Raw genomic sequence first — 72,089 nt, 5'->3', positions numbered from 1 at the left:
CCATGCCCCTTTGCCACGTCATCGATCCGTGGCCGTCGGCATATGTTTATCTAGTTTTATTTTTAATTTTGCTTTATACTATCTATGGCGAAGGTGTGCCTACGGCATAGCCGTCGGCATAGGCCCCTCTGCCACGTCATCGATCCATGTGCCATGCCACGTCATCGATCCGTGTGCCATGCCACGTCATCGATCCGTGGGACTGCACCTCCGTGTGTGCAGAGATATGCCGACGGCCTTGCCGTCGGCATATATTTATTTTACTTTATTTTTTTATTTTTACTTTATTTTAGTTTTTGTTTTTGTTTTTGCATAAGATAAATTTGCCTTATCTAAAAAAACATACCCCGATGGTATATCGATTGCCCCCCGTTACGAACGTCGCTATCGCTGTGTCACGAAGGGGGGAAACGGTCGACACGGAGGGAATTCTGGTTGGTGGGGGGATTCGGGGTGTAGCTATGTCACCGAAACATCACACGGGTCCCCATGCATATGTGAAAGTGTTCAGGCATGAGTAGACGCCCGTCTTGGGGCTCCGCGGTGTGCCCCCCTGCACGCAAGGCAGTGCCGCCGTCACTTGGAGGGGGCCAAACCCCGGAGACGCGTGCCGCCTCTTCGGACATGCCACCACACCGTACGGCATGTATGAGGTCCCGGTGCGACGCTCGGGTGGCATTGCTACCCCCGTAGGCCCCCCGTCCCGCCTAACCCTGTAGCGTTTGACCACGGGATCTAGCCCTTTGACTTTGCACGGACGGGCTTTGAGCAGTGGACCTATCCACCCGGTTGTGTTAGGTCAGCCCATAGGCACACTTTGGAGCAACATCCAGGCCAGACCCACGGCAAGATCCCCTCCATGTAGACCCGACGCGTCCGTTTCCCCCCTCCAGGTGCCGGCGGCGGCGCCGTCCGTGAGGGGGGGGCACACCCCGGAGACGCGTGCCGCCTCTTCGGACATGCCACCACACCACCCCGCATGTAAGAGGGTCCGGTGCGACGCTCGGGTGGCATTGCTACCCCCCCCCCCCAGGGCCCCCGTCCCGCCTAACCCTGTAGCGTTTGACCACAGGATCTTGCCCTTTGACTTTGCACAGACGGGCTTTGAGCAGTGGACCTATCCACCCATTTGTGTTAGGTCAGCCCATAGGAACACTTTGGAGCAACATCCGGGCCAGACCCACAGCAAGATCCCCTCCATATAGACCCGACGCGTCCGTTTCCCCCTTCCAGGTGCCGGCGGCGGCGCCGTCCGTGAGGGGGGCACACCCCGGAGACGCGTACCTGACGTTTGCACCCGCCACAACATTTCCAGACTTGTGAGAGGCCGCCTACGCAAGATTTGGCGGCATGCTAGCCCCCGGAGGCCGCCGGCCACAGTCGTAGACACGCGAAGAGCAATCCGCGTAGAGGGAATTGTTCAGATACTACTCCATCACCAACAATTATGAAAAATTACCATCAGTCCTACAACACATGTGCCCACGTCGTGTAAAAAACTCATGATTTTATCGCGCTCCGAGCATTTATTAATATTCACGCCGCATTCTTACCGCAGAACGTCTACTACCGTGTCATCGCCGTTCGCGATGGGGGCACACCCCGGAGACGAGTGCCGCCTCTTCGGACATGCCACCACACCACCCCGCATGTATGAGGGCCCGGTGCGATGCTCGGGTGGCATTGCTACCCCCCAGGGCCCCCGTCCCGCCTAGCCCTGTAGCGTTTGACCACGGGATCCAGCCCTTTGACTTTGCACGGACGGGCTTTGAGCAGTGGACCTATCCACCCGGTTGTGTTAGGTCAGCCCATAGGAACACTTTGGAGCAACATCCGGGCCAGACCCATAGCAAGATCCCCTCCGTGTAGACCCGACGCGTCCGTTTCGCCCCTCCAGGTGCCGGCGGCGGCGCCGTCCGTGAGGGGGGGCACACCCCGGAGACGCGTGCCGCCTCTTCGGACATGCCACCACACCATCCCGCATGTATGAGGGTCTGGTGCGACGCTCGGGTGGCATTGCTACCCCCCCGGCCCCCGTTCCGCCTAACCCTGTAGCGTTTGACCACGGGATCTTGCCCTTTGACTTTGCACGGACGGGCTTTGAGCAGTGGACCTATCCACCCGTTTGTGTTAGGTCAGCCCATAGGAACACTTTGGAGCAACATCCGGGCCAGACCCACAGCAAGATCCCCTCCATGTAGACCCGACGCGTCCGTTTCCCCCATCCAGGTGCCGGCGGCGGCGCCGTACGTGAGGGGGGCACACCCCAGAGACGCGTACCTGACGTTTGCACCCGCCACAACATTTCCAGACTTGTGAGAGGCCGCCTACGCAAGATTTGGCGGCATGCTAGCCCCCGGAGGCCGCCGGCCACAGTCGTAGACACGCGAAGAGCAATCCGCGTAGAGGGAATTGTTCAGATACTACTCCATCACCAACAATTATGAAAAATTACCATCAGTCCTACCACACATGTGCCCACGTCGTGTAAAAAACTCATGATTTTATCGCGCTCCGAGTATTTATTAATATTCACGCCACATTGTTACCGCAGAACGTCTACTACCGTGTCATCGCCGTTCGTGATGGGGGCACACCCCGGAGACGCGTGCCGCCTCATCGGACATGCCACCACACCACCCCGCATGTATGAGGGCCCTGTGCGATGCTCGGGTGGCATTGCTACCCCCCAGGGCCCCCGTCCCGCCTAGCCCTGTAGCATTTGACCACGGGATCCAGCCCTTTGACTTTGCACGGACGGGCTTTGAGCAGTGGACCTATCCACCCGATTGTGTTAGGTCAGCCCATAGGAACACTTTGGAGCAACATCTGGGCCAGAACCACAGCAAGATCCTCTCCGTGTAGACCCGACGCGTCCGTATCCCCCCTCTAGGTGCCGCCGGCGGCGCCGTCCGTGAGGGGGGGGGGCACACCCCGGAGACGCGTGCCGGGCGTTTGCACCCGCCACAACACTTCCAGACTTGTGAGAGGCCGCCTACGCAAGATTTGGCGACATGCTAGCCCCCGGAGGCCGCCGGCCACAGTCGTAGACACGCGAAGAGCAATCCGCGTAGAGGGAATTGTTCAGATACTACTCCATCACCAACAATTATGAAAAATTACCATCAGCCCTACAACACATGTGCCCACGTCGTGTAAAAAACTCATGATTTTATCGCGCTCCGAGTATTTAATAATATTCACGCCGCATCGTTACCGCAGAATGTCTACTACCGTGTCATCGCCGTCCGTGAGGGGGGCACACCCCGGAGACGCGTGCCGCCTCTTCGGACATGCCACCACACCTCGCCGCATGTATGAGGGCCCGGTGCGACGCTCGGGTGGCATTGCTACCCCCAGGGCCCCCATCCCGCCTAACCCTGTAGCGCTTGACCACGGGATCTAGCCCTTTGACTTTGCACGGACGGGCTTTGAGAAGTGGACCTATCCACCCGGTTGTGTTAGGTCAGCCCATAGGAACACTTTGGAGCAACATCCGGGCCAGACCCACAGCAAGATCCCCTCCGCGTAGACCCGGCGCGTCTGTTTCCCCCCTCCAGGCGGAAAACGGACGCGTCGGGTCTACACGGAGGGGATCTTGCTGTGGGTCTGGCCCGTATGTTGCTCCAAAGTGTTCCTATGGGATGACCTAACACAACCGGGGGCAGAGTTCCACTGGTCAAAGCCCGTCCGTGTAAAGTCGAAGGGCTAGATCTCGTGGTCTAACACTACAGGGTTAGGCGGGACGGGGGCCCTGGGGGGTAGCAATGCTACCGGAGCGTCGCACCGGGACCTCATACATGCGGGGTGGTGTGGTGGCATATCCGAAGAGGCGGCACGCGTCTCCGGGTTGTGGCCCCCTCACGGACGGCGCCGCCGCCGGCACCTGAAGGGGTGAAACAGACGCATCGGGTCTACACGGAGGGGATCTTGCTGTGGGTTTGGCCCGGATGTTGCTCCAAAGTGTTCCTATGGGCTGACCTAACACACCCGGGGGGAGAGTTCCACTAGTCAAAGCCTGTCTATGTAAAGTCAAAGGGCTAGATCTCGTGGTCTAACGCTACAGGGTTAGGCGGGATGGGTGCCCTGGGGGTAGCAATGCCACCGGAGCGTCGCACCGGGCCCTCATACATGCGGGGTGGTGTGGTGGCATGTACGAAGAGGCGGCACGCGTCTCCGGGGTGTGGACCCCCTCACGGAAGACATTGCTACCCCCCCCCCCCCGCCCACAGGTACCCCGTCCTGTCTATCCCTGACACAGACGACCGCCGGGTCTAGCCCTTTGACTTTCGCCGGACGTGGCATGTCCATCTATGCCGACGGCTAAGCTCCAGTGGCATTGCTACCCCCACGGTCCCCGTACCGCCTAACCCGCAGGGTCACGGTGTCACAGGCGTCGCACCGGGTACCGGGTCCCATACAGACGGTAAACTAAGAATCTAAAAATATAATAATTGAATTGATTAAAAACTCCGGTATTCATCATTGAAAATGTACTATCACTGTGAACCTTTTAGTGCTCGGGCACCGGGCCGGCTGCCCGGGCACTGAAAAGTTCACAGTAATTGTCCATTTTCTTCATATAAGTCTAATGAATACCGGAGCTTACAACGTATGGATTAGTGAACTATTTAAACAGGTCAAATTGCTTTTCCCCCGGCGAGGTGGGACTATTTTTTCAAAAAATTGTGGTTTGCATATATGCCGACGGCTAGCCTAGCCGTCGGCATAGCCCTCCCATCTATGTCCAGCGTTTTCCACGGACAGCCCGAGGATGTGTAGATTGGGTATGTTCTCCATGTTCTACCCCGTTCCGAGATAGGATTTCGGCGGCGCCTCCCCATTGTTCTCCGGAGCACATTCTCTCGGCTATTTGCCGAGACGTGTATCTGGAGAACAGCGGGGAGGTGCTACCGAAATTTTGTCTCGGAACGGGGTAGAATGGAGAACGTACTCAATCTACACATCCTCAGGTGGGATTAGGACCCATCTTTACCTATTAGAGATGTAGGTGGATTAAACGCGGTAGAAACTGAAAATTTGATGTGATTAATTTAAATGAATCCTTAATTATGTTGTGTGGCTTGCAAAAAAGCAGAGGATGGCAGATAATCAATGGATGTACAGTGGTTTTATCCGTCGGAATCGAGTAACATCAGAGTGGATCACGAAAACCGATGTGTATTTGAAGGAGATATTCCGTCGTCCAATGAGAATTATCCCACCATGCCCCTATGCGAGATGTGCCAGACGTCACCGTAGAAATCAGACGGACATGAGTGAGCACCTTCGCACGCACGGATATATGCCAAACTTTGACATGTCGCCGATAAACATAGCCGAGCAGGACCGTGGTAGAGAGGAGGTGATGCGACAACGCATCGATGGATATGAGGACGACGGGATCAGGGACATGCTAGATGATGTCAATGTTGCAGAAACGGGAAATGCGCCACCTTCAGAGAATGAACCGGAGGAGCCGGAGGCAACCGCAAAGGCCTTCTTGGAGGTCTTGGCCTCGTCTAAGAAACCTCTTTATGCGGGTGCGAAAATATCTCAGCTGGATGCCATCTCGCAACTGATTGCAGTCAAGGCTGAGTACGGCTGTAGCCAGAAATGCTTCGAAGCATTCTTGGGAGTATGGGCTAACAGCCTCCCTGAGGGTCATGATCTGCCGAAAAGCATGTACGATACAAAGAAAATCATGAAGGCACTCTCTATGGATTATGAGAAAATAGATGTTTGCCCGAAGAATTGCCTTTTGTTTAGGCACGAGTATGCGGATGACAAGTACTGTAGGCAGTGCGGTTCGTCTCGGTACATTGAGTTGGTCGGTGAGGATGGTGAGAAAAGTAGCTAACCATCCCCGTTAAGGTTCTTCGGTATCTTGATTTTATAAGAAGACTGCAGCGCCTTTTCATCACGAAGGAGTCTGCCAAAATGATGAAGTGGCACAAGGAAGGTATAAGGTACAATCCAAAAAATCGTACAACCATCGGAAGGGGAAGCATGGAAGTCGTTCGATGAAGAATACCCCGAGGAAGCAGCCGAGGCTGGGAATGTCAGAATAGCCATATCAGGTGATGGGTTGAATCCATATGGTATGTCGTCCAATCCATACAGCTGCTGGCCCGTGTTTGTAATTCCGCTCAATCTTCCTCCCGGTGCCCTAATGCAACGCAAGACCATGTTCTTGTCGCTCATCATTCCGGGGCCTGATTATCCGGGGAAGCAATTGGGTGTGTTTATGCAGCCGCTGGTGGATGCTTTGCACCATTCTTGGTACTTTCCGACGTTGACGTACGACCGGGATCTGCAGAGAAATTTCTTGATGAAAGTTTGGTTGCACTATTGCATGCATGACTTTCCCGGCTATGCTCTATTCTGCGGATGGTGTACAAGTGGGAAGATGCCATGCCCAGTGTGCATGCAGGCTCTGCGAATGATTTGGCTGAGTAAGGGTGGCAAGTATGTAGCCTTTGACCTGCATCGACAGTTCCTCCCTCCAGACCATCCAGACAGGAAAGACAAGAAGAACTTCACGAAAGGCCGGGTTGTTCATGAAGTAACCGAGATTCCAACATTTTCGGGGGCAGATGTTCTTGCTCAGCTAAAATCTCTCCAGCCTAAAGTCAAAGGCAAAGCCAAAGCCAAAGCCAAAGGCTTCGAGGGATATGGTGAGACGCACAACTGGACTCACATTACCCCCTTCTTGCAGCTTCCCTATTTCAAGGACCTCAAACTTCCTTACAATATCGATGTGATGCACACCGAAAAGAATGTGGCAGACCCTTTTCCACACGATCCTCAATATTCCTGATAAGACGAAGGATAACGTTAAAGCTAGAGCCGATCAACAGAGAATTTGTGATAGACCACGTCTGAACATGAAGCCTCCCACAGGCGGTCGAAAAAAATGGTTCAAGCCAGATGCTGACTTTGTCCTTAAACCGCCAGAAAAAAAGGAAGTACTTATCTGGCTGAAACACATTTTGAAGTTCACCGATGGTTATGCATCGAATATAAGTAAGGGAGTCAATCTTTCAACGGGCAAAGTGACCGGCCTGAAGAGTCATGACTACCAACGGCCTGAAGAGTCATGACTACCTTCGGTTGTTATTTATTTTGCTTGTCACATGCTAATAGTTCATTCTTTTGCAGCAACTGGATATATTCTAAAGGGGTCCGTATTCCCAACGGCCTCATCACCGTCTTGCTGAAGTTACACTGGCCGGGGTTGTACTGTCCGGATCCAGTCAGGCACCCGAACCATCGGGTCTTGGCCACGAGCTGGGAGCACTGGGAAGCGGCCCTCCACGCGGACCATGGGACCCATGCCAAGGCCGTGATCACCACTTTCTGGGTGAGTTCTCTTCAGAAGCACAAGTCCATTCTTGAATGATTTAACTCATGGCTTCTTCCATTCTTGTTTCATGCATGATTGTAGAAATTCTATCGAGTTCTCCCGGAGCACAGGGCCAGAGCGGACCAGATCGTGTTGCGCCAATGCAAGAAGAAGGCCCGCCAGATGCAGTATGAGGTGCGCTATGTGGCCATCTCGACATACCATCACGACTATCTTGGTGTGAAGATGATCAAGGAAGACGCGCGGAGGATGGGCATTACCTTGGAGAGGGACGAGTTCTTGAAGGTAAGTATAAAAGATTTTTCATTATGCTTTCATTACCTTGTGGTACATTTCACCGTTTCGTGTTGACATGCCATTATGCTTTCATTATGTAGGTGTTACCAAATTGGTGTTATGGAAAAGACGAGTCCTGGGCGGCATTGGTGGATCTTTGGTGTGATGAGGCTGGAGCCTGGGCGGCTATGAGAGTCAAAAACAAGGCTAACCGAGGGAAGGAGGGAGTACATGCTCAGGGAAACCGAAACCACTATCTCCACAAGGCAGTTAATGTATGACTAACCCCATTAAACATTCTTCTTCTTCTATTTACCATTACTTTCTTATGTATGACTAACCTCTGTTTGGTGGTGCAGGAGGAGAAACTGAAGCGGTCGCTCTCACACATGCAGGCGTGGGAGATCGCCCATACGCCGAAGGACCCCAAGCCTGGCGAGCCCAAGTACTACGGCAAGAAGACCGCGCATAGGAAGAAGGCCTACTCCGATGGGTATCTGGCGTTACATCCTGACACACCTGACCCCATTGCGGCGGATCTGGACGAAAGGGGGGTGGTGGGCATGGGGCCGAAGGAGCACGGTCGGGAGGCGGTTCTCGATGCTGTGATCACTCCTACTATCTCCTACACACAGCTCCGTCGGATCGACCCGACCCTGAGCCAGCGCACGAGCACGCCCATGAGCAGTGCACCGTCACTGTCCCTCTTCCAGGAGCAGCAAACTGTAAGTATTTTCCCTTTTATCTTCATTGCTCCCTTTATTTTCCGCATTTAGTAGTTTTATGAGTTTCATCATGTCATACTGTAGGCCTACATGGATTACACACGCTAGGAGACCATGGCGTGGCACGACCGCCTTCATGCATACCATCAGCAGAGGGATCGCCAGATGCAGCACGCTTTTCAGGAAATGGCGGCCGGCAGGTGTCCTCAATGGCCATCAGCAGAGGGTCCTCCAGCACAACCAACGTTGCTGACCTTTGAGGAGTTTGTGGCACAGAACGCTGGCCCCTCGCCGGTTAGTTCATCCCCAATCTATTCACTCAAAGCATATCATGCCTTTCAACACTGTCATATATCCCGTTAATATGTCTTTTCAACATCCAGGGAACCGGTGGATCAATCATTGGCGGTGGTCTTCGCAGCACTCCCGAGTCACGAAGCCCGACCACTCTGATCCATGGAGGCGGAGGCGGAGGTGGAGGCGGTCTTGGCGGTAGCGCTGCCGCTAGCACTGACGACCTGGGCTTCAGCGGTCTTGGCGGTGCTCGACGTCCTGCCGCTTAAGCCTTTTGGTTACTTGTGTGCTTATGCTTATGTAACTTTAGATGACTTGTGTGTGGTGATGATGATAAACTTGTGGTCTTTGATGGTCCTTTAGATGACTTGCGTGCTTCTTTATATGCTTATGCTTATCTTTATGTTGATTATGATGATGCTTATGCATATATTGTTGTGATGGTGACGGATGATACTTAGATGTGTTCTATATGTCTATTTCCATCATATATATCTGCTGATATGTGCTGTATATCTGAATTGAATTGATTTGAAAACAAACAGAAAAAAGAAAAAAAAATCAAATACAAACTATGCCGACGGCTATGCCGTCGGCATAGGGCTGGCCGGAGCTCCCAATTGCTGACGCGTGGCATCTATGTCGTCGGCCTAGCCGTCGGCATAGATTTAAACTAAGGCCGTCGGCATAGACGCCACGTGTCAGCAACTGGGCTCTCCTGGGGCAAGGCTATGTCGCGGCCTCGCCGTCGGCATACATATAAACTAAGCCGATGGCCAGGCCGTCGGCATAGCCTTGCCCCAGGAGAGCCCAGTTGCTGCCACGTGGCAGGCCTATGCCAACGGCCTGGCCGTCGGCTTAGTTTAAATCTATGCCGACAGCTAGGCCGTCGGCATAGGCTTGCCACGTGGCGAGCAGGCGTTGGTCAGCACTTGACGGCGGCCGCCGTTATGAGGTAACGTTGCCGACGGCCAGGGATAGGGCCTATGTCGACGGCCTTTCTATGCCGACGGCCTCCCGGACTACGCCGACGGATATGTTGCCGACGGTCCTATGCCGACGGGGGCCGTCGGCATAGGCCTGTCCCGACGGCCAATCAGGGCTATGCCGACGGCCAGGGCCGTCGGCATAGGGTGCGATTCCGGTAGTGATAGGGTGTGCGCGTTAAGTTAACAGCACGAGGTCTATCCAGACCAGCCGGATACGGAGATGTAGATAGGAAGGCGAATTGTATGGTTTCTAAGTTTGATGAACCTGCCCACCTGAATTGAAGTCTTAGACTTTGCAGAACTAAACAACTTCATCCTTCCAGTGGTAAACCACGTGCGTGTTTGTGAATGGCTGCGCCCGTATTATGTTTTGTAAAAACAACTTTGATAGAAACAAAAGAGTAGCTATTTAACTTGCAGTGCTAAAAACCGATCGATCCTAAATTAGCTATGGCCCAAACCCTTAACCATGCTTAGAACGAAGAAAAGAGACCTCTATAATACACCTTGCTAATTGCTAATTGGTACTCCTCCTGGTGGTTTGGAAACAAATTCACCAAACGCATGTCACACATGGCATGCACAGCTAGCTAGCTGCGCAGGTTCATGGTCGGGGAACTTCACCGGCGGTGGACGCCAACTGCGCCGAAGCTTTCTCCCTGCTCATCCTGTACCTGATGCCGCACGCGTTGCACAGCGTGCCCGGCCCGTCCCGGCCCGGTCCGCCACTGCGGCGTGTCCGTCGTGTGGCACTGGCGGCACGTCATCGTCCTCGGCTCCCACCGGATTTGCTGCCGCGCCGCCGAATCGCCGTATCTGGACTGACCCTGACCAACGCCGTATCCGGACTGACCCTGACCAACGACGACATGGGCATCGTGACTGCTGTCACCACCGTGGCCGTCGTGGGCGGCTGGCGCCATGAAAGCGGACGGAAGAGCTACGGGCCAGGGTCCCGTGCGAGCGGCGACGGGTTGGTGCCGCGGTCTTCCCTGCACCGGGAACGGGGGCACCGTAGGCTCGTCGAGCGCCGGCGCCGACGCATCACGCGGCGGCGGCGGGGAGTCGATCCGGAGCGATTCCAAGGAGTCTTCGATGGGTACGTGATCCATGACTTGTCCAACGAATTATCCAGCACAACGCGGAACCGACGATCGAAGGTAACGTACGTGTGAAGAGATAGGCATATATACACGCGGTCTGTTTTCTCACCCGACGTAACCCTAACAAACAAATAATAGGGCTAACACATCTTATCTATCTCTGCTAAAATTGGTTTGTTTATTATAATCGTGGTGAAAAGAAAATTAGAAAACATGGTGGCCGAACCAACCATGGAAGGACACGTGTTCAAACCAATCGTGGAGCTTTTGCATACAAAAAATATCTTCACGACAATATGTTCTCGCGAACTAATCTGTGATTGGATGATTAGAGGGATTGTGGTTATCCCAACCCACCAGGGTTCAAATCCTGGTGCTCGAATTTATTTCAGGATTTTCGGTGATGCGCATTCAGTGGAAGGAGACGTTCCCGTCGACGACGATGCGCATTCTTGTGCAGCTTGATCTCGCCAGAGATGGTACAACTGATATGTCCTATCACCACCTTGATGATGGCTGAGGCGAGCATGCCCCCGAGTGCCGCCCCGACTGTCGCCATGGCTCTCGTCTGGTCTGAGTTGGGCTGTATGTTGAACATGGGATTTGTTATTGCTACTCCCTCCGTCCCATAATATAAGAATGCCTTTTACGGAGGGAGTATTAATCTACCAAAGCACTAGAAGGCCGGTAGTTTGAATCAGCAACTGCGGAATCAAGAAATGTTGTACAGACATCACAAACTTGCAAATGATGTACCAGTTGAGTTGATGATCAGTTCAGTTGAGGTCAATTAATCATCTTTAAAAATTTGCAGGCAAAAGTGGACAGCCAGAATGGCAGAGGAACGTAGAGTAAGACGTATGGACCTGCAGACGGTGTTGCGCTGGGCTCTTGGTTGATGCCTTCAGCGGCCGTCTCCGGCGAGGTGAGGTCGGAGGCGGCGGGGTCCAGGAGAAACGACAAAGGGGTCGTCACCCAGGCCGAGAGAGGGGAGGCGGCCGGCGCGTGAGGAGAGCCAGGGCGAGGGCTTCGTGGTGGCAGCCGACGGGGGAGAGGGCGACAGCGTGGCGGCCGGGAGCAGGCGTCAAGTGAGCGGGGCGAGGAGACCTCAAGTCAACGGATCATCACCGGCGGCGTTCTGGATCACTCAGGTATACGGTCCACAAAAAAGAGCCCCACAAAATTCCTTTTTATAAGGACGTCGATAACTGCCACACATGTGGCATCTAAAGGGGTTGTGCCGCACGGCCTGTGTGGCACGGATACAAACCCGCCCGCACGACAGCGTCCGAGCGCACATAGCCACAGCCCACACGTCCGGTGTGTGACACAATCGCCCACACGTCCGGGCGATCGACCGCACGGCCCGCACGACCTAACGCGCCCGTCGTCCCGGCCTACTTTCGAACCCCAGTGCGACCTGCCGCCGTCGTCTCCTACCTCTCGATCCCCTACCTCCATGGTCTTCCTTCTCTAGTTGCCATGGCAACCAGACCACATCTCTAGCGCCTCCCCAACCCCACCGCCACCCCCACCCCCACCCCGCGATGACGAGCTAACAGGTCGATTTCCGATCTCCTCCTATTTCTCGTCCTTCTTCTGTCCTGAAAATTGTAATTTCAGATTGCCCATGAAGATGGCGACTAGATCCACACTGTCATGGCAAACACACCACGGATTTGTGTGTATTCCCCTTTGCCAACCAACATACGCCAGATCTGCCATATTCTATCCTAGATTTGTACTAAGCTTCTGGGTTGGGTTGTTGCGAGTAGTTGCTCCAAAAGGATGTGTAGGATTCACTAAAATCAGGGGAAGAAAGCAGGAATTTGGGTGGTGCATAGGGAGGGAGAAAATTAATTGCCACCGATATCTGAAGTTAGTTGCCACCTATCTTTGACGTTAGCTGCCACCATGTTATGTTGTTACTTGCCATCATATTATCGTGGCTATTGCCATCGATTCAAAATGATAGTGGGCATCCAGATTTTAGAAAAAAGAAACTGAATGTGCATGTCCTACTTGCCATGATGTATTGGTTGTCTATGCAAGAAATGTGATAAAGATTGCCGTGTTTTCTTGTATGTGCAAACAGCAGGAATGCATTTTCGAATGTTCATGCGTTCTTGTTCATGCAGTGACTCAAAACACAGTCGGAGAAAAGGCAGAAAAATGAATCATGAAGATGGCACTGATCCTTGGTTTTCTCAAAGGCCGGAAGCGCCCCCTTGGGATGTAGCAGAGTACAATCAACTCATTTCCGCAGGGCCGTTGCTGCCACTACGAGAGCAGTACGCGAGCATTGGTACGATGCATGATCAAAAAAGGGACAGTTGCCATGTTTGTGATGAGGAAAATGGCATTCTACTTATGTCCTACAATGTGCATTTTTCGCAGGTTCTTATGACACAACCACACACGCAGGGATACCATGGTAAGTTCAAACACAGGGCGCTAACGCTGACAGATATACGGGAGACCAACTTCAAGTAGCCAATGTGGCAAATCAAGGTAACGCATAAGAAGGAAGCATACTGATGAGGCCATGAAATTAAACTTGCAAGTATGGCAAAGACTTACGAGTTTTATGGAAAAACGCAGCACCATCATGCAGCACGTGGCGACATGCGACAACCATGTACCTGCCATCAACGTCGTACACATGTGAGTCGTATGAAGTGATTTGGTGGATAGTGAATCAGGACAAGGAACATAGGTGACATTGGTGTTTACGTGGTGACTTGACAAAACGCAGTTGCCGTGTCTGGACAACTGCAGTTGCCATGTCTGGATAACTGCAGTTGCCATGTCTGGACAACTGCAGTTGCCATGTTTAATCAAATTGTGATTGCAATGTCTAAAACAACTGTGGATGCAAAGTGTAAACAAATCTGTTTGCCATGGTTGAACCACTACATGTGCCATGTTGTACAAACTACAGGTGACATGCATTGACCAACTGCTAATGATCGCAGGTTGTTATGGTGGAACCACATTGGCAAACGTATCATGGCAAGCTTCACCGTTGCAGGCCAACACTATTGCTGATAGAGCACATCAAATTGGAATGACAGACTAGCTTCGATTAGCACATGCAGCACAACAAGGTAAAGATATGTGAACCAGCAAAACAAATATTGCATTTGCTTTTGTGGAAAAAGCATGGGGGGAAAGTGGATTGGTCACGGTGGTGGCGGAAAACAACAAAAATGCTACCAAGTGGACACGTGCAAAATAGTCATCTATTGTCTTCAGGATTTGCCGATTACTGTCTACGTGTGTACAACATTCATGATTAACTCCATTTGCTTAACGGGCTCGTACCTAGAATGCAAGTTTTGATTCTAAAAGATGTTGGTTGCCATGTCTTGGCAGCAGTAGTTGCCATGTTTGTTGAACTGTAGATGCCATGGCTGAAAAACTGCAGTTGCCATGCATGGCCAGATGCAGATGTCACGGCTTGATGTATGAATGATATCATGACAAATCAGATGCAGTTGCTATATTCCGTTACGGTAAACCTTCCATCCAAGCAATTCTTACACACGTACCTGTTTTTTCAGGACCTTCAACTACAATCAACAGCGGCGCGGGGACATCTACCGCGGGAACCTCTGAGCGCATGGAAGCAGCGTTCCACCAGCAAGTCAACAATACTGCCACAAACAATGCAGAATCAGTGTCGGAACTGGCAATCATTCCAGCAATGACGACAATCACACCTTTGCACAACAGCACGAGCAACACTCAAGCAGATGAAACAGCCGCCGATACTGAAGTGAATGATGAAACTGATGATGAAGCACGAGGGGATGAAGAAGATGGGCAATCAGAAATCATGATACCTCAACCACCATATGTTGGGCAGAGATTTGATTCGTTTGAAGATGCCAAGAAATTCTACCAGAGATATGCCATGTTCCATGGGTTTGCGGTGAACACTGAATACCATAGGAAAATTAAAAAAACTAACGAGTACAACAGAGGTGAGATAAGGTGCTACAAGGCACGAAGGAACAAGAAGGGGAAAGGTGTTGCGCCTGTCGTGCCGGAACGAAAGAGAGGTATCATTGTCAAGACGGAATGCCCTATCCGGTGTAAGCTAAACGCAGATGGAGCACAGTGGGTGGTCACCGACTATTTCGAGGAACACAACCACAAACTCATAAAGAAGTTTGACCTGGTAAAATTTCCGAGCGCCCACAGAGGATTCAACACCCTCGAGAAGAAATTCGTAAAATTGCTACATGATTGTGACGTCGGTCCGTCAAGAATGGTCCAAATACTGCCCCTGATCCAAAGTGGAGATGGCAGACTGAGTAGCATGCCCTACATACCAGCAGACATCACAAACCTAAAGGCAAAGTACCGTAGAGAGAGCAGGTTGGCTGACATAGAAGCCACGATAGCCTACTTTGAAGAGAAAGCAAAAGTAGATGTTGATTTCTTCTACAGGATAAGATTGGATGATGAGGACCGTGTCAGAAACATGTATTGGGTGGATGGTGCTGCAAGAAGAGCCTACAAACATTTCCGTGATTGCATATCGTTCGACGCGACATATCTCACTAATATGTACAAGATGCCCTGCGCTCCATTCATAGGAATAAATAACCACAATCAGTCATTGCAGTTCGGTTGCGGACTCGTTCGAAACGAAGATACGGATGGTTACACTTGGCTGTTCAAAACCTTCTTGGAGTGCATGGGTGGAGTTGATCCGATGAACATAATAACAGACCGGGATTTTAGCATGCGTGCAGGCATAGAGGGGGTCTTTCCATTGGCAGTGCACAGGCACTGCAGGTGGCATATTATTAAAAAAGCTGAGGAGACACTAGGACCATTTTTTGCTGACTGTCCAGAGTTGCACAAGGCATTCGAGTTGTGCGTTGACCACAGCCTGACGGTGGAGGAGTTTGAACGGAGCTGGAGGGCTATGATTGAAACATACCAAGTCCAAGACAATGAGACACTTACTAGCCTGTGGGAGAAGCGAATGTACTGGGTGCCGGCCTACTTCATGCAGTGCTTCTTCCCATTTTTGCATACTACACAACGCAGCGAGGGGTTCAATGCTGTTTTGAAGCGGTATGTGAGCCCTGGCAACTCATTGCTGCAGTTTGCCAAGCAATACACAACTTTGCAACAGAAAATACTAGGATCTGAGCTACAGCAAGAAGCAAACACCGCTGTTAAGCAGCCTAAATTGCTAACATATTTACCGATGGAGAGGCATATGAGCAAGATATATACCAACAAGATTTTTAACAGGTAAGTGGATTATTTTACCGTCTTATTTCCACAAGCATGAAGATAGTAGGTGCCATATAGAATGCAATGCAGTTGCCACCTTTTTGACATGCTGATATATTGAAAATAGCCACTAAGTACATTGTAAGCATGATCTCTAGTTGCCATGTGAAATCAACTTTAGTTGCCATGTGAAATCAACTCTAGTTGTCATGTGTGTTAAAATGTAGTAGCCATGTGTAATGAACTGTAGTTGCCATGTGAAAATGGTATGTAGTTGCCGTGGGAGACAAATCTACATTTGCCATGTTTTATGAACTACATTTGCCATGTTTTATGAACTGCATTTGCCGTGTTTTATGAACTGCATTTGCCATGTTAAATAAACTGCATTTGCCATGTTAAATGTTATGCAGTTGCCATGTCAAAATATTATGCAGTTGCCGTGTGGAAACAAACAACCCAACAAAAATATGGGAAAAAATAAGGATTTCCATGCCATCATTGATTTTAGATATGTTTCCTATATGTTATGACCTACCTCAATATAAGGTGCTAGAAAACATCGTATAAGAGTTTAACAAAAGCACAAAAACATGCAGATTCCAGGAAGAAATAAAGTGTTCAAGCATGTACACGGCTTACCAGGTGGACGAACGTACGTTCAAAGTGTGTTCTCTCTTAGGCATGTCGGCTTCAGAACCTGAAGACCCGGACAAGGGAAGGAACTACTTTGTGAGTTGCCAATCGATAAACGAAGGTGAATACTACTGCCAATGCTGCAAACTCGAACGGGGCGGGATTGTGTGCTGTCACATACTGAAAGTAATGGACATGCACGCGGTAACGCGAATGCCCCACCATTTCATACGACAGCGATGGACTTGGGACACTGACGATGCGTTGGGGCCACGAACATCAAATGCAATTTTGGCTGTGCATGATGAGAGATCAGAGGCAACCATGGACGTCGTGAGGCACGTTGTGTTGACCAAGAACTATGCTGAACTAATAGATGAAGCATGCAAGAGTGATGAGACAGCGAGGGTGGCAGGAAAACATAGGAAGGCCTTGAAAAGAGAGCTTGATGAGATCAAAAAGAGGAAGGCTGAAGAAGCCTTACACAGGTTCCCTCGCACCTCAAGTGTGCCTTCGTCCACGGGTCCATCATCTGAAAACTCGGAGGTAGGGTCTGGAACAGCAAGCACGCAAACCCAGGTCAGGAACCCGCCCCGTTCCATCACAAAAGGGCATCCAAAAGAGGTGAGATACAAATCAGGGTTGGAAATTCAAGCAAAACACAAGAAGACAAAGAAAGGGACGGGCAATCCGTAAGCAACTGTGGAGGACTGTAACTTGGGTGTTGGTGACATTTTTTGTAAGGTAGATGGTCTAGATCTTAAAAAATGGGAGAATGACTGTTGGTGGGCATCAGAATTTGAAGAAAATGCCATGAATGAATGACTAAAAATGCCACGTGTTTGCAACTAAATCTGCCATGCAGATTCCATCGAATCTGCCATGTTATTTCTACTGAATCTGCCATCGTGTAGATTTCTGTTTTTAGACCATGCATTTTCCCCCACACATATTGTATTGTATGCTTACTATGAACAAACTAGTTGAAACGACCACGTGCAAAAAACACGAGATAACTGTTGCTTATGAACTACCATGCTAACCGATACAGTTAGCAATGCAAAAAACCCCAGAACCAAAAAACGGAACGATTACTTTCATTGACCGTGTCTGATCAACTATAATTGCCATGTTTCAGGCATCGTAGACGCATTCAAACACAGAAATGGTACTACCAACCACAAACGCATAATAGTAGGTAACATAAACGTAGATGTTGTCACACCTAAGAAGGTTCACATCCACACATATATTACAAAATAGTCAATGGCACTCACACACCACCACTATATACTAGACTACGAGGGATGCAGTCATAACATAGCACATGGACATAGTTTTAAAAGAACAAGCTGATACCTTACATTCCTCAGCCATAGAAATGTAAGGTAGGCATGCAGTATGGAGCATCACGTGATCACTTGTACTTTTTGTTGGCTTTTTTGACAGCTTCCTCTATGAACTCTCGTGCGTTGGCCTCCGTGTTGAAATCTTCATTCATCAACCAGTTCCATGTGTATATTTTTCGGAGCTCAATGACCATTGCAGCTGTGACGACAGGGACCCGTCGACCTTCCCACTTTGCAAGATATTCCAACATGTGAAAGCCACAGTCATGCATATAAAGAAAAGAATCAGGTGAACTCAAGAGAACAAAAAAATCATAAACTTCAATGCATAGGGGACAAAAAGGTTTAGGATTGGTGTGGAGGCCACATGAAAAAGATAGTAATTACCGGTTTCCTTGCTTCGTAGTCGCGACATACTCGATTGGAAAATGTCTGATCTGGACCTTTGAGTTTTCGTAGTGACGGTTCCATGTCTCTTTGAGGTTGTTGATGAAGAATTTAGCATGTGTAGTAAGGTCTTCATCAGCTCCTGAACGCATTGAATCAAGCACCTCAAATCGTTGTTTCTTCAGCTTAAGGAAAATCGCATAGTAGTGACCACACTTGTCATCTGGGTTATCTGGTGCAAGCTCCTGGAACATGGGGAACAGGACCTGCAAGTAAAAAATGAAGGAAAGAAAAAGCAGAGTTCACATCAAAAACATAAATGATGTAATTAGAAAAATGATATGTAAAGATATTGCAGGATGCAGTAAGAGGTACATGAATGACAAAGCAGCAAGGGTCCAAAAATGCGCCCACAGAGAATGTTTATTTGCCATGTGTAATTAAAAGAAGTTGCCATCCATGTATAAACAAAGTTGCCCAATATTTTAAGTGAAGTTGCCACATAAGTAGCATTAGAAACAGTCAAACTTATTGCCACGTGGCAGCTGTTGCCACATGAAACATCTATCACAAAATAGTATGTAGCCCACATATGAAGCATAGCTACTAACAAAACATACATACCATGGAAGAAAAAATGTGCAAACAAGAAGGAACACTCACATGTTTCTTCAGTGTGAGCTTGAAATCACCATGCGCGGCAAAATGCTTCATTAGGATTTTATGGTGGAAGTCACCATCCCATCTTATGCAGGTCACGTTGTACTACATGATCGTCTTGTCGGGACAGATATCCATATGCCTGTTGATGAGGTCAATCCCACACGCAACTACATTCTTCGACATTTTACCAAGTGGCCTCACAGACTCGGCAAGATCACCCGGGTCGACGTACGTCGCATCACATTGTATGATTTTGGTTCTGTCCAAACATGAGCTGTATGAAAATGATATAACATGAAAGAATCATGTCTACTAAATAAAATAAAAATAAAAACATAAACAACGCATGGCTGGAATAGCAAAGGAAAAATATCAGAGAAAAAGCAAGTGAGGGATTATGTGGTGTGGACATCACGCTTTCAGCTCCTTCATGTGATTGTTGTTCGATCTCGCATTTCTGAAACGCTTGAAAATATCGTACAGATGGTTCTGCTCCTTTGTGGCCTTAACTTCGGGCTCATAGTCATCCACGGTGGTGCGTGAACTACCCTGTTCTACCTCACGGATCCAGGGGTGGCACTTCTAACGGTATCCTCGGATACCATCTCAGCGGGCACATTAGAACTTGATTGCCCCTGACCCCGTGAGGACATCCTCTTCAATGCTTCCTCGTCAATCCTGCGATAAGCTGCATCAAGTGACGGCGAAATCTCCTCAGGGGTGACTGCAAGGATCAAACAGTGTGTTAGGAAACTAGGAAGCAACAAGTTATTGTGGATAAAGAGTGCAAAATGTGAACTGTAGGTGCAAATTAGAAAAGTGTCCATGTGGAAACAACTCCAGTTGCCATGTGCATTGTACAGTAGTTGCCATGTGGCAACAACTATAGTTGCCAAGTACATTGAACTGGAGTTGCCATGTCGCAGCAACTCCAGTTGCCATGTACTTTGGGAATGGAATTGCAACATGGCAACAACTGTAGGTGCCATGTTGCAGCAACTCCAGTTGCCATGTGCATCTCATGAGATTTGCCATCACTAGTAAGAAACCAATAAAAGCTTGTGACAAACGTCAGACTAAAAAAATGTAGAAACAAAATGATAAACACACAAAAAATGTACCTTGCAGTATCGGCTCTGCAAACGTCATAGCCTTCCTGCCATCAGCAATTGGCTGCACCATCATTGGGGCCGTGCCTGCCGGGAAAGCAAAGGTAACATGCATAGGATCTTGCGCCACTAGTTCATCTTGACTGCGATCGATGCCAAGGCTAAATCTCGATGGGGTGAGAGCCAATGGGTGCCTCTCCTGCCAACCAGCCGGACCGTGAGGGAGTTGTTTGGCAGAATCCAGGGATGACAGATCAACAAACATTTCTGGCTTGTCTGCTGCAGGATCATCAGGCTTGTTAGTAGGTCGGGGCGTGCTGTCAGCGATCTCAATCACAACTTTCTTGCCTATCTTCTGTTTGGGCTGTAGGGGACACCAATGTTGACTGGGAGCTTAGAAGTGCGTAGATTTAAGCTGGGGTTCTCCACGGCGGTGAAAGACGCAGTCTGCTTCGGACGTCCACCTCCTTCAGTAGCAGACGGCTTACCAGTTGCATTAGTTGTACTCCAGACTTTTGTCTTATCGGGTACATTGCTTTTGGGAGGAGGTGCGAACAGTGTGGAAGCAGGCACATAACCAGAGTCGTCTCTGCTACTCCTAGTTACATCTGGTGCATTGGATATGTCTGCTGTTGGGGAACGTAGTAATTTCAAAAAAATTCCTACGCACACGCAAGATCATGGTGATGCATAGCAACGATAGGGGAGAGTGTCGTCCACGTACCCTCGTAGACCGTAAGCGGAAGCATTATGACAACGCAGTTGAGGTAGTCGTACGTCTTCACGATCGACCAATCCTAGTACCGAACGTACGACACCTCCGCGATCTGCACACGTTCAGCTCGGTGACGTCCCACGAACTCACGGTCCAGTAGAGCTTCGAGGGAGAGTTTCGTCAGCACGACGACGTGATGACGGTGTTGATGAAGCTACCGACGCAGGGCTTCGCCTAAGCACTGCAACGATATGACTGAGGTGGATTATGGTGGAGGGGGGCACCGCACACGGCTAATAGATCAATGATCAACTTGTGTGTCTTGGGGTGCCCCCCTGTCCCCGTATATAAAGGAGCAAGGGGGGGAGGCGGCCAGCCTAGGAGGAGGGCGCGCCAAGGGGGAGTCCTACTCCCACCGGGAGTAGGACTCCCCTTTCCTAGTAGGAGTAGGAGAAGGGGGAAGGGAATTAGAGGAGGAGAAGGAAGGAGGGGGCGCCGCCCCTCCTCCCTAGTCCAATTCGGACTAGGCTTGGGGGGCGCGCGGCCCAGCCCTTGCCAGCCCCTCTCTCTCTCTCCCCTAAAGCCCATTAAGGCCCATATACTCCCCGGGGGGTTTCGGTAACCTCCCGGTACTCCGGTATTTATCCAGTGAACCCCGGAACTCTTCCGGTGTCCGAATATAACCTTCCAATATATCAATCTTTATGTCTCGACCATTTCGAGACTCCTCGTCATGTCCGTGATCTCATCCGGGACTTAGAACAACCTTCGGTCCATCAAAACACATAAACTCATAATACCGATCGTCACCGAACGTTAAGCGTGCGGACCCTACGGGTTCGAGAACTATGTAGACATGACCGAGACATATCTCCGGTCAATAACCAATAGCGGAACCTGGATGCTCATATTGGATCCTACATATTCTACGAAGATCTTTATCGGTCAAACCGCATAACAACATACGTTGTTCCCTTTGTCATAGGTATGTTACTTGTCCGAGATTCGATCGTCGGTATCTCAATACCTAGTTCAATCTCGTTACCGGCTAGTCTCTTTACTTGTTCCATAATGCATCATCCCGCAACTAACTCATTAGTCACATTGCTTGCAAGGCTTATAGTGATGTGCATTACCGAGAGGGCCCAGAGATACCTCTCCGATAATCTGAGTGACAAATCCTAATCTCGATCTATGCCAACTCAACAAGTACCTTCAGAGACACCTTTAGAGCACCTTTATAATCACCCAGTTATGTTGTGACGTTTGGTAGCACACAAAGTGTTCCTCCGGTATTCGGGAGTTGCATAATCTCATAGTCATAGGAACATGTATAAGTCATGAAGAAAGCAATAGCAACAAAATAAACGATCAAGTGCTAAGCTAACGGAATGGGTCAAGTCAATCATATCATTCTCTAATGATGTGATCCCCTTAATCAAATGACAACTCATGTCTATGGCTAGGAATCTTAACCATCTTTGATTCAACGAGCTAGTCAAGTAGAGGCATACTAGTGACACTTTGTTTGTCTATGTATTCACACATGTACTAAGTTTCCGGTTAATACAATTCTAGCATGAATAATAAACATTTATCATGATATAAGGAAATATAAATGACAACTTTATTATTGCCTCTAGGGCATATTTCCTTCAGTCTCCCACTTGCACTAGAGTCAATAATCTAGATTACATAGTAATGATTCTAACACCCATGGAGTCTTGGTGCTGATCATGCTTTTCTCGTGAGAGAGGTTTAGTCAACGGGTCTGCAACATTCAGATCTGTATGTATCTTGCAAATCTCTATGTCTCCCTCCTTGACTTGATCGTAGATGGAATTGAAGCGTCTTTTGATGTGCTTGGTTCTCTTGTGAAATCTGGATTCCTTTGCCAAGGCAATTGCACCAGTATTTTCACAAAAGATTTTCATTGGACCCGATGCACTAGGTATGACACCTAGATCGGATATGAACTCCTTCATCCAGACTCCTTCATTTGCTGCTTCCGAAGCAGCTATGTACTCCGCTCCACACGTAGATCCCGCCACGACGCTTTGTTTAGAACTGCACCAACTGATAGCTCCACCGTTCAATATAAACACGTATCCGGTTTGTGACTTAGAGTCATCCGGATCAGTGTCAAATCTTGCATCGACGTAACCATTTACGACGAGCTCTTTGTCAACTCCATAAACGAGAAACATATCCTTAGTCCTTTTCAGGTATTTCAGGATGTTCTTTACCGCTGTCCAGTGATCCACTCCTGGATTACTTTGGTACCTCCCTGCTAAATTAATAGCAAGGCACACATCAGGTCTGGTACACAGCATTGCATACATGATAGAGCCTATGGCTGAAGCATAGGGAACACCTTTCATTTTCTCTCTATCTTCTGCAGTGGTCGGGCATTGAGTCTGACTCAACTTCACACCTTGTAACACAGGCAAGAACCCTTTCTTTGCTTGATCCATTTTGAACTTCTTCAAAACTTTATCAAGGTATGTGCTTTGTGAAAGTCCAATTAAGCGTCTTGATCTATCTCTATAGATTTTGATGCCCAATATATAAGCAGCTTCACCGAGGTCCTTCATTGAAAAACTCTTTATTCAAGTATCCTTTTATGCTATCCAGAAATTCTATATCATTTCCAATCAACAATATGTCATCCACATATAATATTAGAAATGCTACAGAGCTCCCACTCACTTTCTTGTAAATACAGTCTTCTCCAAAAGTCTGTATAAAACCATATGCTTTGATCACACTATCAAAACGTTTATTCCAACTCCGAGATGCTTGCACCAGTCCATAGATGGATCGCTGGAGCTTACACACTTTGTTAGCATCCTTTGGATTGATAAAACCTTCAGGTTGCATCATATACAACTCTTCTTCCAGAAATCCATTAGGAATGCAGTCTTTACATCCATTTGCCAAATTTCATAATCATAAAATGCGGCAATTGCTAACATGATTCGGACGGACTTAAGCATCGCTACGGGTGAGAAGGTCTCATCGTAGTCAACTCCTTGAACTTGTCGAAAACCTTTCGCAACAAGTCGAGCTTTGTAGATAGTAACATTACCGTCAGCGTCAGTCTTCTTCTTGAAGATCCATTTATTCTCGATGGCTTGCCGATCATCGGGCAAGTCAACCAAAGTCCACACTTTGTTCTCATACATGGATCCCATCTCAGATTTCATGGCCTCAAGCCATTTCGCAGAATCTGGGCTCATCATCGCTTCCTCATAGTTCGTAGGTTCGCCATGGTCAAGTAACATGACCTCCAGAACAGGATTACCGTACCACTCTGGTGCGTATCTTATTCTAGTTGACCTACGAGGTTCAGTAGTAACTTGATCTGAAGTGTCATGATCATCATCATTAGCTTCCTCACTAATTGGTGTAGGAGTCACAGGAACAGTTTTCTGTGATGAACTACTTTCCAATAAGGGAGCAGGTATAGTTATCTCATCAAGTTCTACTTTCCTCCCACTCACTTCTTTCGAGAGAAACTCCTTCTCTAGAAAGGATCCATTCTTAGCAACGAATGTCTTGCCTTAGGATCTGTGATAGAAGGTGTACCCGACAGTCTCCTTTGGGTATCCTATGAAGACACATTTCTCCGATTTGGGTTCGAGCTTATCAGGTTGAAGCTTTTTCACATAAGCATCGCAGCCCGAAACTTTAAGAAATGACAACTTTGGTTTCTTGCCAAACCACAGTTCATAAGGCGTCGTCTCAACGGATTTAGATGGTGCCCTATTTAACATGAATGCAGCCGTCTCTAAAGCATAACCCCAAAACGATAGCGGTAAATCAGTAAGAGACATCATAGATCGCACCATATCTAATAAAGTGCGGTTACGACGTTCGGACACACCATTATGCTGTGGTGTTTCGGGTGGCGTGAGTTGCGAAACTATTCCGCATTGTTTCAAATGAAGACCAAACTCGTAACTCAAATATTCTCCTCCACGATCAGATCGTACAAACTTTATTTTCTTGTTACGATGATTTTCCACTTCACTCTGAAATTCTTTGAACTTTTCAAATGTTTCAGAGTTATGTTTCATTAAGTAGATATACCCATATCTGCTCAAATCATCTATGAAGGTGAGAAAATAACGATACCCGCCGCGAGCCTCAATATTCATCGGACCACATACATCAGTATGTATGATTTCCAACAAATCTGTTGCTCGCTCCATTGTTCTGGAGAATGGAGTTTTAGTCATCTTGCCCATGAGGCATGGTTCACAAGTACCAAGTGATTCATAATCAAGTGATTCCAAAAGTCCATCAGAATGGAGTTTCTTCATGCGCTTTACACCAATATGACCCAAACGGTAGTGCCACAAATAAGTTGCACTATCATTATCAACTCTGCATCTTTTGGCTTCAATATTATGAATATGTGTATCACTACTATCGAGATTCAATAAAAATAGACCACTCTTCAAGGGTGCATGACCATAAAAGATATTACTCATATAAATAGAACAACCATTATTCTCATATTTAAATGAATAACCGTCTCACATCAAACAAGATCCAGATATAATGTTCATGCTCAACGCTGGCACCAAATAACAATTATTCAGGTCTAAAACTAATCCCGAAGGTAGATGTAGAGGTAGCATGCCGACCGCGACCACATCGACTTTGGAACCACCTACGCGCATCGTGTGACGCCCCCGATTTGACCGTACACTAATCATGCACGCAAATGTGTACGATCAAGATCAGGGACTCACGAGAAGATATCACAACACAACTCTACAACATAAATAAGTCATACAAGCATCATAATACAAGCCAGGGGCCTCGAGGGCTCGAATACAAGTGCTCGATCATAGACGAGTCAGCGGAAGCAACAATATCTGAGTACAGACATAAGTTAAACAAGTTTGCCTTAAGAAGGCTAGCACAAAAGTAGCAACGATCGAAAAGGCAAGGCCTCCTGCCTGGGACCTCCTAACTACTCCTCGAAGCCGAACTCCATGTAGAATCATCCTCGGGATCTCTAGCTCCTGGACTCCAGCATCTGGTTGCGACAACCAGGTAAAGAAGGGGGAAAAGAGGGAGAAAAGCAACCGTGAGTACTCATCCAAAGTACTCGCAAGCAAGGAGCTACACTACATATGCATGGGTATATGTGTAAAGGGCCATATCAGTGGACTGAACTGCAGAATGCCAGAATAAGAGGGGGATAGCTAATCCTGTCGAAGACTACGCTTCTGGCCACCTCCATCTTGCAGCAAGTAGAAGAGAGTAGATTGAAGTCCTCCAAGTAGTATCGCTTAGCATAATCCTACCCGGCGATCCCCTCCTCGTCGCCCTGTTAGAGAGCGATCACCGGGTTATATCTGGCACTTGGAAGGAGGTGTTTTATTAAGTATCCAGTTCTAGTTGTCATAAGGTCAAGGTACAACTCCGGGTCGTCCTTTTACCGAGGGACACGGCTATTCGAATAGATAAACTTCCCTGCAGGGGTGCACCACATAACCCAACACGCTCGATCCCATTTGGCCGGACACACTTTTCTGGGTCATGCCCGGCCTCGTAAGATCAACGCGTCGCAGCCCCACCTAAGCACAACAGAGAGGTCGGCACGCCGGTCTAACCCTATGCGCGCAGGGGTCTGGGCCCATCGCCCTATGCACACCTGCACGTTGCGTACGCGGCCGGAAGCAGACCTAGCCTAGTGGCGTTCCAGTCCAATCCGGCGCGCGCCACTCAGTCGCTGACGTCAAGAAGGCTTCGGCTGATACCACGACGCCGGGATACCCATAACTACTCCCGCGTAGATGGCTAGTGCGTATAGACCAAATGGCCAGACTCAGATCAAATACCAAGATCTCGTTAAGCGTGTTAAGTATCCGCGAACGCCGTCCAGGGCCAGGCCCACCTCTCACCTAGGCGGTCTCAACCTGCCCTGTCGCTCCGCCACAAAGATCCACTTGCGGGTACTCCTACGAGCCGACCCGACTTTAGTCATCACATGTGTCATGTATATAGTATATAAGTATATACCCGTGATCACCGCCCAGGTGATCACGGCCCGATAGTATAGCACAGCAGACGGACAAGAATGTAGGGCCACTGATGGAAATCTAGCATCCTATACTAAGCATGTAGGATTGCAGGTAAAGGTAACAACAGTAGTAGCAAGGATAGGCTATGCATCAGAATAGGATATCGGAAAGCAGTAACATACTACACTACTCTAATGCAAGCAGTATAGAGAAGAATAGGCGATATCTGGTGATCAAGGGGGGGCTTGCCTGGTTGCTCAGACAAGAAGGAGGGGTCATCGGTGACGTAGTCGACCACAGGGGCATCAGCATCGTCACGGGGTCTACCGAAGAGAAGAGGGGGGAGAAACAGTAAATACATAGCAAGCAAGTGCATAACAGGACAACAGGCAGAGCTAGACGTGTTCTAACATGGTATGAGGTGATACCGGTGAAGGGGGGAAACATCCGGGAAAATATCCCCGGTGTTTCACGTTTTCGGACAGACGAACCGGAGGTGAAATGTTGCAGGTTCAATAGGTTAGGGATGTGTGGTGGACGAACGGGCTGCGTATCCGGATTCGTCTCGTCGTTCTGAGCAACTTTCATGTACAAAGTATTTCCATCCGGGTTACGGATTATTTTATATGATTTTCTAAAGATTTAATCATTTTCTGAATTTTAATTAATTATTTAATTCAACCTTATCCAAAACAGTGTTGCGATGACATCAGCATGACATCATGCTAACGTCAGCAGTCATCTGACACGTGGGTCCCACATGTCATAGACTGATTAGGGTAATTAGGGTTAACTAATTAATTAACTATTAATTAAACTAATTAATTAAATTATATTAATCTAAACAGGGTTAATTAACTAATTAATTAACTAATTAATTAATTACTTTTATTTTTATTTTATTTTCTTTTTATTTTTATTTTTATTTATTTATTAATTTTTATTAATTAAGTTATTATTATTATTATTATTATTATTATTTATTATTTTATATAATTTTCTTTAATTCTTTTTTTTAAACGTTCAGGGCCGTGGGGCCCCCAGGTCAGTGGCACAGGGGCTTTGCGGGTCGGGCGTGCTAGCGGGCGCCCGATGGGCGCGAGCGCCAGGCGCGGCCTCACCCGAGCGGGAGCGCCGGCGGGGAGTCGAGGCGGGCGCGACAGTAGCAGCCGAGGCGGAGCGAGCGGCACCAAGGCGGGGTGGAGTTGGGCGACGGCCGTAGCGCGCGACGAGCGCGGCTGGGACGCGGGTAGGACGTGGTCTCGGCGGGGCAGAGCACAGCGACTACTTGGGCGGAGGAGCTACGGGCGCGGCATCGGGAGTGCTCGAGCTCGAAACCGAGCTCGGGAATAAGCGAGGGGGGAGGAGGAGCTCACAGGGGCGGAGGACGAGCTCGTGTGACCGGAGGTCGACAGGGGCAGCGGATCGATGTAGTCCGGCGGGGCAGAGAGGGGAGACGAGGTCGATCCGACGTGGCTGGGGGCGAGGTGGTCCGGTGAGGGGGAGGTCGGGGAAGCGAGCCTGCGAAGTCCGGCGGCATCCTGGCGGCTCGGGTCGAGGGCGACGGGATCGGGGCGGCGTCCGGGCGCCGACGGCGAGGCCGGTGAGGCGATGGCGCGCGACGGGTCGGGGGGGCGTCGGTTGGGGAGGAGGTTTGAGGAGGCGCTGTGGGCAGGCGACGAGGAGGCGCCGGCCGGCGACGAGGCGTAGGGACGAGGCGGCGGGGTCGGGCCCCCCACGCTCCGATCCGATCTGGATCGGGGGGGGAAGCAGAGGAGGAGTAAGACGAGGGGGAGGGCGAGTGGGGAGGTGGAGGTTGTCGGTGGGGAGTGGGGGGGGGCTGGAGTGGATAAGGGGATGGCTGGTGGGCCGGTTTGGGCCGGACGGTTAGCTGGGCTGGGAGGCCCAGTGGGGGGGCAGGCCTCTTTTCTTTATTTTGTTTTGTTTTTTTTGTTTGTGTTTTCTTTTATTTATTTTCCTTTACTGTTTTATTTTATTTCTTTAATAGTTATAGTTTTATAATAACTTAAAGCCCACACCTAAATCGGAGTTGTAAAAAGTTTTTAGTGACTAAATAAACTAGTTTAATATTTGTTTATATTTAATAACACTTATATAATTGTTTTTGCTACTGTTTTATTCATCTCATAGTATTTAAACATTTTATAAAGGTGTGGTTTCTCCACCATAATTATCTGTGCAATATTTGGTTCACTCCGAACATTTTTGTTTCAATGTTTGAAAACTTTTGTTGTTTGCCATATTTTGAATTGATTTTTGAATCGGTTTTGAACTAACGAAGGATTGGAAACAGTAACGGAGGTGACGTGGCATCACTAGCAGAGTTTTACTGTAGCTTGATTATCCGGGCGTCACACATCGTCACCTCGTCCTTAGCTAATCTTCGCTTAATCCATAGTCCCTGTTTTGAGTTGCAAATATTAGCAACAGAACCAGTATCAAATACCCAGGCACTACTGCGAGCATTAGTAAGGTACACATCAATAACATGTATATCACATATACCTTTGTTCACCTTGCCATCCTTCTTATCCGCCAAATACTTGGGGCAGTTCCGCTTCTAGTGACCAGTCCCTTTGCAGTAGAAGCACTCAGTCTCAGGCTTAGGTCCAGACTTGGGCTTCTTCACTTGAGTAGCAACTTGCTTGCCGTTCTTCTTAAAGTTACCCTTCTTCCCTTTACCCTTTTTCTTGAAACTGGTGGTCTTGTTGACCATCAACACTTGATGCTCCTTCTTGATTTCTACCTCCGCAGCCTTTAGCATCGCGAAGAGCTCGGGAATTGTCTTATCCATCCCTTGCATATTATAGTTCGTCACGAAGCTCTTGTAGCTTGGTGGCAGTGATTGAAGAATTTTGTCAATGACACTATCATCCGGAAGATTAACTCCCAGTTGAATCAAGTGATTATTATACCCAGACATTTTGAGTATATGTTCACTGATAGAACTATTCTCCTCCATCTTGCAGCTGTAGAACTTATTGGAGACCTCATATCTCTCAATCCGGGCATTTGCTTGAAATATTAACTTCAACTCCTGGAACATCTCATATGCTCCATGATGTTCAAAACGTCGTTGAAGTCCCGGTTCTAAGCCGTAAAGCATGGCACACTGAACTATTGAGTAGTCATCAGCTTTGCTCTGCCAGACATTCACAACGTCTGGCGTTGCTCCTGCAACGGGTCTTGCACCTAGAGGTGCTTCCAGGATGTAATTCTTCTGTGCAGCAATGACGATAATCCTCAAGTTACGGACCCAGTCCATGTAATTGCTACCATCATCTTTCAACTTAGCTTTCTCAAGGAACGCATTAAAATTCAACGGAACAACAGCACGGGCCATCTATCTACAACAACATAGACATGCAAAATATTATCAGATACTAAGTTCATGATAAATTAAAGTTCAATTAATCAAATTACTTAAGAACTCCCACTTAGATAAACATCCCTCTAATCATCTAAGTGATCACGTGATCCATATCAACTAAACCATGTCCGATCATCACGTGAGATGGAGTAGTTTTCAATGGTGAACATCACTATGTTGATCATATCTACTATATGATTCACGCTCGACCTTTCGGTCTCAGTGTTTCGAGGCCATATCTGCATATGCTAGGCTCGTCAAGTTTAACCCGAGTATTCTGCGTGTGCAAAACTGGCTTGCACCCGTTGTATGTGAACGTAGAGCTTATCACACCCGATCATCACGTGGTGTCTCGGCACGACGAACTTTCACAACGGTGCATACTCAGGGAGAACACTTATACCTTGAAATTTAGTGAGAGATCATCTTATAATGCTACCGTCGATCTAAGCAAACTAAGATGCATAAAAGATAAACATCACATGCAATCAATATAAGTGATATGATATGGCCATCATCATCTTGTGCCTTTGATCTCCATCTCCAAAGCACCGTCATGATCACCATCGTCACCGGTGCGACACTTTGATCTCCATCGTAGCATCGTTGTCGTCTCGCCAACTATTGCTTCTACGACTATCGCTACCGCTTAGTGATAAAGTAAAGCAATTACATGGAGATTGCATTTCATACAATAAAGCGACAACCATATGGCTCATGCCAGTTGCCGATAACTCCGTTACAAAACATGATCATCTCATACAATAAAAAATAGCATCATGTCTTGACCATATCACATAACAACATGCCCTGCAAAAACAAGTTAGACGTCCTCTACTTTGTTGTTGCAAGTTTTACGTGGCTGTTATGGGCTAAGCAAGAACCGTTCTTACCTACGCATCAAAACCACAACGATATTTCGTCAAGTATGTGTTGCTTTAACCTTCACAAGGACCGGGCGTAGCCACACTCGATTCAACTAAAGTTGGAGAAACTGACACCCGCCTGCCACCTGTGTGCGAAGCACGTCGGTAGAACCAGTCTCGCGTAAGCGTACGCGTAATGTCGGTCCGGGCCGCTTCATCCAACTATACCGCCGAAACAAATTATGGCATGCTAGTAAGCAGTATGACTAGTATCGCCCACAACTCACTTGTGTTCTACTCGTGCATATAACATCTACGCATAAACCTGGCTCGGATACCACTGTTGGGGAACGTAGTAATTTCAAAAAAAATCCTACGCACACGCAAGATCATGGTGATGCATAGCAACGAGAGGGGAGAGTGTCGTCCACGTACCCTCGTAGACCGTAAGCGGAAGCGTTATGACAACGCGGTTGATGTAGTCGTACGTCTTCACGATCGATCGATCCTAGTACCGAATGTACGGCACCTCCGCGATCTGCACACGTTCAGCTCGGTGACGTCCCACGAACTCATGATCCTGTAGAGCTTCGAGGGAGAGTTCCGTCAGCACGACGGCGTGATGACGGTGTTGATGAAGCTACCGACGCAGGGCTTCGCCTAAGCACCGCAACGATATGACCGAGGTGGATTATGGTGGAGGGGGGCACCGCACACGGCTAAAAGATCAATGATCAACTTGTGTGTCTTGGGGTGCCCCCTGCCCCCGTATATAAAGGAGCAAGGGGGGGGAGTCGGCCGGCCTAGGAGGAGGGCGCGCCAAGGGGGGAGTCCTACTCCCACCGGGAGTAGGACTCCCCTTTCCTAGTAGGAGTAGGAGAAGGGGGAAGGGAAGGAGAGGAGGAGAAGGAAGGAGGGGGCGCCGCCCCTCCCCCCTAGTACAATTCGGACTAGGCTTGGGGGGCGCGCGGCCCAGCCCTAGCCAGCCCCTCTCTCTCCCCTAAAGCCCATATAGGCCCATATACTCCCCCGGGGGTTCCGGTAACCTCCCGGTACTCCGATATTTATCCGATGAACCCCGAAACTCTTCCGGTGTCTGAATATAACCTTCCAATATATCAATCTTTACGTCTCGACCATTTCGAGACTCCTCGTCATGTCCGTGATCTCATCCGGGACTCCTAACAACCTTCGGTACATCAAAACACATAAACTCATAATATCGATCGTCACTGAACGTTAAGAGTGCGGACCCTACGGGTTCGAGAACTATGTAGACATGACCGAGACACGTCTCCGGTCAATACCAATAGCGGAACCTGGATGCTCATATTGGCTCCTACATATTCTATCAAGATCTTTATCGATCAAACCGCATAACAACATATGTTGTTCCCTTTGTCATCGGTATGTTACTTGCCCGAGATTCGATCATCGGTACCTCAATACCTAGTTCAATCTCGTTACTGGCAAGTCTCTTTACTCGTTCCGTAATGCATCATCCCGCAACTAACTCATTAGTCACATTTCTTGCAAGGCTTATAGTGATGTGCATTACCGAGAGGGCCCAGAGATACCTCTCCGACAATCGGAGTGACAAATCCTAATCTCGATCTATGCCAACTCAACAAGTACCATCGGAGACACCTGTAGAGCACCTTTATAATCACCCAGTTACGTTGTGACGTTTGGTAGCACACAAAGTGTTCCTCCGGTATTCGGGAGTTGCATAATCTCATAGCATAAGTCATGAAGAAAGCAATAGCAACAAACTAAACAATCAAGTGCTAAGCTAACGGAATGGGTCAAGTCAATCACATCATTCTCTAATGATGTGATCCCATTAATCAAATGACAACTCATGTCTATGGCTAGGAAACTTAACCATCTTTGATTCAACGAGCTAGTCAAGTAGAGGCATACTAGTGACACTTTGTTTGTCTATGTATTCACACATGTACTAAGTTTCCGGTTAATACAATTCTAGCATGAATAATAAACATTTATCATGCTATAAGGAAATATAAATAACAACTTTATTATTGCCTCTAGGGCATATTTCCTTCATCTGTAGGATGCTTGCGGGGCCTACGGCGCCTAGGTGGAAGACCAACTCGCGCAACGCTCGCCGTAGCAGCCTCTGGACCACCAGAAGCTGGAGCTGTTGTGCCATGAGTCTCACCTGTGGATGGCATCTCATTCTGAAATGTGGCCGCAGCCCCTTCTTTTGTGGACGCAGAAGTGCCACCAGCCACACGCTTGGAATCCGTATCAGATGAGGGGGGATCTTCCTTTTTAGGTTGTTCCCAGGAGCGTCCACTTCGACACTTGCTGATCGGGTGGCATGGGTCACAACAGCATCCCTCATTGCCACCAGCGTGGGCAATATCTCAGCAGTCCTGGCAGATACTGACTCATCACTCCCAGATGTACGGATGCCTGTTGTTGTAGTCTGCACATCTGCAACCGGCGGAGATGGTTGGCCGCTTGCATCAAAGCTAGTGGGAACAGTGGCTGATAGAGCAGCAGTTTTGTCGACTGGCGCCTCATGAACATCTGAGTTGCCACTTGTCGACAGCTTGGAATGAATGCGTTCGAGTGGGTCTCTAGGGTTGCGTGTGGCCACGCGTGTAGTAGTCTTCTTCACCCTGCAAAGAAAGCACATGAAGAGTATAAAAAAGTGAACAAAATAATTGCCATGGTAGTCATCATAAAAATGAAAAATGCGTGATGTGCCAGAGCTGCCATTTGAGAACATGGTATGGATGAGCACACATGACAATGTAGGTGGTGGATGACAGTGGAAAGCTGCTAGTTGCCATATCAGTGGAATAAGAATTGCCATGTGTTCTAGTTAGCAGTTGCCATACATAACAAGCAGGAGTTGCCATGCAGCAAAATAGTAGATCATGAAAAAAACAGTAGTTGCCATGTGGGACTGATGGAAGTAGCCCATGTGGCAAGCTAGATAGCTGCCATGAGAAGCAGACGGTAGTTGCCACATAAATATATCAAGTAAAAAAGTTGTGTATGATCTAAAATGCATCAAGCAAAAAAGTAGCACTATGACAATGAAAACCAGGGAGAACCTACTTCTTGGTTGTCTTCCTCAAGTCTTCCAACACGACAGGATCCCCGGTGTTGGACGTCGGCGTACGAGGTGATGACCTAGTGGAAGTGGTGTCACCAGCAGTGGGAGCACCCTTGTTCAATCGGGAAGAAACACGGGTTGGTGTTGGTGCTTGTTTCTTCTTAACTGCTCGTCCACCAGCTGTCGCCTCACTGCATGTAGAAAAAATGGCAAAAAAGGATACCAAGTGTGAGACAAAAAAATCATGCCGCACTTAGCAAACAATGAAAAAAAGGGTCGGTCTGTTAAAAAGGAGGGACAAACAAAACACTAAATAGATGTCGAACCTCCTCCTAGCAGCTACGGGATCGGTCCTAGACCTCTTGCTAACAAATCCCTGCCCAACATCCTCTGGAGCCCTGCCCCTCTTTGAGCGCGACACCCCCGTGTCTCCCGCAACTATTTGTTCAACTGCTTCCTGCGGTGGCGGAACATTTGGTACAGCCTTATCCTTCTTACCACCTACACGAACTTCAACATGTTCATCATCGTCGGTTGCATGTTGCACATTCTCCATGTCATCGTCACCGTCCTTGTCGAGACCAGCGTCTCCATCTAGATCATCTTGCGTTTCAGGGAGCTCTTGTGAGCTGTTGTAGTCGTACCGGCCACGGCAACCAGTTGGTCGATGTGTCCGTTCTCCAACGAATGATGTGAACTGCCTTGCAACCGCGTCGCTGTCAGAGCCATTAAGTGTCGTCCAACCCTCAACCAACTTCCCGAGCAAGCTGGTCATGCCGGAAGCAAACTACCCAACTAGATGCTCAACAGGTGCCCTCGCCTGAGCACAAAAACAAAAAGTAGGAATAACCAAAGATATTAGAGTCACGTGCGTAAGAACAAAAAAACCAAAACAACCATAAGAGATATATCAAAAATGCAAAGAGAAAAACAATTTCAAAAAACAAAATAAACATCCTTGATTACCTCAGTAGGACAAGATGGAGCTGAATGCACATCCATCCACTTGCCAAAGTTTTGTGGCCCACCAAACACACTGTAGTCTATAGCATGCTTGGCCATCAGCTGGAAAGCAGCAAAAAACAACTAAGATGTAAGAGAGAAATAAGATGCAGTGACTAACAATTCATGTATTGCAAAAAGAGGGAAAAAATGAGTTTCAACACGGACGGCGGAGTTGCCATATGGGGTCAGACATGGGTGCCATGTGCAGACAGCCATGGCTGCCAAGGTATTTATCTCTTGTTAGCCATAAATGATTGTCGTACGGGGATTTTTTTTCATATGTTATGCAACATCTAAATTGAAGAATGTCGTGCAAGAAAGAAGGCAGAACTAACCTGCAGTTTCCCATATTTCGTATCAGTTATCCTGTCTGTGGCAAGCACAGCCTTGACAGCAGCGTCCGTCCATGCAGAGACAGCAAACTTATGTGCAGGCGGCGGGCCTCCTATCCCAGTAAAGTCAACGGTGGACAGATCAAGAGCATCGACGTACATGAGCTGGTATACACAATAAAAAGGAAGCTATGTCAGTTGCAATCATGCTATGGTTAAAAAGAAGCTTATGTAGTTTCCTTGAGTCATCAAGTTGATGAGAATGAAGAAAAGGATTTGCCATCTATCTATGTTAGTTGCCATCATGTTGTGTTGGCAGTTGCCATCTTGTTATGCTGGTAGCTGCCACCAGCTCAGCATCATAGTTGCCATGCAAATTGTACAAGAGAGAATGAATGTATGAAATGAATACTTTTTGTGTTGTTGAAAAATGCTGGTATACACAATAAAAAAGAAAGCTATGTCAGTTGCAATCATGCTATGGTGAAAAAGTAGCTTATGTAGTTTCCTTGAGTCATCAAGTTGAAGAGAATGACGAAAAAGATTTGCCATCTATGTATGTTAGTTGCCATCATGTTGTGTTGGCAGTTGCCATCTTGTTATGCTGGTAGCTGCCACCAGCTCAGCATCATGGTTGACATGTAGATTGTATAAAAAAGATTGAATATATGAAATGAACAATTTTTTGTGTTGTTGAAAAATGCTATTGCCTTGTAGGCAGCAACTACAGAAGCCATGTATCAAACAAAAGTCACTTTCACATGTAAAAGGATTCACATAAAAAAAGAAACAAAGGGTTGCCATGCACGATCTTGTATGGTTGCCATGCACGATCTTGTACAATTCACACTTATCAACAGCTGCGATGTTGATTTAGGAAAAACATTGAACTGTGATATGAGTATTTGCAAAAGAGTAGGGAAAAATACCATTAGGTGCAAGCGACAACCCTTCTGGTACATCTTGGGCGTGAATGCATCATGTAGGAAGTCCGCGATGAATTTACACCAATTCATGTTCTTGACGTCTTTCAGCTTCGCCTGCACAACACAATTTCAGGATAAAAAAGTCATGCCGCATCAGCGTTCAAATAAAAACATGAAAAAAACTAGCAGTGACTAGCTTCCAGATAACATCAAAATCAAAAAAATTGAAGGGAAAAAGAAGTAGAGAGAGCATTCACCAGGATGGGGAATCACTTGTTGCTTGGGCGAAGAGACGTGGTAGGCGCAAAGACAGTTGAGATCAAGTACATGAGCAGCTTCATCTTAAATACCTCGCCATGGGTTTTCATGCCCTCCAGCGAAGTTGCCAGCACAGTCATATTCAGCATGGATGACATCCCAGGAAACAAACGGGCGAACAAGGATTCCTTAATCTTAGTATTCACCTCATACGGGACTTTGATTTCTCCACTGGGCACACCCAAAGTGCAGAACACAGATTCCTCATCCAAAGGCAGTCTTTTCCCCGTCCCGGAATCACGAATTCTCTGGAGGCAGGATCATAAATCTCACCGAGCCAGTCGCATACAGGGTTCACTGGGTTCTTGCATCGAACATCCATCAGAGCCTGCATCCCCATCTCACCGGTAGCTCCCTTCTGCTCATCACTAAATCCATTGTTCAATATAGTCAGGCGTTCTTACGAAGCCCTATTGCAATGACGTTTCTTCTTCTGCATAACAGAAAAAGGATCATTTGTTGCCATGTTCAATGTCATGAAAATTTAGTTCTAACGGAAGATTGAAAACTCAATGTGACATTAAAACATATGGGGTGGAAAGTGACCTCATAGCCATCTTTTGTCTGACCAGTCGCGCGATTCTGTTGCGGTACATCCATGAAGTCATCATCATCATCTTGTTGGTCGCCACGAGCCATTGTGCTATGGTAAGAACAAAACACACGTTAGGGTGAAATGAAAACACAGCCAACGGATACGGAAAGAAATGCATAAAGTAAAATATTCACTGGATATCATCGACAAACAAAAATGAAAACTCGATGGTTGCCCCAAAGTTTAAGCATCTGAAGATGACAGTAATTGCCATGTGCTGAACATGCACAAAAATGCAGAAAAATAATCAAATGGAAAAGCAAATTGCAGGAACATGGCAACTGGACGTGTATGTGTTTCTGAAGGAAGCAGTTGCCAGATAGCAGAATCTACTTGCCATGTTGGCTCCAATTAAAGTGGCAAATGAGGCAGAGCATAATAACACCCACCCCCTAGGATTGCCCAACATGAAATGTGGCAACCAACACATTGGCTTCATAAAAATGTACACATCACATCTTCTAGCTTCAAGTTGCTATGTTAACACAATGCACTTCAAAAAAAAGGGCAGACAATTTCCACTGCACAACATATAATATGGCAACTAACACCCTGAGTCATATAAAAATGAGTTGCCATGTAATACATTCAAACATGTGCAGCTATCACAAGTCAGCATGGCAAACGCAATTAAGTCTATCATACAGTGAATTTGCCATTATCCTGCATATAACATGGTAACAGGCATGGTGTATTCACAAAATTAGTTGCCACTTGGAAGCATAGTCCTGAGTAAACAAATGCAATGAAAATTGCCATGACTGCCATGATCATACACTTAAGTATGCAACTACCTATAGGTAGAAATCATACACAAAAATTACTCCCTGAATTAGATCTCACAAAATGATATTATCCTACAACTAACATGGCAACTGGCACGGTTGATTCAGAAAATTAGTTGCCATCAGTGATGGTAGTTGTTGAAAATGCCATGACTACCACTATCCTACAGTTTGAAATGCACCTAACTAGATCTAGGGTTCAATCGCAACAATCATACCCTAAATTCAACAACAAAAAATGCCCTACACTGATGTCCATAGCATTTCGAGGCAAAATCAAAACTAACATCAAGAAAATCCCCGCACAAACACAGGCAATATACAGATGCGGCTGCAGACCAGGCGAGCCACACCGGCATGACTGCCACCGCGGTGGCGAGGAAACTGCGCAATGCCACTCTAAATGGCAAGCACGGGACTCCACCGCAGACGGGGACGCCGGAGTACCGCGAATCGGCTGGAAATCTCGAGGAAACTCGACGGAAGATTGACCACAGATGGGAGGGCGACAGAAATCGCAGGCATGAATGTGAGCACGGATGAAGCCTTACCTTCAATCTGCTGCTGCCCCGCCGACGACGCTCCGGTCCGGCGAACCCCACCAACGGCCGCGAATGCGGTCGACTCTTTCGCCGCCGCCGTCGCCTTCTCCTCTCGGTTTCTCCTCAATCGAATGCAACTGGTGTGGACGGTGGGTTGGGGAGTAATGAATGGGAGGGGAGTAATGAACCGGGAGGGGAGCGCGAGTGGCAAGTGGCGGGAGACGGCAACCGCAGTCGGGCGTGGCGTGCGGGCGCTAAGGCAGTTCCACCGCACGCCCCGACTCGCAACCGCTGACCTCGGAGCAAAACAGGTGTGCGGACGAACTGCCTACACGCCACACACGGGACTTGTCCTACGTGTCAAACCAAATCCATCTTTTCGTGTCAAGATTCGTGCAAAAAGTAGTGAACGATGATCCAGGCATGTGGGCGAGTTGGGGAACGCCCACACGTGTGGGCGTTAGTGTTTCCGTTTTATAAAGGAAAATCCATGATTTTCGTAAGGACATGAGCTATGGGGCCACATATAGTTTCAAAATTGCTGGAACCGGCGAAAGATGATGCTGAAACCGGAGAGTGAGAATGCTAAAACAACGGAATAAATAACTCCGAACGTGCCAGTTTTTATTTTTCGGGTCGAACGTTGTCTTTGCCGTTTGATTCCTGGCACTAATCTTGGAGCATGGAGACAGCCACGTCATGTTTGTTCTCCGTTCGGAAAAGAGAGAATTGCCACTATACCACTAATGGAAACCACGAGTGCCAAAATACCACTATGAAAAACCAAAGTGTCAAAATAGCACTCTTCTCTCAGTTTTTCAGGCCACAATAGCACTCCCGTTAGATGTCAAACAAATTCTGTTAGTCAAACCGTTAGCAACTTGTCACTTTTTCTGGTATTCCCAAAATGCCCCCGGTAAACCTAAAGAGATGAGACTCGTACACATCTCTCCCGTATCCTCCTCCTCCTCCCAGCCCACTCTCATGGCGGCGCGCCGGCGCTCGCTCCGCCGCCCTTCCGCTCGCGCCACCGCCCTCCCCTAGCTTGACCACCCAGCACCGCGGTCTGTGGCCTCGCCGCCCTCCCCGGGCCCCCGACACTGGCCTCCAACGACCCCGACGAGGCCCGACGCCGACCTCACAGGACCCCGGCGAGGCCCGACGCCGTCCTCCCAGGTCCTCCACGGCAGCTGCTGGGGCGGCCTCCCAGGCTCCCGACGCCGCCCTCCCAGGCCCTCGACAGCAGCTTCCGACTCGTCTCTCCCAAGCAGCTCAACGCCATCCTCCCAGGGCCCTCAACCTTGTATGATTTTCCCCTGTTAACTAAGTATTTTTCATTTCAAGTGCAGCAAATCCTTGATATTTTTCATTGCAAGTGGATGGGAATATTTGGTGTTTTGTCAGGTATATATAGACTTTTTTGTGGAAAAGAAGCAATGGGATACAACTTTCTTAAAATAATTTAACATTTCAATTCTGTAGTAGTCTCTACCTGCTAGTATGTATTGTCTCTAGCAACTAGTATCTACTGTGAATGGTGCTAGTATCTACTGTCAATGGTGAATGCTCCTAGATGATGAGCCTCTGTTTGCGTGTTTCAGATTCGATGGGCGATTTCAAAGTAGAAATAGATGTCCAGTCTTACTTGACGATTGTAGATGGCAGAAGAGTGTACACAAGGGGCAAAACATGGAATTTTATGGCCGGTCGGGGCTTGTCTGTGGCACGGATAAAGGAGGTTGTGGAGGAGAGGTACAAATGGTCTGCTGATCAGAGAATGACCATTTGGTATGGATCCGGAGATAATGTCGTCCCATTGATCTCTGAATCAGAGATAGCTCAATTGTTTGATACATATTCTAACACAAAAGTACTAAGGTTCGGTGTGACCATTGAGAGCAAACAGCAACGCAATGAACCTGCTCCTGTCATGACTGAGGAGATGGATGATCAGTCGGTTCACGCTCCATTCTTTGCTTGGCCGAAGCAAGCCTATGAAGGAGAGTACGAGGATGATGAGCCTGTGGGATGGAATCAGGAGAACACCTATTTGCCTGAGGAGAATGCTGAATCAAAGGAGGATGCCACACCACAGAAAAATGTCGAGCCAAAGGCTGCAAGAGTTCCATTGGGAACCCTGGATGTTGACAACTCTTATGATCCACAACATGTGCGAGGGGATGATGAGGCTTTACTTGCGAACAATATGGCTCCTACTTATATCCACGATAAAAACAATCCTCGAATTGAAGTAGGAGCCACATTTCCTAACTCTAAAGCATTTAGAGTTGCATTGAGACAACTAGCAATTAGAGAAGATTGGTCCTTTGGCACGCAGTATAGTGACACTCAGAGATTTAGGGCTAATTGCACTGATGAGGATTGTCCATGGAGGATACATGCCTCAAAGTTACCGAACACTAAAACTTTCATGGTATGGATAGTACAGTTGTTTGCTTCTTGCTTTGGCTCATGTTATTGTTGATTTCTTTCTTTTTACTGTTGTTTAGGCACTTATGTTTCTTAATGTTATTGTAGGTAAAGAAACTTCCTTTTGGCCATACTTGTGGGAGTACCAATTGCAGCAAAGGAATGGCAAATAGAGATTGGCTTGCTGATAAAGGGAGGGCTGCACTTGAGGAGAATCCCACGGTGAGTGCAAAACAACTTAGAGAAACTTTGCAAAAGGAGTATGATATTAAGCTTCAGTACACCGATGTTTGGAAAGGAAGAGCTCGTGCAAAGGATCAATTGGAAGGTACATATAAGGAGAATTTTCAGCAGTTGTGGAACTTCAGAGCCGAATTGTTGGCAGCCAATCCTGGAAGTATATTTGAGATAGACATAAAAACAACTACCAACAAAAAGGGTGACATTGTGCATGTTTTTAATAGGTTGTTCATTGCCTTCAAGCCATGCATTGATGGATTTTTGGCAGGGTGCAGACCATATTTGGGGGTTGATGCAACTTTTCTTAGTGGGAAATATACCGGACAATTGGCAGCCACAATTGGTGTGGATGGGCATAGTTGGATGTTTCCGGTAGCATTTGGAATATTTGAGAAAGAAAATACAGAAAATTGGGTATGGTTCATGGAGCAGCTGAAATTGGCCATTGGAGAGCCACAAGGGCTTGCGATCCATATAGATGCATGTAAGGGGTTGGAGAATGCCGTTTCTAAGGTCTACCCAAATTGTGAACATAGAGAATGCATGATGCATCTAATGCTTAACTTCAAGAAAAAGTTCAAAGGTGACATACTAGATAATATGTGGCCTGCAGCTTGGACATATGAAGTAGAGAAGCATGCTTTCAGGATGGCAGAAATACAAGCACAAAGCGCCGAAGCAATAGCCTATTTGAACATGCATCACAACCGTGTGTGGACAAGAAGCAAATTTTCAGCAATGACAAAAGTTGAGTATGTGTGCAATAATTTGGCAGAAGTTTTCAATAATTGGATTAAGGACATGAAGCAGCTTGCATTGGTTGAGCTTTTGGACAACCTTAGGGAAATGATAATGAAATTGTTAGAGAAAAGGAGAGCCATTGCCGGTGCGCTTCTAGGTTACATACTACCTAGTGTGATAAAGGAGTTGAATTTGAAAAGCAAGGGGCTGCATTATTTGGAAGCAAGAGCATCGCCAAATATAGCTGAGATTTCAGGAAATGGATGGAGGCACACCGTTAACTTGGAGAAAAATGAGTGCTCTCGTAGGAGATGGCAGATTTGTGGTAAGCCATGCACACATGCTCTTCGGTTCATATTCTCCAAAAAAGCCAAGCTTGAGGATTATATTGATGAGTGCTTCTCAGTGGCAAGGTTCAAAGCGGCATATGAGGGAATTCTCATGCCAATTAGGGGCAGGTCCCAATGGCCCAAGGTAAATCCTGGATTTGATATGATCCCTCCCAAGCTTACCAAAAGTGCTGGACGTCCAAGAACTAGGAGGATAAGGAATTACACCGAAGGTGGAACCGGCAGAAAACATAAATGCAAAAGGTGTGGAGCATTAGGTCATCTTCGGAAGACATGCAAGGAGCCAGAGATTGAAAGTGACGCGGACCGAGATGCTACTCCTCCTCCACGGTAATTATTTCATGAGTCCAAATTCCTTTCACTTGTTGCCAAATGTCTTGCATATTAATTGCTAATAATGTTGTTCTGTAGGAAAAAATCAAAGGTTGAAGCAAGCATTGCAGCTACTTCTTCTCCTATTACACCAACTAAGCAAGGTACTCAACTTGGTACTCCTACAAGTCCAATGACAAGGCAAAGGGCAGCAGCTATTGCAATTGCTTCAACACCTCCTAGTGCCTCTACAAGGAGCAAAACTGCTGCTCCTAGCCCTCTTCGGTGAGTTTAGTTCATTTGGTTGTGAGAACCATGATCTTTTGCTTATGGTATGAGTTTGTTGTACTGGAATGCAGATTATACTAGCCACTTGTCTTTTCCGTTCATTAATTTTCTCTAAAAACATTCGGATTCTAAATTGCCTTCATCCTGATCCTTACTCCATTCTCTCTAAAAACAGCAATGCCATGTGAAGGAGGATATCAGCAAGCTTTTGGATGTTGAGCGCTCCAGATCAGGTTGCGTACTTTGTTCTTTTATGTTATGTGACTTGTTGGTTATTCTGTTGTTGCTCACAACCTTTCTTTTCTGCTATCATGTGGGTAGTACTAGAAAGAAAACATCCAACACTAGGACATCTACATTCAGGAAATGTCGTAATACTAACTAATATCATTTTCAACTTGCAGTTATATGGATTTTGGTTCATCAATCAGGGAGAGCAGAGAGCTGCATTTCCTTAGTCAGTTGCAGTTCTAACTGTTTTTATTATAACTTGTAGCAAATTAATTAGATGCTATGTAACCGGAGCAAGTACTCCTATCCTATGGTACGATGACTGTTTGCAACTGTGCTTGCATGCTTAGTAGCAGAATGGTGTATGTGATCAGGAGGTGCTCTTTTGCTAATTGCTATATTGTGTTGTGAGAACCATTCTGTGTCCATGTCCATTTTGTGTTGAAGAGGTAAGGGCGTGCAAGTCTTTTTTGGATGATGTTGGTCTCAGTTATGAACTAGTGGTATTTTGGCTAGAGAAAACTAAAGTGAGTGCTATTTTGGCAAGTTGGTTTTTACTAGTGGTATTTTGGCATGTTTGGTTTTCACGGGTGGTACTTTGGCTATTGTCTCTTCGGAAAATACAGGTCTCCTCCCGAATGCCTCCCTGTCCCTTCCCCACAACAGCGGTCAATCCACACTTCTCTCCTCATGTCTCCATCCCTACTCATCTTCCCACCCCCTGATTTCTCCACGGAGCACAAACTCCGGCGAGCTTGACGGCTCGCCATTGGGTTCGACCGGTTCACGGCGAACTGGCGCTGGGCCACGGGAGGCGGAGACGCGTAGGGGATGGATCTGGACGCCGCTGCTCTCGTCGGCCGCGGCTCATGCTCGCGCTCGACATCGCCGCTGGGGAGCGCCTCGCGTGTGGCGGAGGGGCTTGACCGCGTGGAGGTCCCTGGCGGTGGCTGCCGAAGAACGAGGAGCGCCCCCACGGCGGTGGCTTCGAGCGCGGCCATGGCGGCAGCCTCAGTGCGGCGGGAAGCAAGGCACCGTGCGCGCCAGCTCCTTCTACGGGGTGTGCTCTGCCTCCTGCAGGGGCGCTGGCGACGCTGCCTCCGACCGGTGCTTCGACCTCCTCTTCGAAGCCAACGGCGCGCGGCGAGCCTGTGCTTCACGGGGCCAACCTCCGCGTCGAGGAGTTGCTCTCCATGAGCTCCTGCACCGTCCCACCTTGACGAGGAGGAGAAGCAGCATTTGTGCTTGATGCTGGGAATAGCAGCGAAACTGCGCTCTCGATGAGCTTGTGTGTCGGCATGCAATTCCTTGAAGTGGAGTTGTAGCATGGGCTGCGCTTGATGATGGAGAGTAGAAGCGTGGCCACTGCGCTGTCACTAGCTTCAAATTTTCTCTTCAGGTATAAGTTGATGCTTTTCTTAATTTTTGCCATATGAAAAAATTAGGATGCTATCATCCTATATTTTGCCATGCTGAAAGATTGTGCCATGTAGAAAATTCCCATGCTAATCTTTAGATAAATACAAATAAAACAAACTCTTAGATAAAAATTTACCATGCTATTTTACAGAACACACAAACATTTTTTGCCACCTTGATACATAGCTGAATTTTTGTGTAGTACGTTTAGATCTCATTTTTGAGCTATCACACTTTTTTTGTTTACACAGCTACAATCTTTTGCCACGGCTAATTTGGGGACCATGGTCACATGGCAAATGTAGGATTGCTTTTAGCTAAACACACGGCAAATGCTATCTCCCCTTAATATTCAGTTTAGGAGGGTGCTTATTGGTGACCGGTGGGATGCTTGGATTCATCTGGTGAGTAGACTGATGGAGGTTCAGCTCACTCATCAGCCCGATCAGTTGTGTTGGAAGCTTACTAAATCTGGTGAATTCACAGTCAAGTCGATGTACATTGATGTCATCAACTCTAGTGCTATTCCTAGTTCCAAACATGTTTGGAAAGTTAAGGTTCCTCTGAAAATCAAAGTGTTTATGTGGTTTGTACATAAACAAGTCATCTTAATGAAAGATACTTTGGTTAAGCGCACCTGGACAGGCTCTACTAGGTGTAGTTTTTGTGATCGGGATGAAACTATCAAGCATCTTTTCTTTGATTGCCCGTTGGCGAGGGTGTTGTGGCGCTCGGTGCAAATTGCCTTTAACATTACTCCTCCGAATTCGGTCAGGTCGTTATTTGGAACGTGGCTTGTCGGGATAGAGTCCGAAACAGTTAGACAAATTCGCGTAGGAGCATGTGCGTTGTTATGGGCAATTTGGAACTGCAGAAATGATCTGGCTTTTAACAGAACAACAACTATTCATTTTTTGCAGGTTTTATTCCGGGCTACTGCGCTAATCCGTATGTGGTCCTTACTCACTCCGACGGAGCAGGGAGCGTTTGGTTACTGGATCTGTCCGGTGGGAGATGGTAGCGCGGGATATCTTCAACCGGTTTGGATGGCGGTCATGTAATAGGATAGGCGATTAGTTTACCTATCTTTCTTGTGCCAGCCGGTTGTGGCTTTTGGGCCTTCTTTCATTTTGGCTTTGTAGCTCTTTGTGAGCCAGCCTCTTATTTTTTTGCAGACTGCAAGACCTTGTTCAACTACTTCATTTATTTATAAATATGGCCGTATGCATCGTTCTGATGCAGAGGCCGGGGAGTCCCCCTTTTCAGAAAAAATGTAAAACATGGCAAATTCTGAAATTTCCACAACATGTCAAACTTACTTCAAGTACCATGGCAAACTGAATGTTGGAATGAAAGTTGCCATGGCAGACTTTGCTATGAGTAGTTGCCATGGACAGAATCTCTACGAGTTTTTGACATGGCAAAATTCTGCAGTAATTGCCATGGCAAAATTCTGTAGTAGTTGCCATGGTAGTATTTGCTATGAGTAGATTGCGATGGACAGAATTGCGATGAGTACTTGTCATGGCAAATTTCTGGAGCAATTGCCATGGCAATTTCTGAAAGTTTCTACAACATCGCAAACTTGTCATCCTCTAAATAGTTTGCCACCATTTTCTTCAAATGTATTTTTATTTATTTTTGTAACGTTACAAACTTACTACATGGTCCATGGCAAAATTAGTTTATGGATCATGGCAAGTTTAATTCATGTCCCATAGAAAAATTCTTGGCTTATCATTGCCAAATATATTTGTATAAATGACAATTTTCTTTAAAGATATGGCATGGCAAGATTTACTCAAGTCACATATTTTTTTGCCATGTTTTTAGGCATCTCTAAATTTTCCATGACAAACGATCACTACAACATGGCAAATTCTACTATTTTTCTAAAACATGGAAAACTTGCCGCCCTTCTAATATTTTGCCACCATTTTCTTCAAATGTACATTATTATTTTTATTTTCTCTAACATGGCACAATTAGTTTATGGACCATGGTAAGATTAGTTTATGGACCATGGCAAGTTTAGTTTATGGACCATGGCAAGTTTAATTCAAGTACCATGGCAAAATTCTTTTGTCTTATCATTGGAAAATTGTTTTTTACATAAATGATATTTTTTTTCTTTAAAGATTTGACATGGCAAGTTTAAGTCAAGTCACATGTCTAAATTGCCATGTTTTTTAGACATCTCTAAAATTGCCATGAAAAAAGTCACTAAAACATGGCAAATTTTGAAAAAAAAAAATCTAGGACATGGCAAACTTGCCATCCTTCAAATAGTTGCCAACATTTCTTAAATTTTACCATGAAAAACGGTCACTAAAACATGGCAAATTCTGAAAGTTTTTATAAAACGTGGCAAACTTGCCATCCTTCAAATAGTTGCCACCATTTTTATTTAAAAATATTTTTTATGTTTAACACGGAAAACTTCCTATATGGACCATGGCAAAATTAGTTTATGGTCCATGGCAAGATTAGTTTACGGACCATGGCAAAATTCTTTTGCCTTATCATTGGCAAATTATTTTTTACATAAATGAAAATTTTACTTTAAAGATTTGACATGGCAAGTTTAACTCAAGTCACATGTCTAAATTGCCATGTTTGTTAGACATCTCTAAAATTGCCATGAAAAACGACCACTAAAACATGGCACATTCAGAAAGTTTTTCTAAAACATGGCAAACTTGCCATCCTTCAAATAGTTGCCACCATTTTTTAAATTTTGCCATGAAAAACGATAACTAAAACATGGCAAATTTAATTAAAATACCATGGCAAATTTTAATTTAGAACGTGTGCATGACAATTTTTAATAATTAATCATGGACAATTTAATTAATTGACCATGGTAAATGTAGTTTATGGATCATCGTTAATTTCGTAATTGACCATGCCAAATTTAGTTTTATGTATCATCGATGAATTTAGCTTATTGCGCATGGCCAGAGTTCTTCTCATGACAATACTCACTTTTTTAACCATGGCAATTTAGTTGATTCTTTTTTGAACATCATGGGAATTGGTTTATATGTATCATGATGATCTTACAATTGTTTTTTGCCATCATGACAATTTTTGCACCACTCTTTTTGCCACCATGGCAATCTTATACTTTTTTTTGCATCAATGCGTATTTTTAGGACCATGGCAAATTTTTCTTTTTTGCTTTTGCAAAATGGCATGATTACTATTCATGTCACCATGGAAAATTTTAGGTTATGCCCATGGCAAATTCATTTTTTACATCATGACATTTTTTTGTATGGACAATGGCAAATTTTTGTGACCATGATGACTTATTTTTGGACCAATTTCCAGAATTTATTTAAAACCATGGTATTTTTTCTAGCATGGCAAGTTTAATTTTTGTTGGACCATGGCAATTTTATATTGTTTCCATTAGCTAGTTTTTCTATGATTTCCATGCCAATTTGTGGCACTTTTATTTGTAAAAAATTTTAATCCGTTTTTAGCTTTTTCTTAGAGAGTTTTTCTGGGGGTTTTTTCGTGCTTCAGTATCTAAATGGGCCTATTTTCTTATGTCACTCGTGCAATAGGCCCACGATGGCGTCTTTGTTAGGCTTTTTGTTACATTGGTGTGATAAGCGATGAGTTTTCTGTAAGTGTTCGGGCGAGAGAGCTCCTGACCCGAACGAAATCGTTCGGTCGTTCCCCCTGCCCAGCGCGAACAATTCGTTCGGGGCGACCCCTTCCCAGCGCGAACGTCGGCACCTTATCGGTGTCCAAAAACAACGGCATCCATGCATCCCAGCCAGCGACATTTTGCTGCAACCCCGTGACATCGATGTCATCAATGTTACCACAGTGTATCACAGGAGCTACAATCAAGTATCGGCGCTACAAACCGTGCGCACGGAAGCTGCACACCATCAAATCCTTCATCGGAGCATGATACAACCATGTCATGCACAAGCTACAACCATGCGCGCGCAAAGCTGCAACCGTTGGCATTTACTACAATCATGTACGGGGAGCTCGATGGCGATCAGGAGCCTCAATGGGTGATGCTGGGACCGCTGCCGACCGGTGGGCCACGGTTTTTGCTGGAACCACCGGGTTTGTTTTCTTGACGACGACCACGGCGAGTTGCCTGTCCCTGCTATGAGTTGCGAGCCAACCGGCGACAGGAGAAGGCGGGTTGCCGGTGAGCACGAGGCCGAGGACGAGCGCGACAACAGGGGAAGCTGCGCGAGACGGCGAGATGCGGGGAGCTGCGCCACATGCATGAGGAGGAAGAAGGTCCCGGGCGATCCATTTTTTCGCTAGATCCAATGGCCGGGGTGACTAGCATCCGGCGGCTAGCGCGCGGCCGGCGGGACGCCTAGCACCCGCCAACAAGTGATCCCAGTTGGACAAGTTTTTTATGGTGAAAGCTGCCCATACGGATTTAAGTCTTCGACTTTGCAGTATTTAACGGCTTCATTCTTTCGGCTATAACTCACGTGTGTGTTTTGAGGTCTGAGTATGCATGGGCGGATCTAGAGGGTGGACAGGGTGGGCCACGGCCCACCCTGAAATTTAGGATCAGCCCATATACTACAGGAGGTAAAACTGTGAATAAAATAAACCTGAAATCTTAAAAGTGCGCGCGCGCTCGTTGGAGAGAACGAGCGGCCGCTCTGTCACTCGCATGCATACATGCATGTATTGTCTGCTAGTGCATGTGACTACTAGCATTAAATGCGGTCAGACTTGTCACATGTGACAAAAACAGATCCACATCTATTTATTTTGGGTTTTTCAAATTTTTAAAAAGTCATATCTTTCAAACCATGCGTCGGAATTTAGATCCGTCTTCACCATTGGATTTCTCGTAACGAGATCTTTGAAACTAGATCCCACATGGGTATGTTTTGACGAAATTTTTTCGATGCCAACTTTCGTGCTATATGGTGCAACTAGTCTACTGTCTCGACCAACTACCTAGTAGTCGTTGTGCAACCCTCCTCCCTACTCGTGGATGCGTAGTTTTTCACTGTTGGCACACCCTACCCCCACCTCCCCTGCAAGGGATATGTGCAACTTAGTCTATTGTTCAAGCCAACTTCCTATTAGTCAATGGGCAACTCCTTACGCTCACTATTTGTGGACCTGTATTTTTAGTTGGCGGGACCAACAAACAAAGTTGCACATAGTCTGCTAGGTAGTTGGCCAGAGGCAATATACGAAGTTGCACATCTCACAGGCAGGGACAGTTGAATGGTAAAAAATTGACATTCGTGAGGGTAGTAAAAAGTTTGCATATAAACAGAGTGCTAAAGTTGCAAAACTCACTAGGGGGTGGTTTGAGCCGTGTGCTAGCAGGAAAACTACACATCCATGGGGTACGAGAGAAAGTTGCAAATCACAGTTAGACAGTTGGCCGTGGCAGTATACGAAGTTGCACATCCACTGTTAGGTTGTTGTCCGATGCAGCAAATAGTGAAGCACATCCACGGGCAGGGAAAAGTTGCAGATCAACTACTATGTAGTTGGCCTGGGTAACAGACGAAGTTGCACATCTCATTGGAAGGAATTAGTTTTGCACCATCATTGAAATCTGCATGTTTACGGTATAGGAGAAAAGTTGCACATCCCTGTCAGGTAGTTGCACACCGACGGCTAGGCAGTTGCACAAAACGGGGAGAAAATTGCACAAATTTTTTTTCGTCAAAACATAACCATGCGGGATCTAGTTTCGAAGAGCACGCCACAAGGGTTTCAAAAGTGAAAACGGATCTTAATTTCGACGCGCGGTTTGAAAGTTATGATTTTTTTAAAAATTGAAAACACAAATTAAATACGTTCACATCTGTTCACATGGATGCTTTGTAATTATTTATCCCCTTCACATATGTCCACACCTGTTTACTTTTTCTAATATGAGTTAGGGAGAAAAAAATTTACCTTTTTCGGCCTGCCACCACGGAGTGCTAGTGAGCAGCCGGCCACCGGCTAGACGCGTCCTAAAATAAAAGCCCAACACTATCTTTTAACCAGGACGTTCAACACCGCACTCTGTGTTATGCTGTTCCGACCACAAAGACACTCTACTCGTCCACTGATTCCTCCTGACTTTGCTTACCAACATGGCGACTACCTACAGCTTTTGCTACGCTACCCTCTCGCGGACTCTCAAGCCCAATTACAACAGCTGATTTTCCAAAATCTCTTTGTCACATTGATGCCTTATTACCATTGCTATTTGAATGCAGTTTTTTTTCATTGTCAGCACAAGAATATTTCTACAATGAAAGGATAACAGTGCCATGCCTTCTTATGAAAATAATTAGTTCTTGTTACATATTAATACTGTTAGATATTACATCAGACAATTTTTGTTGGTCTTTACTTTAAACACCCAAGTTTGGATCATGGATCCTCACTGCCGTGTAAAATTAGTGGTCAATTTTTTTATGGTGGACCACCCTGCTTCAAAATCCTAGATCCGCCACTGTGAGTATGTATTGTGTTTCATAAAAAGAGAAACTTACGTAGAATAACAGGGTAGTTATTTAAACTTGTACTACCTTTGTAAACTAATATAAAAGCGTTTAGATCACTAAAAACTAATATAAAAGCGTTTAGATCATTAGTAGTAGCGAAATCGATCGACCCTAAATTAGATATGGCCGAAACTTTTAACATGTGCAGAACAAAAAAGAGAGCTCCCATAATACACTAACTCTCATAATACACTAAAGAATTGACCTAGCTAGCTACTCCCTCCGTTCCAAAATAAATGACCCAATTTTATACTAACCAAAGTTAGTTCAAAGTTGGGTCATCTACTACCTTCGTCCGAAAATATTTGTTATCAAAATAAATAAAAAGAGATGTATCTAGAACTAAAATATATCTAGATACATCTCTTTTATCCATTTTGATGACAAGTATTTTGGTACGGAGGAAGTATTTTGGTACGGAGGGAGTAGTTGCTAGCTAGTACTAGAGTAATTCTGGTGGTTTGCAAACAAATTGACCGAACGCATGTCACACACGGCATGCGTAGCTAGCCATCTGCAGGTTCTCGGGCGGGGAACTTCGCCGGCGTTGGACGCCAACTGCGCCCAAGCTTCCTCCCTGCTCATCCTGTACCGGATGCCGCACGCGTTGCACAGCGTGCCCGGCCCGTCCGGCCCGGTCCGCCACTGCGGCGTCTCCATCCTGTGGCACTGGCCGCACATCCTCGTCCTCGGCTCCCACCGGATTTGCTGCCCCGCCGCCGAATCGCCGTATTGGACTGACCCTGGCCGACGACGTGAGCATCGTGACTGCTGTCGCCACCGTGGCCGTCGTGGGCGGCTGGCGCCATGAAAGCGGACGGAAGAGCTACGGGCCAGGGTCCCGTGCGGGCGCCGAGGGGCTGGTGCCGCGGTCTTGCCTGCACCTGGAACGGGGGGGCCGTGGGCTCGTCGAGCGCCGGCGCCGACGCCGTCGCATCACGCGGCGGCGAGGAGTCGATCCGGAGCGATTCCAAGGAGTCTTCGATGGGTACGTGATCCATGGCTTGTCCAACGAATTATCCAGCACTACGCGGAACCGACGATCGAAGGGCACGTACGCGTGAAGAGATGGGTATACATGCAGCTGTCAGTTTATTTTCGCCCGACGTTTACAAACCCTAACAAACAAATAATAGGGCAACACATCTTTATTTATCTCTGCAAAAATTGGTTTGTTTCTTAATGGCGGTGAAAAGAAAAATAGAAAACACGGCTGCTTTGAGATTCCTATCGCCACGCGTCGTCCGCGGGAGAGGGTCTCACGCCCACTGCGTGCGACCCAGGTCGCATAGGATTATTTTCCACCATGGATGGACACGTGTCCCAAACTAATCGTGGAGCTTTTGCATACAAAAATGTATTCTCATGAACAAAACTAGAAAACACGCTAGCCAGACCAATCACGGGAAATTGTGTTTTATAGTACTTGAAATATTGGCTTAGATTAGTTTACGATCCATAATAATACTCCAAATCCCCTGGAAAAAACATAATACTCCAAATCCAGAAGCGATGAAAAATATCCTCCTGCCTCGGCCGGCGCCGTCTACCCTAGGGCGATATGGGTGGTGCCCCACTGCCGCTGCCAGGCCTCTGCCCAAGCCTTCTTTCGGCCTCCACCGTCGGTGTCGGCGCCGCCGACGGGCAAAGCCCTGGCGGTGGTGGGTGTCTGCGGGGCCTGCTCCATTCCTTCTCCTCGTAAATCATTTTAATATTGCTATTAATGACTAATGAATGCGAGAGATCGTGAAATTATTTGTTTAATGTGTTCCCGACCAAGGGTTTATGGCCCGAAGAGGGCCTAAACATGAAAAGGAATCATCACTTGGGAGGAAACAAGAAGTTGGTGGAAGAGAAGAAGGAATTGGAGGCGTACCAGAGGAGACAGAATGCAAGACGACATTTGGTCAGGCGCCCATGGCTCCAGGAGGGCCAAGGAACCAACCTTTATAGAGGGTCCAGCACCAAAATCCCAAGAGGGAGAGCACCATTCACGAAGCGGAACACAAACTCATCTTCCAACCTTAGTCGCCGCCATTTCCCATCTCAACTTCGTAGCTGCCGCCACCATCATTCCTGCGGCAATCCCTCTCCAAGTTAGCCATACTTGTAATCATGTATCGCATCCGACACTCATCAATAGAGAATTCCTCTTTATGTCTTCTTCAATGAGTTCATCTTGCGATCTGATCGTCATGTGTGAGTAATTCAGTAAGGTAATGGTTGAGGCACCACCTTGCAATCCGATGTATTTGATAGGATCGATGGAATGACTTTAATTATTTGACGTTATGTATGTACCCGATTGCAACGGAGTTGTCTCTTGTCTATTTCTCTTTTTAAGGCCCTGGTACGCAGGAACCCGAAGATCGATCAAGGAACGGATAGAGAGCAAGGAGAACGCGGAACACTAACCCGAATAGCAGTGAGAGAAAGGGTTAGTAATGTACCGAAAAACCAATCCTTGGGGACGAATGAGGTGTAGCAATTAAATGAACAATGCTTTTGTCTGAATATTTATTCTTAATATAGGTAACCCCGCGAGACGGTATGATTGTGCAACTGACTCTTGATGCAGGTCGCACGGGTCAAGACATACTATGGACACGTCTCTCACATCATCGCGTCACAAGCACATATTAACGGTTGTTGTCCAGCGCACAAATTAGTATCATGATCACACTGAGTATAAATAAGTTTGTAAGAAAAAAATCATCATACCCATCACTGTTTTAATTCTAGTGTTTACACCCATAAGATTGTTAAAGATCATGTTGAAAAGCTGGGATTTAATTATTTCGCAATAACTTATCAGAGTCTTTGTCGGAGTGCGCATCCTCTCGTGGGTTCGATAACTCAGAGTCACTCCTTGGGAAAAAGGCAGATAATCTTTCTTCTATCTAAACCGGATCTTAAAGGGCATCAACCACCTTTTTTGGCGCCGTTGTCGGTGAGGCATAATGTTACTCCCTCCGTTCCAAAAAGCTTGTCGCTCAAATGAATGTATCTAGTCAGTGCGTTAAGAGTTTTTATTTTAGTTTATTGTTTCATCTTTTACTCTAGTTTTTATTTATTTTCTAGTTGTGTTATCAAAAAATCCCCATAAAAATTCCTATGGCTTGAAACCTTGGAGACTTGTCTTACTTTATGCGTGCATCAATTGCGTAACCTAATATTGCCGCTGAGTAATATAAAATCAAGCACCACTTGGGTTTAGCAGAAAAGCCTTATTGATGATTCATTTTGAGTCAATAAAGTCTACCTTTTATCAAAAAAAGCAGAAAAGCCTTCTTCGAAAAGGAAAAAAACGCACGCCATGAGAGTAGATACAAGAATTTTGGCCGTAACGTGTTTTTGCCTATTCTCTCTCTCTCCCTCCCTCCCTCGCTCGCTCTCTCTCTCTCTCTCGCTCGCTCTCTCTCTCTCCCTCGCTCTCTCTCTCTCTGGTTCATTCACTATCGTGTGCATATTCATCTTCGCGCCGGGCGGCCTCTCGTCAACCACGTTCAAAAGAAGAAAAAGCACGAGCCCATGCCCTGTGATCGTGGGATACATGGGCAGTTGAAGCCTACTCCATCACCTCGAGACCGACCGCGTCCATTCAGTGGCGTGCATGCTTTATTATGTCAACAATATATGCTACCGCGAACCAACCTGTGGTTGGATGGTTAGAGGGATAGTGGTATCTCCAGCCCACTAGGGTTCAAGTCCTGGTGTTCGCATTATTCCTGGATTTATTTCAGGATTTCCGGCGATGCGCTTTCGGCTCAGTTATCGAAGGTGCTCATAGGAGTAGGGTGTGCGTGTGTCGTTTATAGTGGTGAGTATATGCGCGTACGTATGAGCGCTTGCGTCTGTACTGATGTTAAAAAAACAATATATTCTACCATTAAAAAATCAATATATGCTACCAACTGTTCGATGTAACGTACAGTGCTATAACAGCCACGTAGCTAGAGCGCGCCGACGGATCGGATATCGGTGTGGTTGTGGCCGGTGATCCAAACTAGATTTGCTCCATCTATTCTTTGTAGCTACTTTTGGACAGCAACACCCAGCGATCGAGTTAAGTACGGTGGACGCGGCCACGATGCAGCAGCTGAGCCGTAGTACTCCGAGTTTTGTAATATTCGATCGATTAGCCGTCCACGTACGTCCACCTGCAGCCATGCCGGCCGTGTATAAAACCCAGCCGCGGCGCCACAAAGCAGCGCACCGGCGACATGGCATCCTCCTCCCCTTCCCGTGCCCGTACCCTAGCTCTCGCCATTGTTCTTTTCCTCGTCGCCTCGGCATCGGCAAGGCCGAGCCAGCAGGACGAGCCGGTCACGATGGTGAGGTTCCGCCGGTGGATGGAGCAGCACGGCAGGTCGTACCCGACGGTCGACGAGGAGCTGCGGCGCTTCGAGGTGTACCGGCGGAACGTGGAGCGCATCGAGGCCACGAACCGAGCGGGCGGGCTCGGCTACACGCTCGGCGAGAACCAGTTCACCGACCTCACCAGCGAAAGACTGAGCCGGAGATGAGCCACGATGGGAAGATGTTGATCACGACCTGTGCCGGGGATGTCGCCGAGGGACAGAATCCGGCGCAGCGCGGCAACTTGTCCGCCGCGCCTGAGAGCGTGGACTGGAGGGCCAAGGGCGCGGTCACGCCGGTCAGGCATCAAGGAGGTTGCGGTAAGTTCAATGAGCTGATTTCCAGGTTACTTCAACATGCCTGTGACTTAATTTGCTCTATCTAAAAGCCCCTGTTGGTTGTGTTGTGCCGGCCGGTCGATAGCTGCTTCCGGGGCTTTCGCCGCGGTGGCAGCAGTGGAAAGCCTATACCAAATAAAAACCGGGAAGCTGGTGCCCCTGTCCGTCCAGGAGCTGGTGGACTGCGATTCAAGGTCGTTCCATTGCAGCCCCGGCGGCACACCCGCCGCGGCCTTCACATATATCAAGATGAACGGCGGCATCGCGACGGCGGCACACTACCCGTACACCGCGCAGGAGGGCTACTGCAACAGCCAGGCCGAGCAGGTCGCCGTCTCCGTGCGCGGCTACCGCGTGCTGCCCTACGACGAGCAGAGCGAGCAGAAGCTCCTCGAGGCGGTGGCGCAGCAGCCCGTCGCCGTCGCCGTCAACCACCTCAGCTTTGAGTTCCAGAGCTACAAGGACGGGGTGTTCTCTGGCCCGTGCGCGTTCGAGGTCGAGCGCTCCAACCACCAGAGCGTCACCATCGTTGGGTACGGGGAGGACGCCGCCACCGGAAAGAAGTACTGGATCATAAAGAACTCGTTCGGCCAGTCGTGGGGGATGGGCGGCTACATGTTGATGGAGAGGGGCATCGCGGATCCGCGAGGCCTCTGCGGCATCAACTCTTACCCGGCTTATCCTACCATGTGATCGATGGGATCATGGAAGTAATCAGGAGTTGGTTGTGTGTTGTATGTGGCTCTACGTCGGTTTTTTTTTTCCGGGGGATGGCTCTACGTCGTTTACTGCATGCCACGTCGTCCACCCGGTAAGCATGAACTCCCAGTGCATGTACGTGTTTCATCAGTATGTGTTGTGTATGTGTTTCGCAATAACTTGTCAGAGTCTTTGTCGTAGTGCGCATCCTCTCATGTGTTCGATAAATCAGGGTCACTCTTTTGAAAAAGGCATATAATCTTTCTTCTATCTAAACCGGATCTTAAAGGACATCAAACACCTTTTCTGGCGTCATTGTCGGTGAGGCATAATGTTACTAGTCACTGCGTTAAGAGTTTTTTGTTAGAGTTTTAATTTCCCACAAAATTCCTATGGCTTGAAACCTTGGAGACTTTTCTTCTCCAAGTGAGAACTTTATGTGTGCATCAATTGCGTAACCTAATATTGCCCCCAAGTAATATAAAATTAAGTACCACTTAATTAGTATCAATGGTTCAACAAGACCAATTTGAAGATTCTGCTTCAGAAGATGCCCATATGCACTTCCACAATTTTTCTAAGTTGAGTGATATGACACACATTAGAGATTATGAATCCGATGCTTTGAAGTTGCGTTTATTTTCTTTCCCCTTGAGTGGAAAAGTAAAAGAATGACTTCTAACTTTACCAAGAGGTACTATAATTTCATGGACTGCTTGTTGTAGCAAATTTTTATTTAAGTTTTGTCCAGTGCAAAAATTATGCAATTACACAATCAGATAACATGTTTTAAGTAAGAGGATCGTGAGCCATTAATGCCTGCGTGGGATCGCATGAAGAAGGCTACAAGAAACTGGCCCAATCACGGGATGAAAGAATTGTTAATTCTTCATATGTTTTATAATGCTCTTACTCCCATGACAAAAACTATGCTTGAGACAACTGCAGGAGCAACTGTTCGAAGAAAAAAAATCTATAGGCAAATTTGAACTTATTAGGTCCAGTCGTATGTAATTTGTGGTTTAATCAACAATAAATCTGATTTGTTCAACATATTACTATGTGCATGCATTCAAACGTCGTTGAAATGTTTATTCGATCTGCAGGTGCCTAAACCCATCAAACTCTCTGTTCTTATTGTGCAAACATGAGTCTGATAATAGTTTAGTTATTCAGGTAACGATTTGGCTAACTAAAAATTGTCAGCGAATTGCATTCAGGTAACGATTTCACTAGTAGGAGTATATAACAATGGCGCACTAGGTGACGTACATCTTGCTTCTTTTATATAGTACAAACAGATTTTTGCTTGGGTCAACCTAGGCTAGCTAGCAAGCCTTCGGTCCTCCGACGGAGGTTAACTCTAGCAAGTAGCAACTCGATCCAATCCTTTGTTTTTGACCTTATCATCAGTCAATCCGATCAGACATTTTTCTAGTCTAATAAAGAAAGAAGAAGAGATGAATCCAAGAAGCAACGCCGAAAACGAGATTCTACGGCATCTCCGAAGAAACGAAATGGAGATTCACCCGAGAAAGAGACATTGCCTGTGAAAGTGAAAGAGGCTGCTTGGTCCACGATTCCCTTCCCTTCCCGCAGCCATGGGATCCTCCTGATTCTATATCTATACCACGACTACCTGCCTGGGAAAGGTGTCTCGGATTCTATAGCCGACACGAGACATGGAGGCCGCCACGGACGGAACGGCCAGCGGCGGCGTCTTCGTGCTCCTGCTCCTCCTCGTCGCCGGTGTCTTCGCCGTCTCCGTTCGGCTGAGGCGACGATGGGGGGACGGGAGCAGCAGCGCGCCGAGCCCGCCGCCGCTGCCGCTGCTCGGCCACCTGCACCTGCTCAAGAAGCCGCTGCACCGCTCGCTGGCCGCGCTCGCCGGGCCGGCGCCGCTCCTGTCGCTGCGGCTGGGCACGCGAAGGGCGCTGGTCGTGTCCACGCACGCGGCGGCCGAGGAGTGCTTCACGGCGCACGACGCGGCGCTGGCAGGCCGGCCGCGGATGCTCGCCGGGGAGATTCTCGGCTACGGGCGCACCACCGTCGTGTGGGCCTCCCACGGGGCCCACTGGCGCGGCCTGCGCCGGTTCCTTGCCGTCGAGCTCTTCTCGGCTTCCCGCGTCGCCACCATCGCCACCGACCGCCACGCCGAGGTCGCGTCCCTCGTCGAGAACCTGCTCCACGACGCCACCGCCAGCTCCGGGCGTGGTGCTGGGGCTGGGACTATCACGCTCCGGGCCCGGCTCTTTGAGCTGGTGCTTAACGTGATGCTGCGCGCGCTCACCGCGCGCCGGCATGCCGGCGACGTGGGCAGGATCCAGGAGATCATAGAGGAGACGTTTGCGGTGACCGGCGCTCCCAGCTTCGGGGACTTCTTCCCGGCGCTTCGCTGGGTCGACCGTCTCCGCGGCGTCGAGGCGGCGCTTGCAAGCCTGCAGGCAAGGCGCGACGCGTTCGTCACTGGCCTCATCGATGACCAACGGCGGATGCGCAACGCAGGCGGACGAGACGACGTGGACAAGAAGGGCGTGATCGACGTGCTCCTGGAGCACCAAGAAACCGATCCCGATTATTACAGCGACACCGTCGTCAAAGGCATCGTCTTGGTGAGTAGCCAGCATACTTCGCAAACTCCATGCGTGACACCACCACCATGTGTTACCAACTTACCATGTCCATGCTGACTGACATTCTCACATCCAGGTACTCCTCACCGCCGGCACCGACACGTCGGCGCTGACAACCGAGTGGGCCATGGCGCTGATGATGACGCACCCGGCGGCGATGGCGAAGGCGAGGGCCGAGACAGACGCCGTTGTCGGCACTGGCCGGCTGGTCGACGAGTCGGACCTAGCCAACCTACCTTACCTGCAGTGTGTTGTCAAGGAGACCCTTCGGCTCTTCCCCGTCGGCCCGATCATCCCGGCGCACGAGGCCATGGAGGACTGCACCGTGGGTGGCTTCCGTGTCCGGCGCGGCACGATGATCCTCGTGAACGCATGGGCGATCCACCGGGACGCCAGTGTCTGGGACGCGCCGGACGAGTTCATGCCGGAGCGGTTCTTGGGCAGAGACACGGTCACCACGCCCATGCTGCCGTTCGGGCTTGGCCGGAGGCGATGCCCCGGGGAGGGGCTGGCGATGCGCCTTGTTGGCTTGACTCTTGCAACGCTCGTGCAGTGCTTTGAGTGGGATGTTGGTCAAGGCGACGCCATTGACATGGCTGAAGGTGGGGGGTTGTCAATGCCGATGGCGACGCCGTTGGCGGCTCTCTGCCGGCCCCGGGAGTTTGTCAAGGGCGTGCTCGCTGCTTCCACTTGATGGACTGGTGTTTGGACTTAAAGTAACCAAAATTTGGATTAAAATTGTTTAGCTGTGGTGCACTGGTGTCAGTGATCGTCGATTTCACTTTTTTAGAGGATACTGAACTGTAGTCCCCTCTTCCTTCACTCATGATGCTCGATAGCAAGGTTGGTGGCGTTAGTAGCGCACTTGTGGGTCTTTTGCCTGTGCGATTTAGTTGTTCCAGTTTTTCTTTGGTCTGTTTTATAAGAAGACTTTTTCACTGCCAAGTTTTGTGAGACAGGTAGGGGTTGGTTAATTAATCCCTCGCGTAGCCGCCGCCTCCTCTCCTAATCTTAGGTTTTCTCCGCCTCCGACCCCGCCGGTTTGCCTTGTCTCCGGTGGCCTTAGGGCCATGGAGGCATGGTGGATCCTGATCCTTGTCGGTGAGACGGCTTTGTTTTTATATGTTACTTTAAGTTTTGTTAGAGTTTATGTCTTGCTCAGAAAGGCTAGACGGCGCCGGCTCCCTGAAGATGGAATAAGAATCTCCCCGCCTAGTCCCTGTTCTGGTGGGCGTGTGAAGATGTGTCTCCGGCGGATCTATCTTTGACGTTCATCTACGTTCGTGTGTCTTCAGGTTGTATCCTTCCGATCGACACTACTCTTCCTCGGCGATTGTTCTTGTTCTGATGCGTTGGTCCTACGGGGCCTTAGCACGACGACTTTCTGACTGTTTACTACAACAAGGTTTATCTGGCTCCGACGAAGAAGGGGCAATGACGGCGGCGCGCCTTCGGCTCGCTTCAGTTCTTGTAGTCTTGGCTAGGTGGTCTATGAATGTGAATGTAATTTTTATTATTTCTAATGTTCGTTGTACTATCATGATTGAAGATGAATAAATCAATAGCTTAAAAAAGGACTTTTTGACTGCCTTATTTTCTTTATGACTTGTGGATCTGCTTTATGACTCAATATTGTTATATGATGGTATAAGCCGAAAAGCTTCTTATATAAACAAAAGTTGGAAGGTCAAGAGAAGCCCAAACAAAGGGGCCTATTTGTTTGGGTTTATGTTTTTGCTTTTGCAGTTTTCCCACTTTGGTCTAAAAGCCAAAAAGGCTGGGCTTTTGGTTTTGGCTTTGGTTGACGTCTGATTTTTTTTGAATGAAAGGGGTCCCCCCCCCCCCCCCCGCCCCACTTTATAGAATGAAGTAGAAAAGCAACCAGTCACAAGTTAAGGTAACAGACTACTGCAAAGCAGCTAACTAACGACTGAAAAACTACAGCCAACAGACCAGAAGTTCAAGATGGCTCGTCAGATATAAGATTCAAGCCTACTTATTACAGAGCACCAGTTGAGAAGACACAGAAGAGTGGATCAAATAAGTAGATCTTCAGGGAATGGACTGATCCATCATCTCCCGCCTCAGTTTTCAGCTAGTCTCCTCCTGCATCACCTCCATGCGATCCGAAGGAGTTCCCCACGCCGTTTGTCCAAAAGGAGAATGCACCGTTGCAGTAGAGTTGCTTGCACATCGTCGCAGAGAACTTTCCAGTGGTGTAAATAGCAGCTTACTTTTGCAAGAATGCATTTCACACTTTTCCATTTGCGCCCCTGAAAGCAAAACTCATTTCTTAGTCTCCACAAGCTCCATAAGGTAGCAGTTGTCACCAAATTCAGAACAACATTTTTCTTATGCATTTGCCAGAAGGACAAGATATTTTCAAAATTAGCTATTTTGTCAACACCAAAGAACTCTGAAACAAAATCCCAAACATGTTGGGCTACCACACAGTCAAACAACAAGTGTTGAACAGTTTCATTTTCGGAGCAGAATAGGCAGGAAGGATCCTCTACTTCTCTTCTTTTAGCAAGATTGTCTATAGTAAAACCTTATTGTAAACACACAACCACAGAAAAATATGAATGTTCTGTGGACATAGAATTTTCCACATTTTGTCACTGATAGCAGAAGCTATCCCATCAAAGTTAATTTGATTATAAAAGGATTTTACTGAGAATAACCCATTAGATTCTAAGCACCAAACTGGGGTGTCAACACCATCCAGTAGAGGATGTTGTTTGACCACATAAACAAGTTGGTCCCAGCGATCCATACCCATGCGATCGACACACCTTCTAAACGTCAATTTTAACTCATTCCCATCCCACACCTCGGCCACTGTACTTTCAGTCTGATTACAGATATTAAACAGATCCCAGAATTGTACTTTAAGGGAACAATCCCCCGCTCAGACATCATGCCAAAAGCTAATGAGTTCTCCATCTCCCAACCTCCATCTATAAAAGGTTTTTGCTGCTGCCATGGCCCAGGTAATGCTCTTCCAAAAGGTAGAGCCCCCTTCACCTTTAGCCCATAGGAGATTGGGGGAGTTTACTCTGTATTTATACAAGATGAGTTTTGTCCAGTATGAATCAGGATTGTCAAAGAATCTTTTACCCCAGGAAGCTAACAAGGCCATATTAAATTCTTTTATGTTGGGAACCCCCAAGCCTCCAAATTCCTTCTTCCTAGTAATTAATCCCCAATTGGAAAAGTGGTATTTGTGTTGATCTCCCAAGTTCCCCCAAAAGAAATGAGTCATTTGAGAGTTAATGGCATTGATTGCCCATTTAGGAAATTTGATCACAGACATCAAGTATGCAGGAATGCTAACCACACAAGCACACAACAAAATAATTTTCCCTTTATAAGTAAGATATCTCCCCAGCCAGCCAGAAATGCCTTTAATGATTCTGTCAATAATAGGCTGGAGATCCTCTCTTTTTGTTTGTCATAATGCAGAGGTACTCCCAGATATTTCATAGGAAACGAGCCTTTTTTACAACAAAATATCTGTGCAAACTCCTTAGAGATCGCATCTTCTACATTGATAGTCATCAGATCACTTTTATGAAAGTTAATTTTCATCCCAGATAGGTTTTCAAAACATGACAGAAGCCATTTAAAATTCCTTGCTTTGTGAGCAGAGTTTTCCAAGAAGAGTATAGTGTCATTTGCATACTGCAGACTGACCACACCTCCAAGGATCAGATGGGGCAGAAGCCCAGAAATTAAGTGCTAGGAAGTGGCTTTTTAAGTATTTTGGTAAAAACATCAGCAACCAAGTTAAACAATAGGGGGTGTGGATCCCCTTGCTTGAGACCTTTTCCCCCTACAAAGTAGGGTCCAGTGGTGTCATTAATCCTCACACTAAAGGTGCTGTTGGTAAGAGTACTTTTGATCCAAGCAATCCATTTTGGACCAAAACCTCTCGAATGGAGCATATCAAAGAGGAAATCCCAACTAACTCTATCATAGGCTTTCTCATAGTCCAGCTTAAACACTAAACCTTGAGAGCCTGATTTTTTATCTCAGGGATCACTTCATGAGCCATAACCACATTCTCCAAGATGTATCTACCCTTAATGAAAGCATTTTGGTTAGAAGATATCAATCTACGACCGATGGGGGAAACCCTATTGGTCATGGCTTCAGAAAAAATCTTAATCCCACAATTACTCAGACTAATAGGTCTGAACTTCTTCATTTCCCTAGCATCAGGTTCTTTGGGAATGAGAACAATCAGGGCAAAGTTTAATCTCTGCATATCCAGCTTGCCCTCTTCAAAGTCTCTAACCAACGCCATAAAGTCAGTTTTAATCACCTCCCAAAAGGTTTGGTAAAACAGAAAGGATAGTCCATCCGGACCAGGGGCACCATGGGCATAAGACCCAAAAATTGCCTCTTTAATCTCCTCCTTGGAAAAGTTTTTTGCAGGTGATCATTCTCTTCCTGGGTAACCATCTCACTTTCCTCCCAAAAGGAAGGTCCAAGACAAATGTTATGTTTACTTTCAAAACCAAATAGGTTTTTGTAATAGTTAGTAACCACATCTAGCATTTCTTGAGTAGTGTAAACAGGACCATTTTCTCCAATTAACTCGGATAGATTGTTTCTCCTATGCCTGTGGTTGGCTAGAGCATGAAAATAGGCATTATTCTTATCCCCATCAATAATTCGGCGATCTCTGGAGCGCTGCCATAAAGCAGTTTCCTCCTTGCTCCAGATTTTTGAAAGTTCTTTTCTAATATCATCCATCCTGTTCTTATCTCTACCATCAACTTGGTTCCTTTCAGAGAAAACGTCAAGAATGTCAAACTCGAGCAAAAGCTCTCTCTTCTTCTTCTTAATATCTGCTTCAATGTTAATACTCCAACCCTTAGCTTTCTTCCTAAACAATTTACTTTTCTTCATCCAAACATCTATAGCTGGTTTCCCAGGAACTGGAGTGTTCCAGGTGTCAACCACCAATTTTTTAAAGTCAGGGTGATCAAGCCACCATTTTCTCAAAGCGAAAAATCTTCGGGGAGGTAACCCTCCGAGCACCCGTGTCCAAAATCAAAGGTGTATGGTCACTTCCTACACGAGAAAGTGCAGTCACCACTGGCAAAGGAAAATGAGCATCCCAGGAGAGAGAAGTAAAAATTCTATCTATAGTAGCAAGGATGAGATTGTCCTGGTTATTGCTCCAAGTATATTTCCTATTTGCAATATTAATCTCCATAAGAGATCATTTGTTAATCCAGTCATTGAAAAGGTATGAGAATTGATTATTAATAATCCCATTGTTCTTGTGAGCCGTAGACCTGACCAAATTAAAGTCACCCCCAAGCAAAACTGGGTAGTTGAGACTAGCCATGGTATCATGAAGTTCAGCAATAAATTCTAGTTTAAACTCATTATAGGAAGTACCATAAACTGCAACAAGATGCCAAATGAAACCATTAGCTTTATTTTTAATTGTTGCAACAATGCAAAATTTCCTATTAACAAAACCAGTTATTTCAAACAATTCACTCTTCAGACCCACAAGGATCCCACCAGCCGTGTTTATCGCAGGAAGGTAATGCCAATCAAAGTCCTCTCTACCAGAAATACCTTTGAGAATATGGGTGTCAATACTTTCTCTTTTGGTTTCAAAGAAACAAAAGAAATCTACATGGTTGTTACAAATAAAATCCCCCAGGCACTGAATTTTTCCAGGTGGACCTAGACCTCGAATATTCCAAAAAGCTCCTATCATTTAATCTTAAATGGGTGAGACAAGCCACATGGCTTTTTCTTTGTATTCAAGGTGGGGCTTTCCACAAATGAATCAACAGTGGCAACTGATCCATTATATGGCATAGCATCCTTCCCAGAATCAGGAGTAGGATCACTCATATCCATCAGATCTAAATTACCAGGGAGAACAATCTCCGGGTTTTCATCAGCAAATTGTAGACATCTAGTTTTTTCATTGTCAATTAGATCTAGAATAATATCCTTTTGTTCTTTCTCATTATTACCAATACACAAGTCCACTTTAGCAGTATAAGATGCAAGTTCATCAGGTTCTAGGATAGCAAACAATTTACCTTTGAATGTGGTAGGAATTTCCAAGTTCTTCTTCATCATGTATGAAGTTGCTTTATCCATGATCTTAACATTTCAGTGGTTCCTGGTCATAGGCTTATCAGCAAGCACTGGACCCCACGTAGGTGAGGTTTATCCATGATCTTAACATTTCTGTGGTTCCTGGTCATAGACTTATCAGCAAGCACTGGACCCCAAGTAGGTGAGGTTTTGACATTGGGTTTCTTCTTTACCACTGTGTCAGCTCTCTCTAGTGTCTCTAGTAATGATCTCTTCACTGAATTCATTGCCATAGCTAGCTCATCTGGTAGACATTGCATTTCAGTACTGACATTCTCTTCTTCCACATCAGACTCCTCCATTTCAAATTTGCTAAGTTGTTCAGAACAAAAGTCTAGATGGGCTGACAAAGGATCAGACCTTGCAAACACCGAGGCTGGTTCAGTCTCATCACCAACATTCTTCACCGGAGCCTTGTCCCTGAGCTCTTCAACAAAGTCTTCATGAACTACATTCATCATGCCGAGAAGGTGAAATTCAACTGCAGAAGCAGTCACTTGAGACAGATTTTTGCTTGCACTTGCAAATGGGACGGTCTTGGTAGGGAAGTTGGCCTTATCCAGTTCATCAATGGCTTCTTCATCATTGTCCTCTTCCATGCCATCCTTACCAGAAGCATCCCTGATGTTGTCCTCGTTGTTACCTTCCAAGTTATCCAGACCTGGATCATCATCACCTCCATCAGACTCCTCATCAATTTTCTCAAAACCTTCCACTGTAAAGAACAACAGATAGAGTTTCTTTTTCATCTCCACCAGCCTCTCAAAAGGGATTTTCCTCGGATCTCTGCAAGCAACTTTAACTCGGATAGTTTCACAAAAACTTTTGAAAATACCATTCCAATCAACATCCACCAAAATCCCAAAAGAGGCTGTGATCTGGGCAAAGACTTTCGAAGCACACCACTTGGGTGGAATGCCTTCAATCTGTACCCAAGCCTCGGTTAGTACCCCAAATTCATCCAACATTCCTTCCCATTCGCATATTTTGACAGACACCCAAGCAATAGGTAGCTCAAATGGTGGAAACTCAATTAAATCATCTACATTTTTCCATGGTGGGAATCTCAGTAAGAATTTCTTACTCTCCAGTTCTCTGATCTGCCACGGCCATTCCTTGTTCTTACAGAAGATCCCTCTGAGTTGAGTCAACAGTTCCGAGGCAGAAACCTTTCCTCTAACCACCTTAAGAACAGCACAATTCTTATAGTTAAGCCAACTAGATTCAGCCGCCCAGGAACCTCGATATGGTAGAACCCCAGCCCCGATGCAGCACTACCAAAGTAAGTGGCAGCAGGCAGTGGTTTTTGTGATGCCCGGATAATTAAGCTACAGTAATCCCATGTTAATGGTGCCATGTCATCACATTACTGTTGCTAATCCTCACTTGATCCAAATCACTATTCAAATTCATATTCAAATTAAAGTCCAAAATTCAAATTTCTCAAACATGAAAACTAAAATGTTCAATTTATGGCAAATAATCTCTAGGTATTTGTCATGTTGATACCCATATTTTATAAAGTATTTAAATGCCCTTTAATGAATATAACATGGGCTAAAACAAATATATAAATGCTTTTTAATTTATAAAAACTCTAAACTAATTTATTTTAGTGCCAAAATAATTGAGGTAGTGGTCTAACTATTAACACTCATTTAGGGCTACTTTTATATTTATAAAGCCTAAAAATAAAATAAAACTAAAAGAAACCGAAAGGGTTAACAAAACAGAGCTTTAAAACAGTGGAAAAGGCCCCCCCCCCATTTTATTTCCTGGGCCGTAGCCCACCCGGCCGGCCCAGGTGGCCCAGCTGCCACCTCCCCGTCTTTGTCGTCTTCTCCCCACGCCCCCACTGTTCGTCCGACCGCGCCCGCAGTCGCCGACGGACCAGCTCACCGTCCCGCGCCGCTACAGCCCCCGGAAGGGATAAGGACGCCGCCTGCGCCCCTCGATCCCCTCTCCCACTTCCCCCTGCCACTCCACTCGCTCTTGCCATCCCCCCATCTTCTCCACCGCACCCGATGCACTCGTCGCCGTGCCATCGTCGCCGTCGCGGACACCGTCGACCCCGCGCTGCGCTACCGCGTCCTGGAGCTTCCCCCTTGTCGTCTTCGTCGAACCCAAGGAGGAGATCAAGTCGGGGAGCATCACATCGACGCCACGCCCTCCTTTCTTCTTCGGCCTCGACCTGGATCTCGCCGACGATTACCACCGCTCTACTGCACCCAGCGCCTCCCCGACCAAGTCCCCGTCATCAATGTGAGCAGCACCACGTTTCCCCCTCCGTCCTCCCCCTCGATTTGTTGTTGCTGCTGCTAGCTCCGCCATTGCCGCAGCTCGCTGCCGCTTGGCTCGTCGCCGGCGCGTCTCCGATGACCTAATGGTCACGGGACCATGCTCGCCGTCCCTACCGCACCACGTAGGCCCTGCCTAGCCACTTAGTGCACTCGAAAGCGAGCTGTAGCCGCGCGCTCGTGCTCACCCGAGCGCCACCGCCACCCTTCGTCGCCGCTCCGGCCAACCTCGGCCTCCCCTGCTGCTGCCACTACCACCGGGCGACGCGCGGCGCTGCCCGCGCTCGATCCCCTTTGGCCGCGCGTCGAATGGACGCGGGAGGCACGATCCCGAACCCCTCCGCACCCCCTGTGGTCGCCGGGGCTCTATCGCCGGTGCGCCGACGCGGTTTGAACCTCCCCGGGGCACCGACAGGTGGGCCCAGGGTCATTAGCCACTAACCCCGGTCCTAAAACCCCCACTGACATGTGGACCCCCCCACTTTAACTAATTAGGATTAGTTTAAATTAACTCTGTTAATTAACCCAGCCACTGACAGCTCGGTCCTACCTACTAATTAGACTAATTTTTAAATAAATAAAACCTATAAATAAACTGTCTCACTGGCAGAAGGGACCCACTGGTCAGTTTGACCAGCCAACAGTCAAACTTTGACTGTTGACTGGGCTGCTGACTCAGCCCCCCTGGACCCCACCTGTCAGCCTCACATTGCAATCTATTTGGGTACAACTCCGTGTACCCCTAGCATTTTAATATTTTGTTATGCGTAAAAATAATTTTCAAATTGGTTAAAAGTTAGAAAATTAATATAAAATAAACCGTAGCTCAGATGAAAATACCTTGTACATGAAAGTTGCTTAGAACGACGAGACGAATCCGAATACGCAGTCCGCTCGCCCGCCACACGTCCCTAGCTTAGCGAACCTGCAACATTTCACCTCTGGTTCATGTGTCCGAAAACGCGAAACACCGGGGATACTTTCCCGGATGTTTTTCCCCCTTCGCCGGTATCACCTACTACCGCGTTAGGGCACACCTAACGCCGCTCGTTGTCATGTCATGCATCGTCATGCATATGTTTGTATTATATTTATTGTTTCTTCCCCCTCTTCTCTAGCTAGACACCGAGACCGACGCCGCTGCTACCCAGTATGACTACGGAGTTGACGACCCCTTCTTCTTGCCAGAGCAACCAGGCAAGCCCCCCCCCTTGATCACCAGATATCGCCTATTCTACTCTCTACTGCTTGCATTAGAGTAGCGTAGCATGTTACTGCTTTCGGTTAATCCTATTCTGTTGCATAGCCTGTCGTTGTTGCTACAGTTGTTACCCTTACCTGCAATCCTAAATGCTTAGTATAGGATGCTAGTATTCCATCAGTGGCCCTACACTCTTGTCCGTCTGCCATGCTATACTACTGGGCCGTGATCACTTCGGGAGGTGATCACGGGCATATGCTATATACTTTATACTGTTACATTACTTATGATACTGTTCGGAGATGGGGGCTGAAGGGGCAGGTGGCTCCATCCCGGTAGAGGTGGGCCTGGGTTCCCGACGGCCCCCAACTGTTACTTTATGGCGAAGCGACAGGGCAGGTTGAGACCACCTAGGAGAGAGGTGGGCCTGGCCCTGGTCGGCGTTCGCGGATACTTTAATTAACACGCTTAACGAGATCTTGGTATTTGATATGAGTCTGGCCACTGGCCTATACGCACTAACCAACTACGCGAGAACAGTTATGGGCACTCGACGTCGTGGTATCAGCTGAAGCCTTCGTGATGTCAGCGACTGAGCGGCGCGCGCTGAATTGGACCGTAAGCCTGCGCTTGTATTAAGGGGGCTAGGTCTGCTTCCTGCCGCGTACGCAACGTGCAGGTGTGCAATGGGCGATGGGCCCAGACCCCTGCGCGCATAGGATTTAGACCGGCGTGCTGACCTCTCTGTTGTGCCTAGGTGGGGCTACGACGTGTTGATCTTCTGAGGCCGGGCATGACCCAGGAAAGTGTGTCCGGCCAAAGGGGATCGAGCATGTTGGGTAATGTGGTGCACCCCTGCAGGGAAGTTTATCTATTCGAATAGCCGCGTCCCTCGGTAAAAGGACGACCCGGAGTTGTACCTTGACCTTATGACAACTAGAACCAGATACTTAATAAAACACACCCTTCCAAGTGCCAGATACAACCCGGTGATCGCTCTCTCACAAGTCGACGAGGAGAGGATCGTCGGGTAGGATTATGCTATGTGATGCTACTTGGAGGACTTCAATCTACTCTCTTCTACATGCTGCAACACGGAGGCTGCCAGAAGCGTAGTCTTCGACAGGACTAGCTATCCCCCTCTTATTCTGGCATTCTGTAGTTCAGTCCACCGATATTGCCTCTTTACACATATACCCCATATGTAGTGTAGATCCTTGCTTGCGAGTACTTTGGATGAGTACTCACGGTTGCTTTGCTCCCTCTTTTCCCCCTTTTTCCTCTTCTTCCCGGATGCCGCAACCAGACGTTGGAGCCCAGGATCCAGACGCCACCGTCGACGATGACTCCTACTACACTAGAGGTGCCTACTACTACATGCAGGCCGCTGACGACAACCACGAGTAGTTTAGGAGGATCCCAGGCAGGAGGTCTGCACCTCTTTCGATCTGTATCCCAGTTTGTGCTAGCCTTCTTAAGGCAAACTTGTTTAACTTATGTCTGTACTCAGATATTGTTGCTTCCGCTGACTCGTCTATGATCGAGCACTTGTATTCGAGCCCTTGAGGCCCCTGGCTTGTATTATGATGCTTGTATGACTTATTTTATTTTTAGAGTTGTGTTGTGATATCTTCCCGTGAGTCCCTGATCTTGATCGTACACGTTTGCGTGTATGATTAGTGTACATTGAATCAGGGGCGTCACAAGTTGGTATCAGAGCCGACTCCCTGTAGGAATCCCCCTTCCACACTCCTTGGCCGAAGTCGAGTCTAGACACTGCAAAGCTTTTTACTAACTTGGCTGTGCGGCTTACGGGCCCACGTCGCCATTAGGTGGTATTAGGATCTTTTACTCCTCGTCTATGCTCTGGGACTCTGATCTCTCTTCTATTCGGGTTAAATGATTTTGCTAACTCTAACTCTAGGTTCTCGTAACTATTTCTCCCGAAGAGCCCTCATTCCGGAAGATCACCTGCTTCGTCAGAAGATTCTGAGGATATCCCTCGATATTTTCCCGAGACCCTTGTGCTCCTCGCCTTTGCAATCCACTGTCACCGATATATCCCTATGGATATCTGTATGCACTTGTCATTCTCTTGATCATTCCTCGTCGCTCTTGTTGTTACAAGATGCCTTGAAATATTTGCCGTTGTCCCAAAAATCCTTGGAGTTTACTGTCTTGCAGTTTTATTTCACATAAAAACCCTTACGGGTTTTTCCTCACATTTATCGAGGATCCGTTCTTCTCAATTGTTCATGTGTCTCACATAATTCTTCGGAATACTTTTCGATCTTTCGAAAATCCTCTGCAGCCAGTTATTCTTGAAATTCTTGCCTGCTTGCATTATGGTTAATTCCATATGACTAGTAGTCCTCGATAACATAGTCATTTTGAGCCTATTGATTCAATATGTGCGTGCGCACGCAGTCATCAGGTTATCCTTTTTAAAATTTTCTTCCTGACTCAGACGTCATTCCGGACATGAGTTGGTTCTCGGCAATTCAAACTTTTATTGATTGTCCAACTAAGTGTTTTCAACTTATCCATCCTTGATTAGAGCATCTGGTTCTGATCCTTCGTTTTGGAAACCATAATTGCCTTCTATTTAAGCATCAGACTAATCAGGTGATTCTTGAATCTGATGCCTCTGCATTCTTCTTCCTCTGAGTGAGTACCGATACTCACATCAGCTATGTTGTGGATCGCCCGATCCATTGTTGGATTGTTATCCGACAGTGTCCTTCATATTCAATCACCTTGTGAGTTCTTCCCCTGATACATAGTGCCTTTGGTAAATTGTATCATCTGCTTGGCCAACCATGCTCTACTTCCAGCTTGTGTATTACTTTTGAAACTTGTGGTATATGTTACTAATATGCCCAATGGGTTGAACCTATGCCTTCCCCTAATCCGTGAGAACCCAAAAGTTTTCACAATTCATACTCTTTCGGTGTTCTACCAAATAAAATTCCAACACTATAGTTTTATCAAAGCGAGAGGTGAATGAAATGTTATGCATTAAAGAAGTGGGAGTCGACCTTGAACTTGGTGTTCATGCCCATGAAAATGATGTAGACCGTCTTGGAAGCTTCTTGCAAAATGATTATCTAGCTGTATGATTCTTTCGGTATT

The 72,089-nt window shown here is 47.2% G+C and overlaps 2 protein-coding genes and 1 pseudogene across 2 annotated transcripts; all 3 read left to right on the top strand.

The window, feature by feature from the left end:
* The first annotated feature begins 42,318 nt into the window (after positions 1-42,318).
* LOC123050407 (uncharacterized) lies at positions 42,319-43,469 on the top strand. Its single transcript, XM_044473209.1, has 3 exons — positions 42,319-42,851; positions 42,933-43,118; positions 43,297-43,469. Exons 1-3 carry the CDS (start codon positions 42,613-42,615, stop codon positions 43,307-43,309), a joined length of 438 nt encoding a protein of 145 aa, XP_044329144.1. The 5' UTR covers positions 42,319-42,612; the 3' UTR covers positions 43,310-43,469.
* A 12,003-nt stretch (positions 43,470-55,472) lies between these two features.
* On the top strand, positions 55,473-56,914 carry LOC123050406 (ervatamin-B-like; annotated as a pseudogene).
* On the top strand, positions 56,760-60,015 carry LOC123056055 (cytochrome P450 81Q32-like). The gene is made up of 4 exons (XM_044479811.1): positions 56,760-56,800; positions 57,795-57,864; positions 58,359-59,300; positions 59,398-60,015. Exons 1-4 carry the CDS (start codon positions 56,760-56,762, stop codon positions 60,013-60,015), a joined length of 1,671 nt encoding a protein of 556 aa, XP_044335746.1.
* The last annotated feature ends 12,074 nt before the right edge of the window (positions 60,016-72,089 follow it).

Source organism: Triticum aestivum, chromosome 2D, assembly GCF_018294505.1.
Source record: "Triticum aestivum cultivar Chinese Spring chromosome 2D, IWGSC CS RefSeq v2.1, whole genome shotgun sequence".
NCBI lineage: Eukaryota > Viridiplantae > Streptophyta > Magnoliopsida > Poales > Poaceae > Triticum > Triticum aestivum.
The sequence above is the reverse complement of the archived record's forward strand: the minus strand, read 5'-3'. Positions and strand labels throughout refer to the sequence as shown.

Coding starts and splice junctions, on each gene's coding strand:
- LOC123050407 (XM_044473209.1), top strand. CDS start 42,613: ATGCCAATTAGGGGCAGGTCCCAATGGCCCAAGGTAAATCCTGGATTT. Junction 42,852..42,932: donor GATGCTACTCCTCCTCCACG/GTAATTATTTCA, acceptor GTTGTTCTGTAG/GAAAAAATCAAAGGTTGAAG.
- LOC123056055 (XM_044479811.1), top strand. CDS start 56,760: ATGGCTCTACGTCGTTTACTGCATGCCACGTCGTCCACCCG. Junction 57,865..58,358: donor ATAATAGTTTAGTTATTCAG/GTAACGATTTGG, acceptor CGGATTCTATAG/CCGACACGAGACATGGAGGC. Junction 59,301..59,397: donor TCGTCAAAGGCATCGTCTTG/GTGAGTAGCCAG, acceptor TCTCACATCCAG/GTACTCCTCACCGCCGGCAC.